The sequence below is a fragment of the Talpa occidentalis genome, unplaced genomic scaffold (genome assembly GCF_014898055.3).
Source record: "Talpa occidentalis isolate TD23 unplaced genomic scaffold, MPIMG_talOcc4v2.1 talOcc4.8, whole genome shotgun sequence".
In the NCBI taxonomy this organism is placed as follows: domain Eukaryota; kingdom Metazoa; phylum Chordata; class Mammalia; order Eulipotyphla; family Talpidae; genus Talpa; species Talpa occidentalis.
Window position 1 is genome coordinate 103,652,953 of NW_023605194.1, and position 57,811 is coordinate 103,710,763.

Below are 57,811 nucleotides of genomic sequence, written 5' to 3' on the forward strand. Positions count from 1 at the left end.
GAAATTGGTGATTTGTGTCACAATATATATAATTAAGATATGCATTTTAAAATAATTTTTAGACTTTCATGTGAAGAAAGCAATATGTTGATATAAATCTGGAACTTGAAAAATCCATATATTTTTGTCTCAGGAGGAATTCACTGATGACCCAACCTTTGGTTTTGTTGATGCCGGGATCATCTTTGCCATCCATTCACCAAAGAAGGTGCCCCAGTTTGATGGTTTAGGCTTGTCCTCACCAGTGGGCATGCATGCGCGGGTGACCATCCGCCAAGTGAAGGTAAGTGGCTGCAAAATGTAACTTTTGAGGGAACTGGATGGGTGGATACTTACGTCCATAAACAATTTTCACTAAGATTCCCTTTTCCTCATGCCTTTAGGGCACCACTGGAAATTCCACAGTCTCCTTTCAGATACTTTTTTCTTTAATTGGAGGTAAACTGTTATTAAAAGCAATGAATGCACATATACAGTTAAGTGAAAGGCAGCCTAGCAAATCCAAGTAATTGTAATTAATCTAGAGACAGACAAGTTAGTGAGTACGAGGCGTTTGTTGTCTACATGTCTCAATGGCATTTTCTCAACAGGGTAGTCTGGGAAGGAGAAAACAATGTGGGAGAGGAATCTTGGAATCAGACGTGCCTGGCAGAATTCCATTTGCCAGTCACTTGTTCTATCTGTTCCTTTCCTAACGTCTGAATTTCCATCTTCTCCCTGCACTTGGGCAGAGGGCTGTTGTTTCTTCCCTTTCAGAGTTATTTTGAAGTGTTGGTGAAATCACAGGAAGCTCATAACATACTGCCTGGCACATAATAAGAGCTCAATAAAGGATCTTTATTGTGTGTGCAATTTCAGTTGCCATTTTGTGAGCAGGCTGATTAATATGCTAAGCTAAAATTTTCACAAATAATATTCTTCCTTTTATGAGTTAATCTGTAGAGCAGACTGAATGCACAGAGTCATTACAGTACAGGACATTTAGGATAAATGTCAAAGGGTTACTATTGTATTTACGTTCAGAATTATGATTAATAGAAAAGGCAACATAGACAAATGTAGTCAACTAAAATAATAAAAGGGATCAAGGAGCTCTGAGAGAAAAATAAAAATGTAGATCAGTTTCTCTTCTTATGGTGGAAATGGATGAATTTGTTACTGACTACAATTGATATGCTTTGTTCCATATTCATGGGAAATGCCAAATACTAGGTAACCGTCGTTAGCAGAAAGAAAGATGTTTTTGCAGGGCAGCCAAACAAGGAGGCAGGAACAGTGCTCAGAGGCATCTTGCAATGTCTGTCAAGTGGGTTACATAATGCAGGCAAAGGTAACAGGACAACACTGGGGCAAGATAATGATTCCTGTAAGGGGAAGAGGAAGTTTCAAAGGTCCTTTGCCTACAGAGCCAGTTCTCATACTTCCTTATGGGTCAGATGTGCCAGATGGATTTTCAGTGTCCAGGATCAAGATATCATCATAGGTCATCCTAGCTCCCCAATGCTCCCACCAGCAGGAGGTTGGTGTTACTAGCAGGTTAAAACACCAACAGGTCTGGTGTTTTCCTGGTCAAAATAACTCAAGAGAAGAGGTCATGAAGCAATAGAAATAACAGGAAATGTCTGGCTTTTAGATTGACTCAGATACATCTCCTGATTTAGGTGTTTATTTTATCTTAAGACAGTTCATCAAGAATACCCTTGGGGAGAATGCAACCCAAACATCAAGCTACAGAATTTTTATACCTACAGCACTTCTGGTTGTTTGAAGGAATGCAAAGCACATCACATAGAAAAACAATGTGGATGTTTACCTTTTTTGCTTCCTGGTAAATAAAGAATGACAACTTTCCCTTAATTATTTTTACTTAAATTTTGAAACTTGAAAAATCAGAATATTATGAAATCATTTTTCATTCTTATGGAATTCTTATGAATTCAAGTAGAAACATGAACAATAGGCAAGTACATCTTAACTGGGACATGGCATCTATCACTATCACTATATTATTTTTAAATTGATGTAATCTTGGTTTACAGCACTATATATGATTTAGAAGAACAGGTTCACACCTCTTCATTTGTATGTTACCATACCACAAATGACAGATTTTATTTTATTTAAATTTTCATCCTTTTTCCCCCAAAGATTTTTATTTATTTTTGAATAGAAGAACTGGGGTGTAGGCCAGAGGTGCAGGGGGTGAGAGGATTCACCAGAGACAGAGTGGGGAGCAGAACAGGCAGATCTACTAAAATGCACTGCTGAGGGGAACAGCAGGTGCGAGTGGAGAGGTCTGTTGCACCATGTGGGTTAGCTCTCAGCTGGAATCAAATTTAGGGGCCATAGGTGTGATAAAAGCTGAAGTTTAACCCCTAGGCCACCAGGGAGGCCCTACAAATGTGTATTTTCATTCCCTGTCTACCACAGGTACACCAACAAATCTTAAAAGGCTCTTCAACATTTAAAATTATTATTTCAGTTTAAAAGGTCTTAGAAGTTATAGATAGAGGCAAGGAAATACAGAGATAAAGAAAACATTGTTATTCTTCCTCTCAATGCATATTATCACTGGGCATTAGCATATGTTTATGCTTTTGTTTTCACAAAGAAAAGGGTGTAGAAATGCTGGATGGAGAGGCAGATGTCATTATATCACGTCATACAATGTAAAGTTACTGTATTTTCACTTATTAAAGGAAATGGGACAGAGTGTGACCTACAAAAATTTCACAACTGTGTTTCTCCTATTCTTGGTAAGTGATTTCATTTATTTCTTTTATTTTTAGAATTTATCTGGAAGCTATTCATAGTAATATGTGGCATTAACTCTCACTAAGGATAGCACAAAATGAAAAGAAAATATAAGAGGGAATTTTTCAAAGTTCATGAAATTACATAGACCTAAAGAATAAAACAAAACAAAGCAAATAACCCCACCAAATTTGCAATATATTTGAATTCAAGATACACAGTGACAAAGTAATAGCAAGGGAATACTGGTCATACTTTCAAATTTTCACGTTGATTTTTAATTTTGTTTTTTTTAATAATCAAAATAGCTTTATTGTTTTCCTTACTATATAAATAAAAATGTTTGTTGTGACTAGTTCAATCATTACAGACTAAGAAAGAATCATGTGAAAATCACATCACTCAGAGAATTGCTCTTATTGTGAGTAATGATCCTTTTATTCATCCATCCATCCAATCATTCACTTATATATATAAATACACATATACGAGCTTTACATAGATGGGGTCACAAGCATGCATGTCCTAGTGATTGGATACAACTTATCCTTAAGCAATATTTTTTTCTTACAATTCTTCTATCTTAACCCAACCCAATGTTAACATTATAATAGTAATTCTAAGTTCTCCAAATTTCGAGATTCATGTTCATTCTTTTGATTTTAAATCATTGGTTATTTTATTAAATTGGTATGTTATATACCTTCCTGTGAAACTTGCTTTTCATATCTCCTGAAATAGATTAATTTTCTTTTCTTCCCTACCATGATCCCTTATACTCTTTGTATATTCATACTAAAATATAAATAAAACTTGGTCACCATTTTAAGGTCTTACTGGTAGAACTCCTTTACTACTTTTTTTCAGTGAAATAATAAAATTTTAAGAAGCTCTGCCCTCTCCACTTGAACCAGTTCTCTTATTGAATATCCTGTCCTGATTTTCATTGTAGACCACATTGAAATTAAGGGATTATGTACAATGGGAAAACATAATTCTAGCTGCCCTGTTCCTTGTGAAGAAACTGAATACCCTGCTGCTGTTACTTATTCTACTTTTCCAAGTCAAAAAGCTTTGAAACATTTGTCCAAGAAGTTGAATAAAAGCCAGGAATACATCAGGTAATCTTTTCAGTCTTGAAAATGACTTTCAATTAACATGCATAATTTGCTTACTCAAAACTTTCAAAGATTAAGAAATGAAATTCTGATCAGTCAAAAAGACAATGGCTTATGCCATTGAATTAACAATGAAACCCTCAAATTGACAAGGAAACGAAAGCACACTGTATTCTAAGTAACTGCCAGGGGCACAGAAAGAACTTGGGCAGAAGAGTTCTGACTCTGTCCTCATGTAGTTTGCATAGAGATAATATAATTCCAATTCTGATTCATTGAGGATTAAATTAGATCTTTTACAGCTGTATCAGGTTGTTTCTTAGAATTACAAATCAAACTTCATAATGATGTTTTAATCAGGACACAATCTTAATATTTCTCTTTGTTTTTCCTTTATATTATTAAGCTAAAAATTTGAAAAAAATCAGTATCATATGCTAGTGTTTTCAAACACTAGCATATGTATTATGATAAAACATTAACTAATGAAAATTTCATTTATTTTGCACAGCTAAGTAACTAATTTTGAAAACATTTTTTGATTCCAGTTTTAGCCTGGTATTTAGTTCAATAAAATAAAAAAATTGTTCCCCACATGTAAATTCCTAGACAATAAAGTAATCTTTACAAATCAGAAAGATAAAATATTCTCATCAAGATAAACATGAGAGCACATGATTTCGAACATTTCATGATGGAAAGCTAGGAAAATTGCAATGATAGCTGTTTATACTTACAAATATCTCTCTGTATTCAACTTCAATGTGGAAAATAGATTTCATGGCAATGTTGATACTGTTATACTTAAATATAACTGAAAAGAGCACTTGGTATGATTTTTGACTAATCGAGATCTCCAGAGTTTCATAGTTGTTTAATAGGCAAGAGAATGTAGGCATGATTTTGGAGACACATTGCTGAGTCAGAAAAGAAACCCAAGTATAATCATGCTGATCACAGCAAACATTTTTTTCCTAAACCTTAGACTAGTATAAGTAGTTTTCCAATTTATCTTTGTCTCACAATTCACATGTGGGAGCCCTACAGGACTGTAAATAGTAGAGATCATTATGAGGAGGACACAGGCAAATAGCTGACAAAATGCAGCTGAATTCTGGGAAGTGCAAGTCTTTGATGGAGCTGATGGTTAGAAGAGCAATATAATTAGGAAAAGTGTTTGTGCACAGGTGCCAGAAACCCAAGAGCAGTAAATCAGGAAATGCAAATGCAGCTTGCCAGGAAAGCAGATTAGCAAATTTAGCAGTGGTAAGAATTAAAACAAAGCAATTCCTAACTTAATCACAAAGCCTGGATTTATTTCTCTCTGGGGCACAAATCCAACTCTAGGATATGGCCAACTAAGGGTCTCATGTGGCCCCAGTTGAACCCCAAAGATGGTAAAAATTAACTCAACTTAGAATTAATTGTGGCTGAATTTAGGATGATTTCATTGTAAAACAAGTAAAATTTAGAAACTTTAATCTTCAAATTTTAACAAATTTTCAATTAAAAATTATATAAAATTGTTTGCTTTGTGCAAAACTAATTCAGGTCTCTAATGCAGTATTCATACTCAAGCACCAGCAAGTATTTCTTTAGGTTTTTTTTTTTAAATGAAAACACCCTAAATTTTTCTTTGCATCCCTTAAACTTATTAAAAATTAAGGTTTAATTTATAGATGCCTTCTCTGATACAAATATTCTTCCATTTAGATCCTGAACAATTTCACTATAACTACGAGATACAGAATCTGTAAGTCCCAAATTACTGGGCCAGTCACATGTATGAGAGGAGTTGAGGAAATGATTACAATGTTTTTATGGGGAATGAATTAAAATTTTCCCCGAAAAACAGATGGATGGTTCCTGGAAATAATTATGAGTTTTGTGGTTGGAAAAATTAAACAATATTACCAGCGTACATGCAAATTAGGAGCACAGTTGTAGAAAAAAGGATTGCAATATTACTAAAATATCTGACCATCCAAGACAACTTTATTATTTCCTTCACTTTGGCCACTGTTTTATTGTTTGTAAATATTACTACATATCCTGATTATCTACTTAAACATGGTACATTCTCCTGTTACCCAGAGTTAAACCAATGGAAATTAAGTAAACATATTAATGATTTATGTTTGATATATGTAATGCTATAATTTGAATTAAGTATATTGATTGCTAAAACTATCAACACCAAGGAGATTGTTTGCAGCCATGATCTTTATGTTATAGAACACCACATAATTCTAAGAAACATTGCTATTAGGATGCATTCTTAATGACAATTGTTATTGCCACCTGAAAATCATCATGTGGTCAATTTCCAGCTCAATTTAGAAGACAAACAGCTTAATGTTTGTCCATTCATTCATTGAAATCATCTTTAATTTGTTCCCTTAGTTGTCCATTTTACAAATATATAATGAGCACCTACTATGTATTCAGGGTCTTCTAGGTGTTTCACATACCTCAGTGCACAGAAGACAAAAACCTTGGGGGTAGAGATAGACAATGAAGATGTACAGTCATGCACTGTGTGCTAAGTGCTGTGGAGGAAAATGAACTAAAAGAAGGGTCTGGAAGACAGAGACAGGAAGGGTTTTCTTCAGGGTTGTGGACAGTGATTTGATAAGACCCTCTTGGGAAGGTGACAATTGAGCAAAGGCCTATAGCAGGGGTGCTCAACCTTTTTGAAATCAAGGTTTTTGCTCTCTTAGGAATTATTGAGGACTCCAATGATTTTTTCTTTCTGTGACTTGTAAATATCAATATTTGTTATATTAGAAATTTGAACTGTGGGAAAAATTATTACTTCATTTAAAACAACAGCAATAAATGTATTACATGGTCACATAAATAAGAGATTTTTACATATAATGCAAGAAAAGTCTAGGTCCAAGGGATCCTGAAGCAACATGACTTGCAAGTTGCAGGAAAATATCTGGGTTATTGTGTAAAGAACAGAGGGTTGAAGTGAAATGTATTAAATTTGGAAATGGAAAGCCCTGTCAGAGTTGTTGAAAATCCTGGGTGAGAGATGAGGGCTGCTTAGGCAACAAGGTAGCAGTGAATGGGATGAGGGGTCAAGGATTCTGGATATATTTTAAAGGTAAAACAAATATTTTCTGATGGATTTTTTAAAAGATTTATTTATTTAAGCATACAAGAACTGGGGTACAGGTCAGAGGTGTGGGGGGTATGAGGATTCACCAGAGACAGAGTGGGGAACAGAACAGGGCTGAGGGGAGCAGCGGGCAAGTCAGGAGAGGTCTGCTGCACCATGTGGGTAGCTCCCTGGCTGGGGATCAAATTCGTCCTACAGTGGCTGCAGATAAGCTTCATAGGTTGCTCATAGGTTGCATCTTAACCCCTTGCGCCACCAGGGAGGCCCTTCCTGATGGATTAGCTAGGGGGTAAGTGAATTATAAATGGGGACATACCAAGAGTTTGACTTGAAATACATTTAGTTTGAAATCCTTATTAGACATGCAATTAGAACTATGATGAGGCAATTGGATATATTGCTGAAATTTAAGGTAGAGGTCTGGACTGACGATAAAGTGTGAGTGTAGCCAAGACAATATAAAGAGCTATCATTAAAATCATGGTCAGCTACTCTGATCAATGATAAGGATTTCTAGAAGACACTAAATTTTCTGTCCTAATATAAAGCAAATGACTCCCATTTATTGGTACATACACTCAGTATATGCCAGGTTCTATGCCAGTTCATGACATACATTATTTAATTTCTTCTCACCAGAGCTCTAAACTCCCTACTCTATAATTGTGACTACAAATGAGGATACCAAGACTTAAGAAAATTATGCAGTTTTTAGGGCCTCCCTGGTGGCACAGCAGTTGAGCGCTGGGTTGCGAAGCTGCCTGAAGCCTCTGCAGCACCGGTTCGATCCCCGGCCGCCAGGGGAGGGTCCCACATGGTGCACAGACCTCTCCTGCCGCCCGCTGCTCCCCCCAGCAGTGTACTTCGGTCCTTCTGCCTGCTCTGCTTCCCGCTCTGGCTCTGGTGAATTCTCTCAGCCTCCCACGCTTCTGACTGTACCCAGTGCCTTTATAAATAAATAAATCTTAAAAAAAAAAAAAAGAAAATTATGCTGTTTTTCCTGGGTCACATAAGTAATCAAAGGCATTACTAAGATTTGAATTAAATTTACATATTCACTCAAATATCTGTAAATAGTCTAATATAGGTAGTAAATATTTGTATTTAATGCCTTCTTTCAGTTTTTCAGGAATGAGGCATAAAAAAATTACTGGGTCTGGGAAAATTTCTTTTTCTTAAGTAATAACATGATGCGAGTACTTTCTAAATGAAGCCATCAGTCTTGAATACAGAGGTGTGGCTGATTCAAAATTAAATGATATCTGAACCAAAAAAATGAATATCAAATAAGAATTAAAAATAGTGCTTTCTTTCCTGAGCTATTTTTACTCTGTTTTCATCCTCAGGGAGAATCTTGTGAATATTGAAATAAACTATAGTGACTTAAACTATAAGATAACTCAGCAACAAAAAGCAGTGAGTGTGTCTGAGTTACTTGGTAAGTGTTATTTAGTTGTTCTTCCCTTTAAAACATTTTGTTTCTCTCTCTGTGTGTGTGTGTGTGTGTATGTGTGTGTGTTGTGTCTCTCTCTATATATATACATACATACATATATATGCACACATATACATGTGAAAAAATCATTACTTCCTTTAAAAATAGCAATACATATATTCCATGGTTTTAGGTTAAATTTTATTTAAAAATAAATGTATATATATAACAGGTATGATTAAATTAAATAATATATATATTAGCTTATCATTGGAGGAAAAAGAATCAGTAGTACTTGTCATTCAGCTGCGATTTATATTCAGTACTTATCCACTCCTTAGAAAACATCTCCAGAAAGCTCACACAGGTTTTCACAAAGGATGAGCTCTTGCCCACACTCTGCATCTTGCTTCTGCCTGTCTTCCATCAGCAAGAGAAGCGGTTCAGCAATTTCTGGGTAAAAGGTCAGCCACCTCAGACTTCCATGCAGATCTCCACCCAACCTCTCTGGTGGTGCAGTGGATTGTGCGCAGTGCTGTGAAGCTGTGCTCAGCCTCTGCAGCATGGGTTCAAATCCCAGCCAGCCAGGGAGAATCTCACATGGCGCAGCTGACCTCTCCTGCCTCGCCCACTGCTCCCCTCAACAGTGTTTTCGGTCTGTCTGCCTGTTCTGCTCCCCATTCTGTCTCTGGTGAATCCTCTCACCGTCCTGGTCCTCTGACTTGTACCCCAATTCTTGTATGCATAAATAAATAAAAATAAATCTTAAAAAAAGAAGGGTCTAAGGAAGCAAAATTAGATGTTTCCTTACAACCACCATCTGTTCTTTCCCCTTCAAGTTTCAGATCTTTTTTTTATTTTTAAAGATTTATTTATCATTTATTTATTTATTTATTTATTTATTTATTTATTTATTTATTTATTTATTTATACAAGCACTGGGTACAGTCAGAAGCACGGGAGGGTGAGAGAATTCACCAGAGCCAGAGCGGGGAACAGAACAGGCAGACTCACGAAATACACTGCTGAGGGGAGCAGTGGGCGGCAGGAGGAGGGGTCTGAGCGCCATGTGGGACACTTGCCAGGTGGCTGGGGATTGAAACGGTGCTCCAGAGGCCACAGGCAGCTTCTCAGCCCAGCGCTCAACCGCTGCACCACCAGGGAAGGCCCAAGTTTCAGATCTTAACAAACTTAAATGCTGCTTTCCTTGATGTCACTTAGTATTAGAGGAAGTCCTGTAGGAGATGATTTATGCAAATATTATTTTAAGATATCATTAATGTTATTATTTTACACCAAACTTGAAAATAATAATTAGCTCGTTTTCATATAACAGCTATGATTAACTTCTTGCCTTCAATTATTTAAATTCTAGTTGTGTTTATTTTGCTTTTTATGAAAACATGATTTATTCAATTTCTTTATTGGTTTTATTATAGCAGATGTTGGTGGTCAACTGGGCCTATTTTGTGGGGCCAGTATGATAACAATTATAGAGATTATTGAATATATATTCACCAATTTCTACTGGATATGCATCTTGTTTTTGCTGAAGATACCTGAAATGACCCAGGGGGCTCCTCCACCTCAGAATCATCTGGAGAATACAAGCAGCGTAGAGGAATGCTAACGTGCTAACGTGCACATTGGGGGAAGCTCTTGCTTTCCTCTTCCCAATACCTTCATTGTTATGTAATTGTTTTAGTTGGGGGGTTCAATAAAACCATTATAGATATCTATCTCCTTATATATATGTATATGTATTATATATATCTCCTTCATCAATTATAACTTGAGAAGTTAAGTTGGTATAGATCTCATGAAAGAGTTAAATAGTTAAGAATGGGGAAATTCATAGAACTTAACCCTTTAATCCACAGCCAAGGCCCCAGATCCCTAGACTCTAGAACAAAGATACCAGTCAAGTGAATTGGACAATGCAGACTATATAGGAGTGACTTTTTTAGTGTCTCCCCCACCAAATCAGAGGCCCTATGGAGGATGAAAAAAAAGGGTATTGAGGATTTTGTGAAATTGTGACGCCATGTAGTTGTCAACCTACTATTGGTTTGAAGTAGCAAATGCTCTAAAGCAACCTACCAGAAACCAAGCATTTTCATAGACTTTGCATAATATAACTTTGACCTCTAAAATACTTGCAAAATTATTGATAAAAAGAAGCTTAATGGGGTAAGGAAGTGCTAGAAATAGGAGATTTCATTTTCTGCTAAACACTTTGGTGAAGGTTAGTCAGTGATGAGGGAAGGGAAAGAAAATGAACACCAAATGGGATAAAATTGAAAATGATATTTGAAACAAACAAAAATATGCTACATTTCTTGCCAAATGTTTTGTTGGGAACTTGGAAAGATAAAATGTTCCCTCGTGAGGCTCTTTACTTTTGGCTGTTACAAAAAACACCATCTGAACACCATAAGGTGACAGACATTGCTGGGGACAGTTGGATCACTTATCCGTAAGGTACCAACAATTGCCTTTGAATCTTTGGTATCTATATTTCTTTGCTTAACCAAACAAGGAAATAATTTATGAGTGTTGGCCCTTTTGGGATTGATGAAGATAGCCACACAGAAAGCTGATGATTTGAAAGTTGAAGTTGGAGCTCTCATCTATAGAGAATGGAAAATCCTTCTGAAGCATATACAATATTGTAGGTGCCAGCACCCTGGATTTGTGATTTGATAACTAGCAATGAGCCACTCTCAATGATACAACCCTAAACCACACAATGGTAGGTATCAATAAAAGTTTGAGTGCCTATGGCCCTTCTGTTAAGAAGGAGTGTGGTCAGAAGACAACCGTTAAGTAGTGGAGAGCAATATCCAAGAGCCAAAAGTTCAACTTGGAGGGTACAATGTCAGCAAAGTAGAAAATATCGTAGAATTAACCAAAATACAAGTAAGGAAAAAAAGATAACTTGCTGTGGCTACACCTATGCCTGAGTCCATAATTAGACTGCATTATTATTTAAATGGAGAGCTTTGCCTTTGCTGGTTTATAGCTTAAATAGGTCAGTTTCACCCTTTACTGAATTTTAATTTGTCATGCTAAATGAGATCCTTTAGAATTAGCCACTTTCTATCCACAGTGACTATTTTGATTTTTAATTAAAGCACAAATCATTTTGGAAGTATCATCACATGGATGTATATAGACTAAAACCTCTGGCATACATATCGTATTGCTTCTCCACATAAAATATGGGAGATTTAGAACTAAGTCACAGGATGTACTAACTATATATAATTCAGGAGTAAATTGTTGATCTGTTACTGGGCTTTGGAGGAGACAGATCCCTGCTCCTGTGACATTCAATAATTTTAAACCCCAAAATAGCTGCAATGCCAGAGAGACTTTCCAATAAAGATAACAATTCAGCAGAACTCACTGATAAAATGGAAATGGTACTTTCAGGAGCGTAATTGATGACAGCTCTGGAGGGAAAGGGAGGGAGCATATTGCATCCAAGAACATATTGTGGTTGTGCATTTAAGGCCAATAACAAAATCATCAAATTGGCAAACTCCTATTGATAAATGGTCCAAACATCATAAATCTCTCTGCTATAGCAAAGCAAGCTGCTTGATATCCTCATGGAAAAACCCACTGAAATATGGGGACCAGCTAAGAAACCAGCCGCCATTTACCTTGAGAATGCTGAAGGAGCATAATGAATGTTGTTACATCTGGGAATATAAAAACTGGGAATACAGAAGATTGGGACCCTCACTTTCAGAATAATGTTTGGATATTTATGGATAAAGGGATTGGCCAGTCACCTTGGTGTGATCAATAAAATGAGTCCTCAATAACTGAATAATTAAGCTAACTGTGTAGAGAATGCTATTTTGGAAATCTTTGTAGGAATTCTTAAGAATAATCAAAATAGGCTGTGTAGATGCTAACTTAGAAAACTCTGTGTTGACACAAAAGAAATCTGGAATGCAAAGCCCCCTGGGACATCTGGTATGTGAAATAAATGAGCATAGAGGTGCTCAAGCTATGGGATGGTGGGTAGCAAGATGAAACATTTTTTTTCTCATGAGGTAAAACAATGTCCAGAATGCTAAGAGGATGACCCACTTCTTTTGTCATATTCACACCATTTTGAAAGAACCCTTCTAAGAAATGCGAAGAGCTGTGTTTAGAGTTTTGAATCGCCAAAGTTCATGAGTCAGAAACAAGTTTTTGGCAAACACAGGGAAGGGCATTTAGTCAGTGGGTAAGGACATTTGCTTCCCCTAATATCTGAAAAGCTCCTACAGTTCTCGAACATTGCGTTGAGCACAAGTCAAGTAGAAATTGTTCATGTCTACACACATGTGCCAAACTTCTAATACTTATCTTTTGCATAATTCTCTTTTAGTGAATACTTTGCTAATATTCCTGACAAATGCAAAAATAGTAGGTTGAGTCAACAGGGAAAGAACAACCTTTAACAAGAATACAAATGAAAAGAAGAAATGGAATGTGGGTGGTACCTGAATGATGAACTAAATCTCTATAGAGTCTTAGCCTTGTCAAAAGATAATAGGTACTGCTTAGTGCTTTATAATTGCTTCTTCTGCAAAAATTGCAAAAGAATTTGTCAAGTGAAAATGTAAAGTCTTTTATCATCTCAAAACATTAAGTTGCTAATGTTAGCAACTTACAAAAAGGTCCAATTTTTTTTCCTTAAATATTTTTCTAAAATTCTCTCAGAACTCATTTTCCTTTCTTCCTCTTCTTCTCACCATTTATATTATGTTTTAGTACATGGCGTTTTAAGTTCAAAAGAAATGCTCTGTTCAAAGCCCTTAAAATGAAAAGTATAAACATGTATATACCTTTTTCCTTTACTCAAGGGCCACTTTCACTTTCAACTATTCAGGTGCATTTCTGGTTTGTATTTAGAAATAATAAGGTATAATTCAGTGGAATGACAAAGAGGAAGCAAAGCAATCAAAAATATAGTATGGCTCATCATTTGCTTATGGAAGGTGCAACCAGTATCCAATGGATCTAGGCATCAGCTGACCAGCAGTCAGCTTTAACCACCAGTTTCATGTAACTACTGAGTACTTGAGAATATGCTGCTCTGAATGAACAGGTATGGCTAATGCAAAATGCACACTGGTGTTGATGACTTAAGCTGAAATATTATAAAATCTTTATGTAATTTTTATATGGAGATGTGTTGAAATTACAACATTTTGGATCTATTGGACAAAGCAAAATATGTTATTAAAATCAATTTCAGCTTTCTTCTACTTTTTATTTATTTATTTAAAAAAGATTTATTTATTTATTTATACAAGAGCCAGGGTACAGGCCAGATGCACGGGAGGGTGAGAGGATTCACCAGAGACAGAGTGGGGAACAGAATAGGCAAACTGATGAAATACACTGCTGCGGGGAGCAGCGGGCACGACAGGAGATGTCTGCTGCTCCATATGGGACCCTCCCTGGCTGGCCGGGATTTAACCAGCTCTGTAGAGGCTGCAGACAGCTTCACAGCACAGCACTCAACCGCCTGCGCTACTTTTTAAAGTGTGACTAAACTTTTTAAAAAAGTGTTGCATTGGTTTATAACAGTATATAAACTTTAGATGTGCATCATATAAATCAACATGTGCATAAAAAAATTTTAGTTCACCACTAAAAGTCCTTTGCTACATAATTGCTCCCTTTTATCTTATTTCCCCACTTTATGTGATTTATTTACTTATCTATTATTTATTTATTATTCATTTATCTGATTCTACCCCTTCCTTTAAAATTTCATATCATATGTGGTTTGCATTTGTATCTGACATGGTATTTTCCTTCTGCCCTGTTGGTAGAGAGCAGGTTGTAAATTGCCTTTAAAAATAATGTGCTTTGGGCCTCCCTGGTGGCACAGGGCATTGAGCACAGCGCTGTGAAGCTGTCCGCAGCCTCTGCAGTGCAGGTTTGATCCCCAGCCAACGGCGAGGGTCCCACATGGTGCAACAGACCTCTCCTGCTGTGCCCGCTGCTCCCCTCAGCAGACCCTCATCGGTCTGCCTGTTCTGTTCCCCGCCCTGGCTCTGGTGAATTCTCTCACCCCCCCACCCCACCTTCCCCCCCCCCCCGACTGTACCCAGTGCTTGTATAAATAAATAAATAAATCTTTAAAAAAGCCCTTAGTTTCTCCCCTTAGATCTTCTCTGTTGATCTTGACTGTTAAATAGAGTATATAGTTAAGATTTATTTCTAAGTGTTCCCAAAAGGGCCAAACTAGGGTCACACATCACTGCACTGGAATTTTTAACTGAACACATAATGGAATTTTGGAATAAGAACTAGAGTTAGATATCTTATCCAGCTCCTTTCCCCTCTCCCACTCCTTTTTTAGTTTTTTTTTTTTTTTTTTTTTTTTTTTTTCAGATTAGGAACTGAATTCTGAAATGTTAAATGACTTGTCAAGACCACAGCGCTGATTATGCCAGAACTGAACTCCGGCTCTAAACTCTCTGTGCATTGCAGTGTCTTTTCTTTTGGTTTGGCTTTTTACTCTGCGCCATTTTATTTCCTTTAAGTGCCTTTTTAATGAATGCAAAATAAGGGTGTTTTCAGTTTTCTCCTTGTAAATAAATGGAACTTTCTTACATGCATTAAATAGCTTTGAATATAAGCTAGGTGGAACTTAGTTTGCTTATAATGATAATGTTCAACATTATAGATTCTACTACACATAACCCGTTTTAACAAATCTACACAGCTTCTTACATTTGGGTGAAATTTCTAAACAAGAAATGTGTGAAGAGATTTCATGCTACACAAATGGCCATAATGGGGGTGGAAATAATTATTTTTATAATATTCCTTTGAGCCTAAAGGAGGGTAGAAGGAATGAACTCAGAGATAGTCACAGTGACCATCATTTCAGAGCCAAGATGATGAACTGCACCTCCGTGAATCAACCGTGTCCTTTTCCTGTTGTTTTCCAGGCTTATTCTTTTCTCTTTTTCTCTTTTAAAGATTTATTTATTCATTTACACAAGAACCGGGGTACAGGCCAGATGCGCGGGAGGGTGAGAGGATTCACCAGAGACAGAGCTGGGAGCAGAACAGGCAGATGGACCGAAAGCACTGCTGAGGGGAGCAGCGAGCAGGACAGGAGAGGTCTGCCACGCCCTGTGGGACCCTCACCGGCCGGGATTGAACCAGTGCTGCAGAGGCTGGGGACAGCTTCACAGCGCAGCCCTCAACTGCCTGCGCCACCAGGAGAGGCCCGCTTTTCTTCTTCTTTTTTTTTTTTTTTAAATTTATTTATTTATGCATACAAGAGCTGGGGCAGAGGCCAGAGATACAGGGATTGAGAGGAGTCACCAGAGACAGAGTGGGGAACACAACAGGCAGACTGACTGAAATGCACTGCTGAGGGGAGCAGCGGGTGAGACAGGAGAGGTCTGCTGCGCCATGTGGGTGTCTCCCTGGCCGGGGTTTGAACTCGTGCTGCAGTGGTTGCGGGATAGCTTCACAGTGTTGTGCTTAAACCTTGCGCCATCAGGGAGGCCCCGCCAGGCTTTTTCTAAACAGCGTTCTCTGCTGCCCTCTAGAGGTTCTAACTGCCAGTAGCAGGGTGGCAAAAAGAAACATACTTAGGGTTAAGAAGGTAATTTTTTCTTCCTTCAATGTCAAAGAAAATATGACATAACATTGAATGAATCAATCATAGTTTTAAACCAAATGAAAAATAAATTAGGGGCTTCCCTGGTGGCACAAGGGGTTAAGCACAGCACTGTGAAGCTCTCCGCAGCCTCTGCAGCAGGAGTTCGATCCCCGGCCGGCCAGGGAGCAACCCACATGGCGAGGCAGACCTCTCCTGTCTCACCTGCTGCTCCCCTCAGCAGTGTATTTCAGTCAGTCTGCCTGTTCTGTTCCCCACTCTGTCTCTGGCGTCTCACACCTGCCCCCCACACCTCTGTTACCGATAAGGTAACATGTAAAAACACGTATTGTGCTAGGAAACCTCCAATGAGAGAATATTGAACTGAGTGTCAAAAAGAGTTAAGAGTTTGCCTGCATTCTATGGAAACAGGCAAAGTAGTAATTTACGAGGGTAGCAGCAGCAGATGAGGCCAATAAAGGTGAAAATTGCGTATGTTCTGCTAAACCTCATAGACAATGAAGAACGATGAGCTGACTTTAGACAGAGGAGTAATTTGGATTTGTGAAAGATCACTCTGGCTCCATTTGGGAATGGAGATGGGAGAGATATGAAGTAGCAAGGATTATAAGGAGACCCTTGCAATTGTTCACGTTAGAGATGTGTGCCTGGGGCCTCGCCGGTGGCGCAGCAGGTTGAGCTCGGTGCTGTGAAGCTGTCCGCAGCCTCTGCAGCGTGGATTCGATTCCTGGCTGGCCAGGGAGCTCCCCACAGGGCGCGAAGACCTCTCCTGTCTCACCCACTGCTCCCCTCAGCAGTGTACTTCGGTCCTTCTGCCTGCTCTGCTCCCCGCTCTGGCTCTGGTGAATCTTCTCACCCTCCCGTGCCTTTGGCCTGTACCCAGCTATTGTATGAAAATAAATAAATCTTTAAAAAAAAAAAATAGATGTGTGCCTGAAATCATATAGTCTGGTCAAAAAGAAAACGTTAACTTTTAAAAATAATTAAGATATAAAAACTGGAGCGTAAGCTATTCAAAGGCAAGGATGCTCCATTTGTTGATGCATGCCAAACTCCTAGAACAGTGCCTGCTGCAAGTAGATGCTCAATAAATGCATGTCGGATTCTGAGAAGATGGCAGTGTCCGTCATTTTTTAACCTTCCTGGGACACCCCATAAAATAAGCATAATGACTAAAATTGTAAAGTCAAAACCCCAAAAGCCTAAACTAAACTAAATCATTTAATTGTGACCCAAGTAGCTCCCAAGCCTATAAATTGGGAATGACTGATAGCTATGACTATCAGGTTGTGTCCTTATCTATGCAGGAGGAAGCAGAAAGGAATCAGTGCTGAGAACTGAGAAACTAGGTATCTCGGATTCATACTTACTCGGACACTCAAGGACCTAGTCTGAGAACATAGTAAGACCAGGGCTGCTTGCAGAGACCCCAATTATTAAGTGAGTTTAAGGAAGCCAGGGGAAGGGCTGGAAATGATGAGATGGAGAGGGTGCTATAATTTCTGGAAGTAACCAACACATTTTCCTCTCTAAGACAAATACTTGTACAGAAAAGAAGTTGTGAGGAATAGAATCCATATGGATCAGTATAGAACAATTGGGACAAAGACAAGAGCAGACACAGTTAAAATATCAAGTGATTAAAAACACATAATAAAACAAGCCTTGGGACAAAAAAAGAATACCATATAAAACTAGGGAATTTTTGAAAATTATGATAGCCAAAATATGATGCAAACATGTTCAAATGCTTTTATCAAAGGTCATTTTATAACATCTAATTCTTAAAATGAAATTAAACATATAATATAAAAAGTTGGACAAAGACAAACTAAATCGAATGTAGTAGAAAAAAGAAATTAATAAAGATTAGACCAGAAGCTAATAAGCTGGAAATCAGAAAAATAGCAAAATAAATTAGTCCCCAAACTGGTTCTATGAGAACATATAAAAGTCACAAATTACAGACTGAAGATGGAGGGGGAGGGTATGAAGAAAACACACACTATTTTGAGGCAAAATAATCTTTCAAAGTGAAATTTTCAAGTTCATAAAGTCTATATTATGTGTCTCTTAAAATGTAGTTTCAGATATGAATTAAATGGATAATTTCCTTAAAAAATGAAACTTGGGTCTAGTAAAGCTAAAATCTACAGAGATCATTACCAGAGAATGAACAATGAAAGAGCTCCTTTATAAATAAAAATGCACTAAACCCAGATAATTTCAGAGGCAGACAACAACTTTTTAAGGATCAGATAATAACAATGTTGGTAAGTTATTCCAGAAAAGTATTTGGCAATTTTTCCTATTTGCTTTATAAAGGAATATGTCCTTGATTTTCCAAAACTTATGAAGACACCATCAAAACAAAATTGAAGGCTCTCCTTTCTTATTAAAATGAAAACCAAAACTACGTGAAATGTTTGAGAATGTGATAGCACTTTTAAAAAAGTAAAATAGGCTTAACTTTCTGGTTGTTCAGTTGATGAAACAAACCATAGAAAATTACAAGAATAAAACCTTGCATAGATGAAATGTGCAACAATTATTAGCCATGACTGAGTAGTCACAGACATGACAACTGAGAAAATCAAAGGAGGTAAGGACGCAATCTTGAGGAATATCTGTGCTTGGTAGGGAACATATTGACAGGACTCAGCATTCCAAATTTTAAAACTTACTGCAAAGTTACAATAAACAAGATTTGTAGGATTGGCACAGAAAGAGACATAAGGGAGAAAGAGTATTGAGAATCCAAAAATAAACCTTTGCATTTACAGTTAATTGAATTTCAAGAGGGTGCCAAGAAAATTCAAAGAGTAAAGAACAGTCTTTTCAACAAATGACGGTTGGACAACTTGACCTCCACAAGGCAGAAGAGGAATTTAGATCCCTAGAGTTATCCCGTACAAAAACTAGCAATGTGGATCAAATATACACATTTAAGAGCTCAAATTAGAGAGCTCTTAATAGAAAGCATAGGTGTAAGTCTTGTGAATTTGGATTAGACAATAGTTTCTGAAATATGATATCTAAAACATAAATAAGCAAAAAAAAATTGAGAAATTGGAACTTCAGCAAAATGGAAAAACCTTTGAGCTTAAGTACCCTACCAAGAAAATGGAAAAACAATTCATGAATGCCTGCAAACACTGGCAGATTATATATCTGATGAGAGCCTACTACCCAGAACTCTATAACTCAACGATTAAAGAGCAGATAAACCAAAAATGGGTAAATAGTTTGAATCAGCATTTGTCCAAAGAAGATACACAAATGGCCATGAAAATGGTGTTTGACATCATTAGTAATTAGGAAAATACAAATCAAATCTACAACACTCATCAGGGTGGCCATAGTAAAAAAGATGGACAATAACAAGTGTTGGTGAGAATGTGGAGGATTAGCAACCTTTGTACATTTCTGGTAAAGTTTATAATACATAGAACTATAAAATGTAGTTACAATAATGGCATGAGTAAAATGACAATAACATTATTTTTATTTAAATAAAAACTATCTAGAGACAAGTGGAAAAAATAATTTATTGCAGATTCTTTTACACCTTAACATGAAACGTTTATACAGACATTGATGTGCTGATATGAATACTAAATATAGAGACAAACATATTTTACACAAAGTAGTTGTATTATATTTTATAAAGATAGAGATTAATAAATTATCAGAGGCATTTAAGAACAGCAGGCCAATTATTCCAAGAGGAATGCATTCTTTGTCAATATTAACTTTTCTCAACATGATGCCCTAAATATAATCACATCCCTTTGAGCTAAGCGAGAGAAGCTCATTTCTGGGAATAAAAGACTGGAATTAAGATCAAGAGGAGCATCCCAGTGTTACTTCCAGATCCTAACCTTGGATGTGGCTAGATCCTCTCTCAGTTACTCCAGTTAGTGCAAAAGCTTGATATGAAACAGGGCTGTTTCCCATAATAGCTGCATGTGACTAATGAAATTTAATATAAAGGATAAAATACAAATAATAGCATCTAAGCAATTATAGTTGCCACATGATTTGAATGAACACCAAATATTTTAATAACAGAAATGTGTTCTATATTTCTGTAGGGAAATTAGTATACTTCAAAATAGTCACTATTTTCTTCGCATGATTAACTCTTATTTTGGAAGTCTGAAAATAAATTACATTTTTTTCCTAAAACTTAGAATTTTCCTCCTTTAGAAAATGATTTCTACAATGATATACAGCAACACGATATAAACTTTGTTATATGTTATAGTCATGAAAATATACATATACATATATATGAAGCACTAAACAGACTTGGTAAACCATGGTCTATGTACACACGGCCAAATACTGTTCAGTTTCATGTCATTAAATTCGACAAATAGTTATCAGGCGCCTACTGCTTGCAAGTTACCATTTGGGTAAAACTTGTAACAGTTTTTTAGCCACATGAAGCTTACATCAATCACATCTAAAGCCAAATTTCAGATAACATATTAAACCTTGAAAATAATCAAAAGCAGAGCTAGAGTTGAATAATGAGGAGTGAAATATACACCCAGAGAAAGGCTAGGGATAACTGGGCAGGACAAAGCAAGATCTCAATCCACAGAGAATAACTGCTCTTAGGCTTGGCATGGGCGAGTGCAGAGCTGGAACTAACCTGCAGTCCTTTTCGCCTCAACACCCAAGATCAGTCATCATCCTGCTTTGTTTCCTTAAACAAATGGGAGACACAAGATTACTTTTCAATGATAGTAAAGCTTGTAGTAACCCCCTCACCAAAATATTTTCCCTATTAGAGAGTGATGTGCTTTCATATCTGCAGTTTTGCTAAGTCATTCATCCCCAACTTAATGCTGGGTGAAACAGGCCACCCAACTAAAATGAGCCGCCCTTGAGATGCAGTTTAATTTATCAGATCAGCAGCGGCAAGCGTGCCAACCCCATAAGTAAATAATTTAAAGTAAAAACAGCTGAAAGAAGATACAGATAAATATTTTCTAACTTGGCATTCCATTGCCTTTAGGATTTGTTATCATTTAAAAGCATCTTCAGGGAATGTACAACAGAGGAAACGCATATATATTCCTGTAATGCCACCCCCTCTATAAAGCCAATGCATCAACATGGGAACAAAGAGTAAAACTTGCTTGTGATGCAACCAGCTCTGGGGGGTGGGGGGATGGGAGGAGGCAGGGCATGACCCCAGTCTGCACAAGAACCCCAGGATTCCAGTTGGAGGCCCAGTGTTTTAAGGGTCACTTGATCACAGGGCTTTTGGCTGGAAGTATAATCATAGAACGAGCATGTGAATTCTGGAAAATAATTCATCTCTCCAGGACAAACACACAAGCAGGACTGGATTTCCAAAGATCCCTGAATACTCTACGGCGAGATAGCTTGTTGTTTGGAGAATATGAACTTCCATGGTTAAGAAAACGCTTGTGAGCCATGGTCCTGACTTGGCCCTCATGGTGATCTAAGGAGGGAGCAGGGGCCAAGGGGAGAGGCCAGGGGACCCCCCCTACCCTGATCCCAATCACAGTGGTGGTGTGTGAGCACATTATCAATAAAGAACAACAACAACAAAATAGGACTTTTCCATCTGATGCTTTTGGCTTTAATTTCATGGAGGACAAAACTGACCACCATAAAGTATCCCCTAAGAAGTTTTTATTGTCCTAACTGGCTCATTAATGTTTCCGTATTTCTGCTGCCTTACTTAAGAGTTCATTGCTGTGAGCAAGAATTCTTTTCAAATGAAATATATTTTCTGTGAATATGTTCCTTATATTTATACTCTCTCTTAAAAAAAAAAAAAAAAAGACTTCGGTCCTTCTGCCTGTTCTGCTCTCCGCTCTGGCTCTGGTGAGTTCTCTCACCCTCCCACACTTCTGACTGTACCCAGTGCTTGTATAAATAAATAAATAAATAAATCTTTAAAAAAAAAAAAAAAAAGAATTTCTCTCTGATGAGTCATACCTCTGTTCCTGTATTTTTTCTGGAAAGAAACCAAACTTGCATTGGTTCTTTTTTGCCTTTCATAGACACTGGGCCTCTGTGCTCCAGATGGAATTGAGGATCTGAATTTTCTGGTGTCATAAGGCACCTGAGAGGCAAGGGACAGGCAGTTGAGAGAGAAGCACAGGGTATGGCTGAATGGAGCAAGTGACAGCACCAAACCAAGACAAAATGGACGCACAGAAAGTTGTGTTCAAAGGAAACTGAAGGTTTTGGTGATGCTGAATGTTAGGACTTCCTATGATGGCGCAAAAACATTCCACGTAGAAATAATAGCATAGCCCTTGCAAATCGAAACCAAACCATCCTAAAAGCACAGGTGCTAACTGTTTAAAGGTAACAAAATCACTTGGATTTGAGCCACAGGCAAAGAGACATTTTTCTTGTAAATCACGAAAATCAATACCTGTTGTCTTACCTGTATGTATATTCAGACACGTTTATTTTTCCCTTTTCTCCAGTGGTTTCTGTTCTGCTTGTGAGGTTGACAGTATTTCCAAAAAGACAGTATCGAGGCATCCTCTGTCCGATGACCCCTGTAACCACCTCGCCAGTGTGGATTCCTATGGTTATCTACAGAAATCAAAGTTTTGCCTCCGTCATATCAATCGCTAACACTAATTTTTGCTTACTTTATATTCCAGAATAATGTAGGCTCATCATATAAAAATTCTAAGAATCTAAGAAGAACTTCAAGTACATTACAGACAATACCAAAAACCCTCACAAAATCTGTCTTCCAAGAGAAACACTCTTTTTCTAAAGCCTGAATATTTTTCAAAGATATGAATCTGGCCACTTACATGAGACACAGGAAAGAAATTAAAAAAATAAATAAATAAACCAGAAGGGACAGAAAGTTTTGTCTCCTCCTCATTACTTTCAGTCCATGGGAGAGCCCAGGTAATTTAAAATAGATGGACATTTTTCCCGAGTCCCTGTAATGCACTGGGTTCAATAAAATAGTACTGTTTGTTGTCAAGATGCCCCCTTTTGCACACCTTTAATGATTACTTGGTCAAAACAATGAATTAGTTGCTCACAAGGGTCTCTAGAAACTATTGCATTAGTCATTTTACTTACTAACCTGAACAGGCTCACCGTCCACTTGAACCTGGCCAGCAATTTCCATCATGTCCAAGGCCAGGTGGCAAATGGATCGTGCATGGTGGATGCAGGGCTCAGGCAGGCCACTCACGGTCATATACTTATCGCCAACAGTCTCTACCTAGCACAACACATGTATTTAGATGTTTATTGGTAGCATAAACCAGATTCATTTGCTATCCTAGTAAAAAAAAAAAAAAACTTTTCAAAGGTTATCAGTAATATTGAACTTTCCTCTCTTTTAATTCTCTTAAAAGTCTAATATGTAGGACCTCCTCTGGTGGCGCAGTGGTTGAGCACTGGGCTGCAAAGCTGCCCACAGCCTCTGCAGCGCCGGTTTGATCCCCGGCCACCCGCGAGGGTCCCACATGGCGCGCAGACCTCTCCTGCCACCCGCTGCTCCCCTCAGCAGTGTACCCCGTCAGTCTGCCTGCTCTGCTCTCCGCTCTGGCTCTGGTGAATTCTCTCACCCTCCTGCGCTTCTGACTGTACCCCAGTGCTTGTATAAATAAATAAATAAATATATAAATCTTTTTAAATAAAAAGTCTAATATGCACAACCCAAACAAGATGAACCTTGCCCCTATTTGACATTTACACACATGGCACTCAGGCCCTTTGATGACAGGCAGGCATAGCCACAGCTTGATTTTCCTTCTCGAAGTCCTAACTTTTCACTTTAGATACCCTCATAATTCAGTGGAACAATTTATTACTTTATTTCCCTTAAAAAAGTGATGATTTGATGGTACAAGAGGCACTGCCTGAAGATCAGTGATTTATCATGGCCATTAACCATTTATTTTTATGCTGTGCTCACCAAGTGTTAGTTATTCCTGGGAAAACAACTATAAAATAAATAGTTCTTGTGGCATTGTGGCACTTATATTACTCCAGATGCCTGGGGGTGGTTTAGTTAACATTCTTGGCTTTACGAAGCAATATTCCACTGACTTCATTTTTCCAATATGATATTTGTTTCTAGTTGAAACAAAGCGCAGAAATGCCCTATAAATGTTTATCTTCAAAGTGAACTAAAAGTGAGTCTGAGCCCCAGTACCCTTCTCCTGCTCATGACTCTTTCCCAGGGCAAAGCTCTCTGTATTTCAGTTGGACTGTCTGCTGCACAGCAAGCTCTGAGACCAAAGCCATGTTTATACCATGTTTCATAAACAACCTGCACAGACTTGTTAATGGAAGTACAAAAAAGCTGGACTTTACATTTTAACTACGGAATCATCTGCTCTATTCATTTGGGTTCCAAGGAAGAGAAAGTTTTAAAATAACTTTTACAACAAAAGATAATTATTTACAAAGATGGTAAATAGCAAGGATGGAAGCTTTCTGTGGCAAGAATGCAGAGGTGTAGTCAGGCCTATGACTGCAGTGTCCCCTGGCGGGCAGGAGGATCAGGACATTCAGAGGGCAGCGTACTGTGCTAGCGTAGGAGGGGGGACTTGCCTTATAAACAAAGGGATTTTTCCGGGAATCAGTGAGTGTATCAAATCTGGTGTAGAGGTCGTTGAGAAGGTTCACGATCTTCATGGCCCCCTCTCCAGAGGCGTGCTTGCTGCAGAAGGCATTGAAGCCCACGATGCCGCTAAAGAGGATGGTGACATTGTCGTACCTTTTGGCAGGCACTGGGCGCTTGTGCCTGAGCTCATTGGCCACGGATGGAGGAAGCACAGAATACAGCAGCCTGTTCAGGACAGGAAGCAACAAGTCAGGGTAAGAGCTTCGGGGAGTAGCTGTCATGTGTGTACTGTGCAGTGCATGGAACAGCAATGTCATTTGCATCGTACAGACCTGGATTATGTAGGACACCTACTAAGATGAGTATCAGATATTAGCCATATTTGGAAATAAAGCTATAGAAAACATAAACCTGTTTTTGTTTGTTTTGGTGCATTTTTTATTGAAGTAATGTTGGTTTATGTTGTTGTTTGTATTTTGGAAGTACAGGATACCCCCATTCTGGTGGTTACCACAGAACTCCCACTTTAAGAAAGTAAAGGAGATCGGTTCAATTCTCAAGAGAGATCTTATTTCTTAAATATTTTTTAGATATTATAAATGAATACACAAGAACCTGGGAAAATTTCTTTTGAATGTCATAGATTAGTGTTTTTAATCATTATATTCAGGTAAGGTCAAGTAATACTCACAGTGTGCATTTGTTTAAGTGAATTACTTGAAAATGAAATATTACCTGTAAGGTCATTTATATAATATATCATAATTTAATGCACAATTCTTGGAAAAATAAGTTTATATTTTGATCTTTTTGTTATTGAATATCATTATAGATGTTAATTCTTGTTACTTATAGATGACATTACAATCTGTGACAGTCAGATCTGTCAAGCCCTAAAATAATTCAGTGTTCAAGAAAAGAAGTCTTTTTAAATATATTGGCCAATTCTAAGTTCTATGTTCAGTGTAACCCTCGGCACCTGGCCGACCCCTGGGACATACGGGATACTCAAAATAAATCTTTTATATGAATGAATGAATGAATGAATGGACTTTAAGCATTTGAATCATTCTAAAATTTTCATAGTGATGTTTTGGCTTGTATTCCTCAACTTGGCTGCTAAAAACTCAAGACATACTCCCACTACCATTCAGACTGGTTTATATTTGAATGCATAATATTTTTTGAGTGATGTGGAAGAGTTTTCCTACTTGTCCAGAGTTGCAATGGATCCCATTTGCAACTTTTTACTCTCATTATCCATCTGAACTACAGTAGAGTCTCAATATATTATGCCTTCCTTTAACCATAGGATGCAGTCTTACGTGTCTGTCTTTTTCTTTTCGTCTTCCAGGGCTCTTAATGTGAGCTGCAGCCTGTCCGTGAGGATTTCCAGTTCTTGGGTGAGTTTGTATTCCTCTCTGAATTGTTCTCCCAAAAGGACGAGATCACGTGTGGCATCGTGGAGAGGGATATCACTTAGATAGAGACCTCTCCTTGTCAGATCATCCAGATTCATCACACTGTATATGGCAAAATGAGGCAAAATCAGTCCCAACATGTCCACATGAAGGCAGTGACCCTGGTTACTGTTAAGTGTAATCCAGACTTTTCCTACCATTCAAAATATTTGAATGAACAGGAAAAAAAAATGGAAAATTGAAGGAAGGATCTGACTTCATTCATTGGAATATTTAAAAATCTATCAAAGAACAGTGAACCTGAATGCTTTTTTGCCACACTGCATTTAGCCATCATATTAACTGTTTTATAGAATAGCTATTCTACATGATACCTCCTTGGAAGGTACAAAGATAGAGAATTAACTAAAGGGAGATTAGGCTTCTGTGATCTAATGACATAAACAATGAGCAAATGGATTAAAAATAGAATAAATGATTTCTTCTGAGTTTATTACAAATGTCGAACAAAATTATCTTTGTTGCAAAGAGAGAACAGAATATAAGATCTAGTTATACTTCAGACCATGTAGTCTACAGTGATCTAGTGTTTTTGAATTACTTTCTTAGTTAAAGAAGGGTGCTTACATCCAGATAATTAATCTAAAAATTGTTACCTTGGTGAGCACAGGAAAAGGATGCTATCTGCTTCAGGTAAGTAGATCATTTGACCCTTGAGACGTAAGCAACTGATCTCAGTCCCAGTCAGTTCATCCTCAGATTCTAACTTCTCAACATCCAGCAATCCTTCCTTGAAAAGGCAAGACAAACCTATTAACCAATTTCTTTTCTTCCTACCTAAAAATTCAGAAAAGGACACATAGACTTTATTTTTCACCAAGTCATAAGGGAGAAGTGCACCAATTAGGATAGGCGATCACAGTTCTGAAGAGTTCTGGCAGGTAGTAAGTAAAAGTTACCTTACAAATATAGTCGAAAATTGAACTGTCTCCTTAGAACCTAGAAAGACGGTAGCTATGCTGTCTTTAATGTCATGTAATATTAAATATGTTTATCTAAAGCTTCTGTGAATCTTATTTCTGATTTTCCAGCATGGCTACCACATACAATATATGGTTATACCAAAGAAGAAATCAAATCTCTTCACTCCCCACTCCCCACAGAGTAGCTAAACGAGCTGGTTCCAAACACATAAAGTAAGAGTAGGTAAGACCTATGGGAAGATTTTAGGAAGGATGACATGGGTATTCTAAGATACTGTCCCACAAAATAGCACAATCAAAAGAAAGAATATATCAGTAGCTTTGGATTAAGTATTAAAAACAAAACTTTATCAGTTCATCTGATTTCTAAAATAGAACACTGTAGCCCTCCAGGGAATAGAAGTCGTTGGTGTTATAAGGAAATGGGCTGTCCCAGCACAGGCAGTCTTAACAATTACTTTTCTTAATTCTGATCAGTTGATAAAGTTCCACTATCCCTCAGACAAACCAAAACTCAGTAACATTGCCTTGGTAATGGAAACTCCCTTTGACATCTAGTTTTGATCTCTAACTTCCCCATCTCATAGAATGTTATAATAGCTAATTTCCTCTCGGGAACACTTCTGATTTGCAACACACCTTACTCGCATTTAATGAAATAATGTCTTGATTACCTTGCTTCTCAATACAAAAACTGTATTGATATGTGAAAGAATGCCATGGAAACTAATGTCAATGTGAGGACGAACCAGAGAGAAGACAGACAAAAGGCTGCAATTTCCAGGCTGGAGCTGAAATGTAGAAAAAAATAAATGAACACTTAATCACTCCAAATAAATTTTATTATTTGGTACTTTTATGTTAAGAGTTCAATAATGTTTAAAAGTAGATCATAATTATTTCATAAAATATCTCAAACTATGTACATAAAATATCTCAAACATGATGTAAACAACTCAGTGATTAAACGAACATAAAATTGTTCCATAAATAAATCCTAATATGGATTCAAGTGACTAACATTCATATATACTACTTACAAATGAGAATTTTTAAAGAAGAAAGAATGCAGATTTATCCTTTAAAATATTGCAAGGTGTCAAATTCTTATGTTTAAAATGAAATTTAAATATCAGAACTACTAGCAAGCATTTGAAGTTTATCAAGAGAAGGTTAATAATAATTTATAACAGCTGTTGATTGCTTACAATGAACAACGGACTAAATGCTCTTCACCTGCTCCCCATCCTCATATTATAACAAAGGGAAAATAAGCAGAGAGGTGAAGGAGCATATTGAGGGTCATACCATGAACTGAAGGTCACACAATGAGGGAGACGCAGGGCCAGCATAGGAGCTCAGGCCCTAGACTATTCTGCTTCTGTATTATAGGTTTACACCAGATCCCACTGGGGTTAACCCTGAATTATCAAATGTCTTTAATTGTAAGTGAAAGTATCTAGACACATGTCATGTAGAACTCCAACAGTTAGTAGATGAGAGGGGAAAAAAATCTGTAACATGCAAAGATTTTACAAATGGGTTTAAATAAAACAAGTCAGCTGTTGGCTCTCATCACCTGTGTCTTTTGATGCTTTCTCTATTAAATCACATGATAATCTTCATGATTTCCTCTCGTGTTTCTTAAATTTCTTTCCTTTCTCTAAAGATGTCAAAGACTGATTTTAAAGTTATTCTCTGTAGATATCCAATGAATGAGATTGCTCAAAGAATGAATACAGAAGTGCAAGCTGATGGTTACTAGGAAGCTACATATTTTCTCATGAAAATAAACATCATTTCCATATCATTTTCCCATCCCCTTAAGTGATTGATATATAAATAGGCACCCGCAGGAAAGTTGTGGTATGTTCAAGTGCACTTAGCTCACATTTAAACAACCACCGTGTGGGCCTCCCCTGGTGGCGCAGCAGTTGAGCGCTGGGCTGCGAAGCTGCCCGCAGCCTCTGCAGCGCCGGTTCAATCCCCGGACACTGGCGAGGGTCCCACATGGCGCGACAGACCTCTCCTGTCATGCCCGCTGCTCCCCTCAGCAGTGTATTTCGTCAGTCTGCCTGTTCTGCTCCCCGCTCTGGCTCTGGTGAATTTTCTCACCCTCCTGCACTTCTGACTGTACCCAGTGCTTGAATAAATAAATAAATCTTTAAATAAAATAAACAACCAGGGTGATTGGTGGGGTCTGTGACTGATACATAAGTCAAGGGTTACATGGAAAAACAGCTCCTGGGAGTGAGGCACATTTACCTGGGGGAGCACCCTGTATATGGCATTGCCACACTGGGTGACCACAAGGTCCCGGTCAAATATGATGTGGAAAGGAAAAGCTTTGCAGAAAGTGTACGGGCTGATGCGTGACTCCTGGGTACCATTTTCTTCAAACCTGTCAAGATCTTCATAAAAATCCTCTTCTTTTGACTCTTTTTCTTCAATTAAAAATTGAGTATGATCACACTCCTCATTTCTTTGCTGAATGACCTGAGTGTTGAAGAGGGGAAAAAAGGCTCCATTTCAACTTACTGAAAATACCTATGGACCTAAGAAACTAGCTCAGAGAATGAATCAGAGGGTCCACTGCAGCCCCTACCCCCAGGACCAGGCAGGGGCCTCTCTTTTTCTTTCTCCTTTTCCTAATAAAACCTGTCCCCCTAAAAGTGAAAAAGTATAGAGGGTCAACCACGAAATTTTAACACACACACAAATGTTATACATGTCTGAATTAGAAAATTATTTTGAGATGTTGACTTATGAAATTTGAGGAATAATCTTTTATGGTAACACTGCAAATCTGGCACCAGTGCCCAGTTTAAGGCCTCTGGTTAAAAGAGATAAAACTGTCCTGGTGGGCTCAGTCTCCCCATCAGCACACTTGCACACTCACTAGTGACCTACAAACCGTGCAAAATGGCACTATTTAATGTGATTAAAAATGATACTTATGGAGGGTGAATTGGTAGAATTATGTATTCAATAATACATGCAATGTCATTTTCTACCTATCAACTGGCAGGTATCTAAAATTTTAATGAAAACAAAAACATCATGTCAAATACCACTAGTAGAGGTATTTTAAATTAATCCTTCTGAAGGATAGATGAAAATTATGCATAAAAATTCCTAAAAATGTATATGATCTTTGACTTAATTCTAAATCCAGAAATTCATTCTAAAGAAGTAACTATTGTGGGCACAGTGCTATAATTGAAGAAATAACCATGTTTCTAAAATATGATTCATGGACAAAAACATTATTAGGCTACAGTTCCAGAAACTGCTAACAACATGTCCTCTTGGCTGTGGAAACACTAGCTCAGGTGCAGTCTGATCCAAATGGGAAGCAGTTGGGGCAGTCATTGCTTCAGTTACTTCAAAAGGGAAGCAAAATGTTGCTCATTCCCCCGCTTTTTCCAGGAGTTCACTGTAGCATTATCTGAGACTACAGAAGAAAACAATGAACATGGATGCTGTATTCTTTCAGATCTGCTTTCACAGAGAGATCAGGGCACACCTACTGGTCATAGTAACACACAACACTGTTTAAATGTTATTGTCCTTATTTTTAATTAGAAAACTTTGCCCTCTTGGGCTAATTCTGCTATAGTCTCATAGGAAAAAAAACAAAACAGTCAACCTTAAAATTTTGAGGTTTTGTTCCATTCCTGCCGTAGCTAGATGAAGTGAATTATATGCATCCTAAATTTATTAATTAATTCTTCAATTTAACTCATTTGCTATTATTAAATTAACAAAATAAACTGCTTTTTTTGGTCATAATTTTAACTTGTCCTTTGTGCGTCATTTCATAATATGGTATAATATTTCTCAATGTAGTTAAATTGTTAACTCTGGGCCTGCTACACTCGTAGATTTGACATCAAAATATTTTAGGAAATTACAACCAGCTTTGGAAAAAATTAAATATACAGATTTTAAAAATCTGTACTAGAGCACTTGAATAAATGAAGACCACAAGACAAGGTAAATATTGTATAAAGTGAGCCATGTAACTGAGTAAAAACTTGAATTTCATATATTAATAGAATGTGCTTATGCCCTCACCCCCCATAACCATGTGACTAATAACCATAGCAACTGCAGTTTCCAGTTGTACCCTAATTTGCATTTCTTTCTTAAAGGTTTTATGTAACTCTTTTTGATCAGCTTGGTAAAATAAAAAAAAGGAAACCAAGAACAAACACAGTATACATAAAGCCCTTGACAAGGCTCATTCAGAACAGGTGTCATGTTTGTTCAGTGTAGACATGAGAGAGACAGGGTATTTTGATAACATTCTGGTGAGATTCACAATCGTACATGAATTTCAACTCTTGACCCAAAGTTTTCATTTTTAAATGTCTCTGGATTGGAAAATGTCAAGTTATGTGGAGCCTCATTTTCTAGTGATAGTAACTAGATGCACCTTGGTGTAACCAAGAAGTACAAAAATAAATAAATAAAAATTGACACCAACTCCTCCTAACAAGGCATGGATTAAATACACAGGAGACTTTCTGATACAACCTGCTTAAATGTTATAATTTTTATTTTGGATAATACTGTGGGTAAAGTCTGGAACTCTCATACATTTAGAACATATCAGTAATAATAAAGAATTGCCTCACAAATTTCTCATAAAGAGGGGACCCCCTGGTGGCGCAAGGGGTTAAGTCCCAGCACTATGGAGCTATCTGCAGCCACTGCAGCACGAGTTCGATCCCCAGCCAGGGAGCAACCCACATGGCACAGCAGACCTCTCCTGTCTTGTTTGCTGCTGCCCTCAGCGGTGTATTTAAGTAGATCTGCCTGTTCTGTTCCCCACTCTGTCTCTGGGGAATCCTTTCACCTCCCGCACCTCTGGCCTGTACCCCAGTTCTTATAATGCATACATAAATAAATCTTTTTAAAAACTTTCCCATAAAGAAAACTTAAATAAGTCCCTTGCTCCTCCCTCTTCCCAAATTCAGGGCCACTGATAATGGCTCTTGAAGCTGAATATGCTGAGGGCACATAAAGTAGCTGACCAGGAGGGACTGCTTTGGTCAGGAATATTAAAAACAATGATTCTCTTTACTTTCCGGTTACTATAACAATACATCAAAATAATCACTCAAAACTAATAATGTGCATATCAGCAGCAACTCAATTTTTAAAGTATGAGGCTGGGTTTCTTTCACTAGTCACCCAATTAAACAAACAAACAAAAAAAGGAAAGCTTTATGTTGGCAAAACAAGCCATCCCAACTATATTTCAGAGACAGAAAAAGAAACAGTAATCAATAAAATAATATCTAATTTTTTATAGTATCTTAGAACTTGATTATCCACAATACAGGTTATGGGATTTCTGTATTCTCAAGGCCACAGCTTAGTCAGTGACATATACTCTTGCTTCCCAGCTGCTATGTGCTCCCCAGGAAGGCAAACTAAATTTCACGTTGCCTTAAGCAGTGTATAATTAGAAAGAAAAATCTGCTGCCACAGGGGGAAAAAAAAAATTCATGTAATGCATTCCAAGGCCAAATATAGAAGGTTCCTGGTGCTACCACTGCTCCAGCTTATATCTACCTCTGGTGGGGTCTACTAGCAGCAAAATCCAAATATACATTAAAACAGTGTCCTGGGTAATATTGCACATGACATGTGTGTTCAGAAGATTCTGCTGCAGATCATTACCTTCATGTCGATTTCAGTGCCATGTATTTGCTGAGCTACCGTTTTGATGATTCCGATGACAATATCCTGAAGTCCTTCTCTCTCTGAGTAGTAATGCAGAATGAGTCCTTTGCCCTTTTCTGCATCTGTGCACCTAAAGGAAGGTGCCCGCATGCCTGGGTAGATGGTGGCCAGGTGGTCATGCAGAGCATCCAGGTTCTGCAATGAAGGGGGAGGGGAGGCATAAATATGGCACCCCATGTTGAGAAAGCAAGATTAAGATACAAGGCTCAAATCTGCACTTAGTGGGCAGATGGGTTGAGTAAATATCCACAAACCTCATCCTCGCCTTGCTTCACCAAGACGTCTGTGAGGAAAGAATCATGGAGAACTTGCAACTAATATAGTGTGAGTAAGAAAACATCTGTGGTGCTAAACACTTAATACATGAATGATAAATAAATATAAATAATGCAGTAGGAGAGAAAGAAACATAAAGGACATAAATAAGCATATTTACTGGAGTCTGAAGCAAACACACACACACACACATACTAGGATAAGCAACATGTAATTAGCAAAGGGATCACACCTTACCTGCTATTTACACTGCAATCCTACACTCAATTATTAACTTTAAAAAAAATCAGAGTTACAAACACACGAAGATATAAGCATATTATTTTGTGCCATAACATTTTATAAATTTAAAACATTCAAAAAAAAAGCAGTGTAATTTCTTCATGTTCATCTGTGGTCTCCAATCAAGGTATATTCGTGAGACCATGGCTTTCCAGAAGTGAAGTCTTGGAATTAACTTTGAATTGTGAATTTGAATAAATTCACTGATAACTATTTTCTATTCTGTACGCTTGCCATTAATTTCAAACATGCCAAATTCCCTAGAATACCATATTCCTCACTCTACACAAAAGTGAATGTATAAAGGTCACCAGGAGAAAAGGTGCAAGCTACACCATTTCCTGGGTCCACCATGATTTTTCAAATTGCACTTAGCTCATAGTTTGTGTGTGAGTATTGGTATGTGGTAGGGAACACTCACAGGAAGCATGGTATAGGGGTTAAGAGCAAGGTGGCTTTAGAATCAAGCAGACTTGGATTAAAATAATGATGCTGTCATTTTATAGTCTCGAATGCACCCGGCTTTCCTAGGACTTGATTCCTTCTGAGAGAATGGAGATAACTAAAGTAATGTATAAAACACAGCACATTCCCGATGTAAAAGGCAAAACAGGTGCCTCAAATATGTCCAGCCCTAACCCCTTTGAATGGGACCTCAAATGACAAGGGACTTTGCAGTGGGGATGAAGTTTTTGGATGGATCTTGCTTGAGTCAGGAAAATTACCCTAGATTACCTGGGAGGGCCCATCCTAATACCAGGAGCAACTGGGTCCTTAAAAGCCAAGACTCTTCTCTGGCTATAGAGATCGCGATGGCAGAGGACTGTGAAATAGCAGCATGAGAAGGGAATGGCGGTCAGCTGCTGGCCCCAAGATGTCCGAGCCTCCCAGCAAGGGCTGCTGGGAGGCCTGAGGACCTTAGCCAGCCCCCAGCTGCAGGCAGCACGGTACCCCGACCCCAGTCCTGAAACCCCGTGGAATGAATTGTCAACACTTGGGTGAGTGAGGCCACGCTTAACCTCCTCGAGCTTAAAAAAGCCAAAAACAAAAAACAAACCACCACAGCCTGTTGGCACCTGTATACAGCTCAGTTAGACTTGGGACTTCCAACCTACTAAAGTATAGGATAATAAATTTGATTTGTTTTCAACACTTGTATGTGTTGGTATGTATTCATTTGGTAGGAGTAATTTCTCAATAACTGGTAATTATTGATTGTTAAACAGAATGGGAAAAACTAAACAGTCTCAGAACACTGTGAGCATAGAAGAAAGCATCTGAGAGGGGGTTGGAGAAAGGCCAACACTGAACTATGGTTCTCTTTTCAAATATCTCCAAGAAGCCAATTTAGGGAAACAAAAGTAACCCGTGAGATATCAGGAAGAAACTGAAGTATGAGGTGACTCTCAGCAAACCCAAATTTGAGAAATACTCTACCAAGGCTCCTGCGGCGCTGTGCTTTAATTGTCTGTTCCCTCCATTCAATCAGTCATTCATTTTATAAACATTGCATGAGCTTCCATCACCCACTGTGCACTCAGACTGGAGACTAGACAGGAGGCTACAAATCCAGATACACAGACCCAGATTTTCAGCAGCTCGTGACTTATGGCACCAATGAATGGACAACGTGACTTCTGACACATAAATAAATGAGCCAGCAACTCATATTGAAAGAATGGAATCCAAAGAAAGTGAAAATAAGACCAGAGTTAGGTGGGGAAGGTTGACATTCTGATCTAGATAAACGTTTCGATAATCACCTCAGTTGGGTGACTGGTTTCTTTTTGAATTGCCTTCATGCATAATGGTCCTTGCTTTGGTCCTCAAATGATCCTTGTTACAATATAATCAAGTAAGGCCAGTTCTTAAAGAAATCTTCAGTTCACCCTGATCACCTCTAGAGGTTGCTGTTGCCTTGTGAAAGTATCCAATATGGCAGAGGCGAAGTGTTGGGCAGTTTATATAATAAACTACAAGCCCCAGCAAAACTAAAACCTTTTTTAACTTTGTTGTATACAAAGGTTCTTCCTAATATAAGTTCTTCTGGAAATTCTTCCCTGAGAAGGGAGACGTGAGGTTGCTCTCCATAATCCTCCCAGATCTCTTACACTTCTAATGATGGTACAAAAGTTGGGAGAAAATTTGGTGGGGGAAAAAAATCATCTAAAGAGCTTTATATTTCTGCATTTCCCACAGAGTCAAAATCAAATTTTGCTGCATTGTGGAAACTTCCTAATGCACTGTTATAACTTATTTTAAAAGAAAAATCTTGAGTCAAACAAAAAATTGAAATATTTTGTTATTTCTTCCCTACAAAATATATTGTCAGTCCATACACAGATATTTTCATTGTCATCTATTTTCATCTTGTGACTTATGGTGTTATCAGCACTAATGCAGGAAACTAATACAGTTGAACAGATAGGATGAAGCGGTGACCACAGAGACGTGTACATGAGCTGCAGAGTGATGGGACTGAAGGCCAGAAACTAGCCAGGATGACCCAAGACTGTTACACCACAAGTCAGAAATAGGAACTGCACTTACATGAAGAGTTCATTTTAATTTAAATAAAGGTATTGATAACATTAAGGCATTAACATCGATAATAAGATGTTGCTGAAACAGATCACCTGAAAGAAAGTGGAAAACCTAAACAGACTAAGTCAGAATGTTCATCTCTTAAGTCTCTGCGGGAACCAACTCCCCCAAGATTTGTTACTTTATTGAACATATTATTAATTAAATGGACAAGGAAAGTGCTTTCCTGGAGTGTAAAAGATTTAATATCACTTACTGTAGTATTGATTTTCTTTAGATAGTATATAACACAAAAAATACCCTTGGGATTTCTTTAGTTACAGCTTCCTTTGCTTGGTTTTATTCCCTCAAAAACTAAAGTGATTACTACAGCCTGGCTATTATGGGAAATGGAATTCAGGATTAAAAATTAAATTATTCTAACTTGAGTATATTTATATTGCAGAGTAAGACTAAATTTGTTTGCAGCAATTGAGGAGGTCCCAAATAAGATTCTCAAAATATCTAAGAGAAAACCATGCCCCGTATTATACATTACAATCCACAGGAAGTTAATTATGCAGCCGTGTTTCTGTAGGGATGTGTACTGAGGGGGTTTCCTATTAAAGCGTGCATTGTTTTATCTCTAAATATATCCAAGTGGGAATAGAGAAAAAAGAGCTAAATGACCCATTACAAAGAAATATATACATAAAAGAGACATAGAAAAAATGTAAACACATGTATCTCAGCACAGCAGATACCCAGGAAATAAAACAAACTTCAAATGTGGTCTTATTTTGTTTGTCTTAGCTTTATAAAATTAGAAGACAGGAACAGATAGAGAGCTGGTCATTCTATTTATTCTGCCTCACGATGCCAAAAGGTTACTCTGAGATTTTCAGTGTTCAGATATCATTTTAAGGCTTTTTCTACAAGCAAAATAAATGTACTTTTTCTACTTAGGAATTCTGCTTTCCAAAAGTCCATTTCATCTTGTCACATAGCATTTATCATTTGCAGAAGAAAAATTCTTGCTGGCGCCCTAGCACACTCTAGTTGGGTTCTATAGATTTAGTATGCAACACAGATTTGTGCAACAAAAAAGAGAATTTATTATTCCTTTGAGATGTGGTGTAAAGTTCTTAATTTTCAAAAATCTTGGAATGTTTCAAAAAATTCAGATTTCCTCTTCGTAATATACATGGCAAAAATAAATGCATACATAATTACAAAGGTAAACTTTTCAGGAATTCACTACCTGTTTCCCTGTTTCCAGGGCTTCTAATTAAAAATGGCAAAATAATCCACCTAAAAAGATAGAGTAAGGCCTTGTCTTGAAAATGCTGAGAGATATTTCTTAGTCTCCAAGAATCCTTATCCTAGTGCATGAGCAGAAGGGTGTCATGTATGTTATTTGAGAAAATAACTGATGCTCACATCTGGATGAAATATTAAAAACCAGTCATTATGAATCTTTTTTTTAAGGAAGAAGGATAAGACACAGCATTTCCTTTCTTTTTATTTCTCATACCTCTGAAAAACAAGAAACATCTATTTATGAAAACCATGTAACTTGAAAAATATTTTGTTAAGTTTTATAAGCAAGAAGTCACTTTAGAATTTGAACGTGAAAAATTTAAATAAGCAAGACCTAAATAAAGTGGAAAGCTCAATCTCATATAAACACCAAGGTCAGGGTGTAAGTAGTAGAAGTTAATGCTTTAATGACATGTTTCCTGCCTTTTTATCTTGGAGCTGCTTCATGAGAAATAATCTTCCGGTTAAAAAGAGAGATTTTTTTTTTTTTTAAATATAGGGCCCAATTTCAAAAGAAGCTATACCCGACTCACCACAATTATTTAAATGGAGATTTTTAAGCTACATAACAGTTATCATTAGCATCCTTCCAAAGGTATTATTTTAATTAAACACAAAAAGACAAGTAGTCAGAATATGCTGTAGCATATATTTCACCTATTTTTCTGCTTTATAGTGACAGCAAAAAAACCCCAGCTTATATGATACAATATTTGACAGTTATTATTTTGTGGAACATGAAGAGATATACCAGTTACTCAAGTGAAAACAGTCTTGTTATAGTTCTAAAACACTTTTCTTCTTCTATAAGTGCTCACTTGTCAATTTTAAAATTGCAAGTTTTAAAAATTGACATTTTGGATGTTGAGACAATTATTTTGATTCAAAAGTTAAAAATAAAATGAATGGTACAATATTTCTAAGAAATATAAATATTTAGGGAAAGATTAGAATTTCACAGCTATTCAGGAAAATCCTCATATTTCCCCCAAATAATTTGCATAAGCATTGAAAAGCTTCTTGCTCATCTGCAAACATGTGTACTAGGGTACACATACATACTAGCACAGACAAGCAAGAATAAGAAGAAAACCAATAGAGTGCTGTTCCAAATATCTATTACTTCAGATCAAAGCACCCCAAAATGCATTGGCTTAAAAGAGTAATTTATTATTATCTGTCATTGGTCTGTGGATTGTCTGACTCAGGGTTATCATGATGCTCCCCCAGGCTGGCTTCCCAAGATGAATTACTCAGGTGGATGTTGCTGCCTCTTTGTGGGGAACAGCTTCAAGTAAGGGAGAGCCCGTACATGGCCTGTCCATATGGCCTGGGCTTCTCATTTCATGAGACTGTGTTCCTAAAGAGAGCATCCTAGGAGTATCCGTTCCTAGATACTCAGACTTCTTATGAACTAGCCTGGAAAGTTTCAAGATTTATTGGCTAGATTTCCTAGATTCAGGGGGAAAAAAGAAAGGGGGACCCATGTGTGATGGGGGCAGGGCAAAATTACATTGCAGGACCATGTGAGATGGGAGATATCAGTGCAGGGAATTTTGGAAAATGAAACTGCAATAATGCAATAGGACATTAGAAAGTAGGGATCAGCATGGGCTAAGGTAGAAATATTAAAATATTGTCAAATTTGACAATGCTTACTAGTTGTTTTCTTATGAAGCTTTCAAATCTACATATTCTCACCACTTTTTTTTTATCAGTACACTAGAAGTTTCAAGTCGAAATCTAGGGCAGTATCATGGCATCACACATTCATCCCTAAAATAAAGTGGCAAAATAGAAAACATATTTTTGCTGAAATATGGTCTTATCTTATCCAGGCAAAATATATAAAACACAAAATTAAAAATAACATCTTTTTTAAATCTCTTTTTGATAAGTCATATTTCTATCTAATAAATCAACCAAAATCTAATAAATCCCAAGTATCACCTACTTTTAGCCCATATTCCACAAGTTAATGATTTTGTAAGATATTAAGTAAAACCAATTCCACCTGTCTAATGTCTAGTGGAAACTAGACATTTTAAATTGCCAAACTATTTAAATCGACAAACCAAAAAGAAAAAAAAGAAGTTAAAATTCACTGTGAAAAACAAATGCTTTTCTGGAGCTAAACTACAGACATATCTAGAGAGTGTGTCTTTGAATATAAAATTTCTATAAATGAACTGCAGTATTACCTCAAAAAAAGTCGGGGCCAAATAAAAAAATTATATGCATGCAATTCAGAATTAACTAGTTCTATCATTCAAAGACTCTTTACTGATTGCTGATGAAACACTGTGTCTGGTATTCAAAATCTTTTAAAATTACTGAAAGAGCAAAAAAAATGTTTATATGTGGTAGACAGCCATTCTTAATAATAATAAAGGCTGGGAAGAACCACTCCTGGGAAGTCATCCTTGCAACAATAATGAGTGGGCAGAGCTGCCCAACCTAAGTTCAAGTTCTCTTGTGTCATCATTTCAGTAGCTATTATTTTATTGTTCCCATAGAGCTTGAAATGGAAATGGCGGGATGAAAATTTTAAAGGTTCCAACAGTTATAATGCATCTCACTAATTAATTAATGAACAATTATTTGTCGTGTCCACATGAAAGGGAAATTGGTCAATGTGTGTTTAGTCTTTTATATATGAATCCATGATTCATTTCTAAATAGTGTTACATAGTCTCACTCAATATGGGATTTTGCTATTCTTGATCAAATAATTCTCATGAGCCACTGGCATATTTGCTTCCTATTTTTGCACAAACAGTAAATGTTCATTAAAAACATATATATATATATACATATATATATATATATATATATATATATATATATATATATATATTCATTCATTCCCAGATACACAGATTGCATCTATGGAGAAACCATCATTAAAAGATTATACTGAATCTGTCATCTCATGAAGTTTACATTCCAGTCCAATAAACAGGAAATGATAATACAGTGTGAGAACAACTGTGGTTAGAGAAACAGAATGTACTATGGAAACATGAGAAATACCAATTACCCTGACTCTGACAGGGTAGAGATTGGAGAGAGAGAAGTGGAGATTTTCTGGAAGAATTTGACCAGTTGGATGAATAGGATTTGTCTAGGTGGAAAAGAACAGGAACAGTGTCTCAGACAGAGGGAAGAGCAGGTACAAAAACCCCGATGATGGAAAGAGCAAAATAAGGAAAACCGTTCTAAAAAAAGCTGTTTGGCTGGTTTGGGAAGAAGAGGAAGAAATAACAGAGGATATAAATAGCTTCAACCATTTTAATTGTCTTTGGCATTTTCCAAAAAGCAATGGAAATAATTGAAAGGTTTTGGCAAATAAATGAAGTGCTCAGATATCACTTTGTGTTAGAAAAATTCACTGGAGTTACAGAATGAAAATATTGGAGGGCTCATCAAGAGAGACAGGAAGATAATGGTAGGTGCCTCCCTGGAAGTGTAAGAGCAATAGGAAAAGTAGCAGAATCCTGAAAAGTCCTCATTTAGGAAACAGATAAGGATTTGGTGACAGGTTAAAATTAGAGGGGTGAAAAAGAAAAATCTTTAAAATCTTCTTCAAATGGGGCCTAAATTTATTTTATTCTTTTTGTTAAGGCTTGAAGTCTATCCTAAAGAACGTTTTTATGTATTAATTTATGTAATCAAAAATGTCAGTTTTAATTTCAAAGGTTAAAACAACCTACGAAAGTCAGTTGCTTTAAATTTTATAGTCACTTATACAAAAATAAGCCCACTGAATTTCTTTTTAATTAGTCTAACTATAACACAAATCTCTAATTTCAAGAAAAGCAGTAGTTGAATACGTTCATTTTGCCATTAAGATATATAATGCCAGACTCAGAAAAAAATGAATTGTATAATATTGACTGTACAATATTGAAAACTTAACAGTATTCTAACTTTCTAGTTTCTTCATTGTCCACACTCACACAGAAAGAAAGAGAAAAATGTTTGTAACTTAATGATTATCAACTATAGCTTCCAACTGACTTTGAAGAGAAAGGATTTAGAACTATTTAAAATAATGCTGTCTAGTGGAAATACAAGCCTCTAAACAAGCCACAATTAAGACTCATCCCATATGAAATGAGAAATTTTCTGGTAGCATGTTTAAAAAAAAAAAAGCAAAAAAGGAACAGGTGATATTAATGTTCATAATATATTTTATGTAACTCAACTCAACGTATCCCAAACATTATCATTCCCACTTGTAGTCAAAGAAAAATATTGATGAGCTACTTTGCATTCATTTTGTACTGTCTTTGGCATCTGGTGTCCATTTCACACCCAACACATCACACTTCAAGTGCTGATGGCCACTCTGGTTAATGGCTCTCCTGTTGAACAGCAGACGGCTCTAGAATACGGAGACTCTCCTAGTGGGGAGTCACCTGCTGCGCCATTACAAGACCAGCAGATAGTCATAAGGAACAAATGTAAGCAAGTAATAATAACACCATGTGAATATTTGCTTTGTAGGTAGACATGCTCACTGAGAAAGCTAAAATGAAGACAGAGAAACTTCAAGGTGAAACTTTGCTAATAAGGTGGTAAACAAAAGTACTAAATCATGAGATACATCCTCAAAAATCCCAAATGCTCAAATACTTTCATCAAATACTATCAAACTTTCATCCTTTAAAAATAACAAGCTTGAGGGGGCCTCCCCGGTGGCGCAGCGGTTGAGCGCTGGGTTGCGAGGCTGCCCGCAGCCTCTGCAGCACCAGTTCGATCCCCGGCTGCTCCCCGGACACCGTAGGAGGGTCCCACATGGCGCGCAGACCTCTCCTGCCGCCCGCTGCTCCCCTCAGCAGTGTACTTCGGTCCTTCTGCCTGCTCTGCTCCCCGCTCTGACTCTGGTGAATTCTCTCACCCTCCCGCACTTCTGACTGTACCCAGTGGTTGTATAAACAAATAAATAAATAAATAAATAAATTTAAAAAAAAAATAACAAGCTTGAAAATAAAACATTTAAATGCAACCAGCTGAAGTTTAAGCATCTCCTGGCAGCACCTTCATTTCCCAGCGACAGCTTTTCTGACACCAGTAATTGGTAAACCCACCGCCGAGGGCAGCAAAGCGGTTTCCGTGATTTAAATCTGCTTTAAGTTTATAAGAAAAATGTCACTATGTAAACAACAGACATTCTGATTAAACACTAAAGTTCTTATTTGGGCTGTTAAATCAATAATGCAGCCTGTCCGAACGTAGTTTACATTCCCTCGTGGCTGGGCTTTGCTTCAGCGAGTGTCACCCTGACATCATTTTCCAGCAAGATATGGCAACTTGCAGCCGCCAGTTGGGAAATATCCTGCACAAACAACCACATCATTTTCAAAGTGAACACATTCTAGAAGAGGGTCTCACACATGCCTGTGCTTAAAATAGGGCAGTCATTCCAAAAATAGTCTCTCAACTAATATGTCATTTACTAAGAAAAACTTGCAAGGTTATTTTAACACCAATAGAAGACCGAGGCCTAGGTGGACATTGTTTATCTTTCGCTTTACCTGAAGCTGACTTTGGAAGGTTTCCTATTTTCCTAATACGTAACTTAGAGCAATGGTTCTCAAATCTGTTTTGACAGCAGAGCCCAGAAAGCCAGGGGCTTCCTGCTCAACAACAAGCTGGCGGTGAATGTCATCACTGCTTAAATCCTAGTAACTGCCTGTACAAGCTGGGAAGAGCCACCAAATAGAAAATCAGACCATGCTGTATATCTACACATAAAACCACCATCACTAGCACTTAGATCGTTTCAAAGAGGCAGGTCAACAGATTTTCAAAGGTTATATTGTATTTTCGAGAACATTCATTTACACTTTGCATAGTCAGAATCAGCAATACAAAGTTAAAGAAAAATATGATGCTAAATGTATTCAAGACCATCCAGTAACTATTGTTTTACAGGCATTAGGAAGTCACTGTAAATTCCATTTCAGCAACACCACATTCCCATCCAACTGAGATAACACGTGAATTTTAGAACTTGTGTTTAAGAATCAGGAACTCAACACTTTTGATTAGCAGACATCAAATTGCTTACCTGTAGAAACTCTCTGACATTAGATCCCAGGACACGCAAGATGGTATCATAGCCAGATTCTTGACAAAAGACAAAAAACATCTTCCCAAACATTTGAAGGATTTCTCCAGCATTGAGATCTGGTTTATAGGTTTGAGAGGAAAACAACAAACAAAAAGTGTACTATAGGTAGAAAATTGTTAATTGGAAGAAAAAAGATAAATGTACATAAAAGTATATTAAATAGTCTCTGTTATTGTGCAGAATGAATATAAATCACATGAAAACTTAATTATAATTTTAAAAATTTAGTTATAATTAAATCTACAAATAAAACATATTAACATGTTAACAGTATAAATTTGTACTTAAAAATGATCAGTTTCTCAACTTCTACAACAAACTACTTATTTTTGATTTTTACAAACATAATTCATACTTATTTTTCCTGAAAATTACAGAGAAATCTTAAAAACTATCAAATGAATAAGACCATATCTTAGTGAAAAATGGTTTTTCTTTGTATTAATGTGTGTATTTGGCAAATTGGTTGCATATAGCATGTACTCTAATGTCCTGCTTTTTATTAACATCTTATCATTGTATGAATTATTTTCTTCCTGTAACATCAATTTTAATCACTATCATATTCAACATAGTAATGCAACCATTTATTTAACTAATTCCATGTATTGAACGTACAGGCTTTCCCAATTTTCATAATAAAAGCACACCTAAGTCTTAATGCAAATAAATCTAATAAATTCTTTAGAAAAAAATTCCTAAAATGTTTGGACACTTTTTAAACAGATTTTGACTAATGATATATAATTATTCTCCAAAAAAGTTCATCTTGATTTACTATCAGATTGATAAATATATATATAATTTCTCCTTCATCTGCCCCTTAACTACACTAGCGATTTAATTTTTTTAATTGCCTAATTTATATAAAAAACTATTGCATATTTGTTTCAATTTTCATTACCATGAGGCTGAATATTTTTTGTATTAACAATTTACCTTTCTTTTTTTGAGCTAGTTATGTTCTCCAGTTCATAGTATTTTTTCTCCTAGCTATATTTGACAAAACTAAAATGTCTCATTCTATTTTATCCAAACTGTAGCCTAGTTACAAGTACTCTGAGAATAAGAGAGACTGCTTTGAGAACTTTTTTCCATGAAGCTTTTCTTTTTTAAGATTTTCCTTCTTTTCATGAGTTCTGTCTGAGGCAGATCTTAGTTTCTCTGTTCTATTACCAAGAGCTAACAGAACTAGTGATTGCAAAGGAGTTTTGGAGATATTTTCTGCAAATTACACTAGTACATTTACTATGTTGCTGTCTCCATAACACTGTTATTATTATAATATTAACTTATTATACTAATTATCAATATTTTTTTCTTTCTGAACATGTGACTTTCTGTCAATAGGGACAGAGAGCTCCTCCATCTCTAGTTAGCTTATAAAAGGGAAAAAGAACTCAACGTAGTCTGAACCTAACATGTGTGTGAATGCCACCTCCCCCCCCCCCGCCGGCTGGTGCAGTGTACAACCTGAACAACCCAACAGTGTGCTCTCAGACCATGCATTTCTTTGGGCTTTGATGTGTAACTTAGTCAAAGAAGAAAAGTCATGTCAACTTACTGAGGACTTTGCTTGCAGCAGCCACCAAATCATAAGTTTTAGAATCATCATATATTATTCTAACAAGAAACTGTCCTTCTTCATCTAACTGTGCCTCTTTTCTGAAAAACAAAAACATGAGAAAGATGGGGAAGAGTTGCAATAAAATGATATTTACTACAGCTACAATGAGTATATAAGCAATGGTTTTATATCTGAAATGGAGTTGTTTTGGTAAATTTCTTTACATCTAAAGGTCCAGTAATTAAGAAGAAATTATTTCACACCCCATGTTCGAATTAAATGATATCTTTAAGCATATTTTAACAAGATTAACATTTATATATATAGTCAATAAATGACTTTGGGCTTAACGTCTGCAAATAACTGTTGAGTCCGCAAATATGCTAGGTGTGTTCTAGGCACTAGGGATAGTCTTTAATAAGATAAACAAAAAAGCCAGACCATTTGGAACACAGGTATCTAGGAGTGAAAAGAAAATATCTAGGAGTGGATGCTAATCCTTTAAAGACCCCAGGAAAGCACATGATGTATAGATGTCAGCTGGAAATAAACCCTGAAATGGTTTCTTTTAATGAGCTTAAACACATCATAAGTGCTGGGTTGTGTTCAATCATTATTAAAATTGAAATCTCCTATTATCAAATAGATAATTTTACATCATATCTAAAAATTAAACATATTCAATTAATGTGAAAAATTAAATATTTTTTTGCTTTTCTCTGAGTGGTGAAAAAGCATTAATGGCCTCTGAATTTCCGATAACACAACCTAATGATTCTTAATAAATCTGAACTCCCAGAAGAAGAGACTTGAGTTTGAGGGAGCCGAGGAAAAAAGAGAGGCCCTGTAAATGCAGTGAAGGCTTCTTACTCGGCCCCTTTTGCAGTTGTTAAAGGTCACTCCTTTCAAGTCATCCACGTGCTAGAAACAGTGACATTAAATGCTCTCATGAGTGACAGGCACTAAAGCAAGTCATACTGCACTTGATCCATAATTGCATATTTTCCTGTGTCCAGCCTGCCCCAAGAAATTCTCATCAGTAATTGCTGGATTCAGAAAAACACATCCACAAATATTTCAATTGAACCATTTGGGGTAGCTTCATCACACAAACAAATTCAATTAGACCCTGTGTGTGCATATCTTCTTTTTATTTATTCAAAAAATAAATAAGGTACTCAAAATTTCTGAGGTTCTGATTTTTTTTAAGTAGATGTGTTGGTTGGTGAGACCTTTCAAAATATGAGCCAAAGTCACCTGTCCAAGTGTTTGAATATTTTAGGAGAACACAACCAAAAATGGGCAGTTCTAACATTATATGTATCATGTTATACACACACACACACATATTGTCCATGTCCAGGCCATTGGCAGTCTTTCAGAAAGACAATCATATGCCCTTGGGGTAAACCACATAGTATGACTATTACAAGCCTATTGTGTATAAATCCCTTCTCTGACAATAACTGAGTGGCCTGAGGCAGTGTTTTAAAGTCTTGAAATCTCAATTTCCTTATTTATAAAATAAGAAGAAAGAGCAAATATTTTCTACAGTGGGTATGAAGATTATACAAGATAATAAGTACAAAGTATTAAAGACTGTAACTGCAGAAACATGGTAAGTGTCCAAAATATGCTATGCAAAATAAGTCAGGAGGAGAAAGACAAATACTAGATGATTTCACTCATATATGTCGTGAGAGAAACCTGACAAAGGAACAGGCAATACCAAACCAAAATAAATCCTAGAAATCTGACTGTAGGACTTAGGCTACCAGAGGGGTAAGGTAAAGGGGGAAAAGCTCCAACGGACTGTGGTGGAGCCTATGGGTGCCTTGGTGGTGAGTGTGGCATGGGAACATACACCTAGTGAATTGTGCCCCCATACCCCTGAATCATACACAGTGTTGTAAAGCAATGTTACTCAATAACAATGATACAGTATAAAAAAAAACCTAAAAAACAAAACTGAATGACATGGTGTGTGTTCCCATCTTTTTTTTTTCATATTTTATTTTATTTTATATATTTTTTCCATCATTTTTCATTTTTGCACAATGTATTCATTTTCATCTTATTTATATTCCCCATACAGCTAAGCAATAGAAACAATCCAAATACCTAAAAATAGATGACTGTATCAAGAAGATGTGATACATATACACAATGGAATATTTCTCATCTGGTTTTTAAATTTAATTTTAACATTATGAATGTTTCTCTACAATCTACAACACTGATCAGTTAAATAACAACATATCCGCCCACGGACACTTGCTAAAGGAGTTAGCCTTGTCCTGAACCCAGTCCTGTAATTGTCTTTTGATATATGAAATTGGCAACATGACAGTGATGTTTTTAATCTTGTCATTATATCCAAGTATGAAGGGAGAGGAAATAAAAGAACTCTGACCCTTCCAGAAGGAAATGTTCACTTCAATGCAACTTGTATTATTAAATCATAGCTGAAGATTTCATCATTCCAACATCATAAATTCTGCTTTCCAAAAAAAAAATTGCTATGAGAATGCATAAGCTCTATTCTCAGAAATTAAAAATGAAAGATAATACATAGAATATCTACCTACCAAATTTCATCTATATGCATATGTGTATATATATATATATATATATATATATATATGTATGTGTGTGTTCATATCTATATATATACAGAGAGAGAAAAAGAAGCTATCAAATCTAGAATCTAGTGATACAAGACAGACACTCATCAAATACCAGTACAAATACATGATTATAAACTCTGATTGTAACAGGGTGCTCCCCAGGAAAAGGGGAGGTTCCAAAGAAGGCTGGAGCTGAGCAGGGAGGAGAAAAAGCTGGAGAAGAGAATGAGAAGGAAGGAAGCAGGATGGGGAGCCAGAAGGAGGCCTAGAAGAGGCACATGGAGCAGGGAGACACGTGAAGAAACCATGCTTGCCTTTTGGTCGTGGACTGGGTGACACAGATGTGGGTGAGAGACCCAGGGGGAGGTTAACAGTGGCAGCTTTTGTCTTGATTTTGATTTTGCTCTTTTCCTCCCAGACTTGTCTGGCTGTTTCTGACCCTTTTCTATTGGCCCCCACCAGAAGGTGCTTTAGACTTGGGGCAGGCTTTCAGGCCTTGCTTTGGGCCAACCTTGTTTGGCAGGACATTGACCCAAAAGGGGATGGGTAACTTCGGGTGCTTGATTTGGAAACTATATTCTTTGTCTTTTCTGCATGGCACACTAATTGTATTTAAGTTCCTTTCCATTAAAGGTCTATATGTTTTGTCTTGATGCAGTGGATGGCCAAACCTGTTTAGAGCAGGCAGGTTTGAGGGTTCTGAGGTGCCCCTCTCCCTGCTCTGTAACATGGACATGTATTGTGAAGCACAAGCACAGTTCTGGAGACAAGAAGACCCTTCCCTTAAGTGACATTTGGCATCTCCCTGTCAAAGTGGAGACATACTTAAGTTTATGGGAGGGGGTGAGAAGAATGCAAACTGGCCTATGAAGTCAGGGTGTGAGGGCAATGGGCCATGCGGATGGCAAGGGCTCCCACTGGGACTCATTTGAAGAACGATCACACTGAACTTCAGTAAAGCAACAGTTTAATATGTCAGGATTCAACAACAAACAGCAATAGATGGGAATATGCAATAGGACCAAAGCCTCAGTAACAAAGAGAAACAAATACTTCAGAACATTTCTCCTCTGCCTTGAATAGAAACCTCTTTCACCTGAATAGCTTTTGATACAGAAAGAGAGGCTCCCTTTTGCTAGAACCAAAGACACCCCCCACCAGCACACAGTTTCCTCCTTAGTGAACAAGGCAGAGTAATGAATAGAAATGCCACAAGTACTCACACCTTCTGAGCGGTCACCTCTGAACTGGGCCAGTTATATAGATGTCTTTGTAGAGTTCATTTCCTCACATGGTTCTCCTATCGATGTCTGCACTGAGTGACCCATAACTATCACTTTCCAGCACAATGCTAACAAACATTTGCAAAAGCCCCTCATTCTGCAAAGAGGTGAGAAAATGGAAAGGACATTGTTCCTTGCAAGTACCAACATTGTTTAGCTACTGTTTTCCATGACCAGGTCTTGGTAATTTTAAGGAGAATACAATGTTTTTTAAATTTCTCCTCTGGTGCTTATTTTAATATCCAAATATTAATATCCTTGTCTGACACATCAAGGTAATCCTATAGTTCTGTGATTTTTTTTAAGTCTTAAAAATTACAGAATTCAGGGAAAATAAAGACCCATTTCGATTTCTGGAGGATCTTTCAGATCATCAAAGAAAATCCCTGCGATAAGGTTATGGCCTGACTTACTCCCTAGGCACCATGCTGCTCAGCAGAGAAGGTGCAGGTTCTGGTAGAGCCTGATCAGAGAGTGCACTGGCATGAAGGGGTAGCATTTTAGGTTTGTGCATCTAGTTCTTTCTGGAAACATAACTTCAAATGTTAGTGAGATTATCTCCTAACACACTGTACCTTTCTCTATCTTTTAGGCTAACTGGCAGATTTTTTCTACAGAGAAAGGCTCTGATTTTAACAATGATCAGGTTTACCTATTTTTTTGATCTGCATGTTAATTTGCTTGTTTATACTCAGGAAGTTTCTGAGTATGAATATTAACATGGGTTCCTTTTTGCATGTATGTTACATTAACTCTTGTTCTCTCTGAAAAGAAGTAAACTTGGCACTAGAAAATTAGGGCTAGACTCTTCAGCTTCCTGCATACAATTGTCTTGGTCTGTCTTTTAACCTCTTGAAAACTCAGCTTTATCATTTAAAGAAAAAAAAAGCAAACATTGAGTCAGAAAGGTCCTTCCTCTTTCAAATGACTGATATAGGACTTAACTGAATCTGCAGAGAGGAAGGGAATTGGGAAATTTCAAGCATCATCAGCAATGCAAAGTACCATTAAAACCTACTTGAGCAAGGACACAGAAAGGTACCAACATTTAATTAAATTTCATGAATATGAATATCTGGTTAAAACAAGGCAAATGTGTGACATTTTGTTTTTATTTGACATTCATTTATTTGTTTTGATAAAATGAGTAAGAACATAGGTTGTATTTACAAATACCATCCCTAATGGATTGGACAAAGAAAAGATGGAAGAATATAAGGTAGAACTGATTCCACGTAGAAGGTGTACAGAAAAACAGCAGAATAATCTGCAGAAAGGACAGTGAGACAAGAAAACCTTGCAAGAGCTAGCAAGAGCAGCACCAGGGCCAGTGCTGAGAATGAGAATGAAAGGAGGGGAGCCCAGGGGCACCTTAAGTTCAAAGAACCAGTAGCAGTCACATGACATGGATAAAGGAGAAAAAGAGTGAAAATGGGCCTTCTTGGTGGTGCAGCAATTGAGCGCTAGGCTGCAAAGCTGCCCACAGCCTCTGCAGCGCAGGTTCGATCCCCAGCCACCGGCGAGGGTCCCGCATGGCGCACAGACCTCTCCTGCCGCCCGCTGCTCCCCTCAGCAGTGTACTTCGTCAGTCTGCCTGTTCTGCTCCCTGCTCTGGCTCTGGTGAATTCTCTCACCCTTCCGCGCTTCTGACTGTACCCACTGCTTGTATAAATAAGTAAATAAATCTTTAAAAAAAAAAAAGAGTGAAAATGGCAATGAGGTTACTCTTTGGTCTAGTGTGATGAAGGGCCACGTAGCCTGGTGTAGTGACGACATCAGAGAGCTACTGGTATTTAAAGAAGACATCATATCTTTCAGGTTTGCTGAAAAGTTGAAAAACTTTGATCCTAGCATAAAATTAAAAATAATAACTCTTATTTATTGAACAGTTATTTTTCAAGAATTGTGTTGAATACTTTATAGCTATTTCTCAGCATATTACAACCATTCTATAAAGTAAAGTAGTTGTTACGTCTTCCTTGTAGTTGAGCCTTGGAACATTTAGGCAATCTGAGAAATCACATAACTAGCTTATAGCAAACAAAGCATTTGTTTATGTGAACCATGATGATGAATTCAGGGAGATACACTAAATCTAAAGTGAAGATCAACATATATTTCTCAGTCAAATGTTTCTATGTTTTGAGTTACAGGCAGAAAAATCAAGAAATAGTAGAATAAAAATATTCTGACATCTCTAGACTTTATTTGGAGGCAAGAGTTCTATCATTCATTTTCCTAGCCTCAATGCCTGAACACTAGGACTATGATCATTAAAAATTAAACTTCACTATGGTCATTAAAAATTAAACTTCATGAAAGCATGAATTAAAAAAATCAAAGAAAAGAATGAATAAATATCTGCCCTGATATAGGGCAATCAGATAGTCATACTGAACCCAATACGTATATTTTATACAGAGACCATGCCTGAGAGTCTTCCAGGGAAATTATTCCAGGTATTGTCAACGAATAACATCAGTACATTATTTTCAAATATCACACCAAAATTTTCATCTCAGATCTTCCAGTAAAATTTGGAAGGGCTAATAAATACACCATGTATGTAGCACTTTAGAGTTTAAAATCTATTAAAATCTATTTTTAACATTTCTTGGCTTTTTCCACTGTAGGCAAAATAGTTTTCAGGAAGGTGTTTTTGTTTATTTGTTTTTACTTTTAGGCATCTTAGATTTCTGTTTTGTTTCTTTTTTTTAATTCATCTTTATGTCCAATGAAGTTAGATAATCTAAAATTGAACCCAGTAAGTTAATTTGATGTAATAATTAGTTTAGCCAGGGCAAACGGGAGGGTAGCAGGGATGATTTAATCAGGTATTAGCTCTCTCTCTCTCTCTCTTTTTTTTTTTTTCTCATCACTTAGGAACCATGGATTTTTGAAACAATAGTCTGAAACTGAAAAGAAACCAACATATTACACAAGATTTGAAATAGCTTTAGAGATCTCTTTTGCTTTTTCATGTGACCTAAGTCAGAGGTCTGCATGTGGATCAAAGCCATCTTACCACCTGTTTTTGTTTGTTTCAGGACCAAAGAATGATTTTTACATTTTTTATTGAGGTAACATTTATTTTCACCATTGTGTATGATTTAGAAGTACCAGATCTGCTCTGATTTTTCATTTTAATAGTAACATCTTCTATATTGATTCTTGATCTGAAACATGTAAATATTTTCAATCTGGCCATTTAAGAGAAACTGATTAACCTTGGTCTAGACAATTATTCTTTTCCTTAAAGAAATTTAAAGCTCTTGTGAAATGGTCATATTGTTGGTTGGCTCATATCCACTTAGAATTTTCTGTCTGGAACCTGTTAGTAACAGGTTTATTTGTCATTAAAGGGAGTTTATTTGTCATTAAATGTTTGGCATCCTTTCTCACAAAGGATGGCTGGCCATTTCTTACTAGCCCAAAAAAGCATTATACAAAATTTTATAAACAACAGTTTGTGATTTTGTACTTACTGAGACCAAAATAATTTTTTGCCTGTATTGTTTTTCATAAAAAGTTAAAATTGAAAGTATCCTGGACCATTTGCTGCAGTAATCCTTCTGCAGCAGATAAGAGGTCTGGGGGAGGGAGCAAAATCTCCTAAGAAGATTGTGGTAGGCTGGGAGCCTGGGAGCTACTTGAGTCCTCTCAATGCAGAAAGCTGAAGTACATTCTCTAGTCTAGATACCCACCTGTACCCAAGGCAAGATGGTTCCACCAAAAGAGATGTTTGACAAAAAAAGACTCCAAATTAACACCTGATGACAAATGCTAGTTTAATTAGTAATATTGCCTTGCAGCTCATATAATCTGTGAAGAGGTAATTCTATAAGAAAAGACTCTTATGATTTTATTCTGGTGGAAAAAATTTCAATGATTTAAATTATTAGTATTTAAACAGATCAAAAATACTCTTTGAAGTGTCTTAAAGATAAATTAGTGGCTAAAAGAAATTGATGTTTAATTAAAAACTAATAAATTAATAAAATTTTAATTTTACTTAATTTTAAAATGATTAAAAATTTAATTAAAATTAATTAATATTTTTTAAAAATAGAATGTAACAATATTTTTAGCATGACTCGCCAACGTTAAGTTCTCACATCAGTGGAATTTGTATATTTTTAGATATTTTGACCTTCTCTGGGGAAAATGTAGCCAATAAAAACAAGTAACTTGATATTTAATTTTTGAAATTTCTGATACATTTTTCTATGGAGTGTAATTTCTCATCTCTGTATTGAAGAGCAATCTAAATTGATAAGATATGATCTAAATCTGGTTTAAATACATAATGACTATTTAACTGTAATAGCAATCTTTTATTGTGCTCTCAAAATTTTAAATTTACTCATTGTAGGTTTAATTCATGAGAATTTTTGCCTTGCAGAGAACATCACGTGCTTGGGGATATGTATGTTGCTTTTATAAATTCACAACTTGGCTTAAAAATAATTCTATTCTAAGGTCATGCTGTTTAAAATCTAGCTTTTAATGTCTGCCTTCTCCATAATTTTGTCTTCCCAAGCAAAATTAAAATTATGAAGGTAGTAAAAAAGATGAACAGAAAATTCAAGTCCCAGTGTAACCTTTATTGTCTAAACTCTCATTTGATTCAACTCCAAATCTCCAAACCTCTACATCTCTTTAGAGTATGTGTGCTGTGGGTAACAAAGTGGTTACAGAACATGAAGGAACGTTCACTGACGCAGATCCAGGAGAAGGAGACATTTCTAGTGCTTGCTGCTTAATTCTAGTGATTCCCATGGAAAGAGAGTTATAAAAAAATCACTAGCATGTAACTGTATACTATGTCCTATTAGAACTGATTGCCAACAATTATGTATGGGGGGGGGGAACACAACGTCACATCATCTATGTGATACAACAAAATAAAGTGAACATTGTTAATAAAGACAATATGTTCTTTTCTGCCCAAGCAACCACTCCCTCTCCCTGCCTTTGAATGTGACAGATGGTTGTTGTAATGTGAAAATCCATAAATAATGGTTTCAGCATATCTAGCTGGTTGTGGTCACCTATATAATATAGTATGTTAGATGCACGTTTCACCAGAGTAAGACAGAAAAAGAAAGAGAACTTCCGTTACATTGCAAGGCCCACACAGGAGAGCCAACATTCCAACAGGTTTGAACTCAGGTAACTGGTATTTTCGGTCACGTGCATAATATTGGGAGCACAGCTGGAGACTCGAAACTAAGAGACTGAAACTAGGATGGTCTCCTAGTTTCCATCACAGTGGGGAGGTTGGGACAAGTGTGCGGAGGAGTGCTTTTGGGAAAATGAAAGCAAAATTTCACTTTATTTCAGAATAAATAAATACACTTGGTTCACAGTTGTGATTGAGTGCCAAGAGAAGTGAGATTTTATATATCAAAAAGGCTTAACTCCTTTACGTGCCTGCCTCTGTCAGTTTTAAGGCAGCGAAGGTCATTTCTAAGACCAAAGTGAGCAAGAATGTCTCGGAGGCTCCAAGGTCCCCAGGGCCCCTCCGCGTGGGAGTCTGGGGGCCGCCAGGGCCTGGGAGCGCCCGCCAGCCCCGCGCTGCAGCACATTCCCACGCTCAGGCCGGGTCGGGAGGCCGCAGTGACCCCAGGGGCTCCTTCTCCAAGCTCTCGCCTTCCCAGCCCCGCCCCGACACCCCTCCTTTTTGGGTCCCAGCTCAGGAGCGTGGGAGCGCAGCTGCAGCCGCGAGCGGCGGGCGGAGGCATCTCGGAGGATGCCTGAGCGACCTGGGCAGGGAGCTGAGGTTGAAGCCAGGCACGGGAACCGCTCCTGGGGCCACCCCAGGACACCCCCACACCCCCACACCCCCCCAGGCGGCGCCCGCGCGGAGGGCGGGTGCCAGAGCTGTCAGTCACTTACTTGACGTCTTCCCACACCTCCGGGCCGTAATTGCGGATCACCAGCAGCTCCAGCGCGTGATTCACAAACCCGTACTGCGGAAACAGGGGGGACCCGAGCGTCAAGACGAGCTGGAGGTGGGAAGAGACCTGAGGACGAGGCTGCTGCAGGTGCTGTCACGGCGCTGGTTTAACCTTGCGCCCCGCCCTCTGGCTCTGCTGTGTGTCGGGCACTGGGTGCCAACGAGGGCCACCGTGAGGGTGCAGCCTGCTCCCCATTCTGAGCCAGATCCCCCCCTCCCCCGTCTTCGCCCGCTTATCCATATCCATGCCACCTTCTTACCCCTGCTCGCCGATCACCGCTCCGACACAGAAAACCCTGGCGCAGAGGCAGGGGCCAGGCGTCTCCCCAGCCGCCGGCGCTCAGCCTCCCACCCTGCAGGGCCGGCCCGAGTCTGGAAGCCCCAGGCCCTCGGCGGCGCGTCCCCTCCCTGCGCTCGGGAAGCGCAGCGCAGCGCAGGGCGGCCGGCCGGCCAGGGAGCCCTGGCACCGAGCGCTCGCGCCGCGCGCCCGGCGATCCCAGCGCCCCGGCCCCGGCCTCAGGCCACGGACCAGGCAGCTCCGGCGCCCCCGCGACAAGTTCCGGGGGCCTGGGGGGTCCCCTGGGGAGGCCCAGGCGTGAGATCGCGCTCTCTCCCCGCAGCAGCACTCACCATGGTGTCTGCGCCCGGGGCCGGGGAGGCAGCCCCCAACTAGAGGCACGGCCGGAGGCACCCAGGCGGCGGCGGCGACAGCGCAACAGGACCGCGGCGGCTGCGGGAGCTGGAACCAGAGCAGCCGCCGGGGCCCGCCCTGATTGCCACCGCTCCGCAGCCAATGGCCAGGCGAGCCGCTGGGGGCCGGCCGCGGGCTCCAGTTTTCAGCCAGTCAGCGGCAGAGGAGGGAATTCGGATGCGCTCAACGCTGCTGCGCTCCGGGGCCTCCCCGCCCCCGCCCGGGTGACAGGGCTGGCGCTCGAGGCCAGGCTATGGCGACGAAGACGCACCAGCCGTGCGCCTGGCATCGGTTCTGGGGCGGGGAGAATGCAGATGTTGTGGTTCCACTAAAGCATGTTCTGATCCAGAGGTCTGTCCTCAAGGGGAGCCAAAACTAAGGGTGTGTGTGTGTGTGTGTGTGTGTGTGTGTGTGTGTGTGTGTGTTTTGAAGTGGACAAGCCTTAAAAGGAGCATGTCCTCGTGGTCAGCATCCTCATGTTTATCGTTGTCTTTTGGATAAATATTTCCTTTGTGGCTTGGTCCCTCAACAGCTTTTGGCAAATTGAAAGCTAATAATACTAAGCTTAACACATTATTTTTAGTCAAGGACACTAGTTGAATGAAACAGCTAAAATTTGCGGTAATGTGGTTTGCTAAGCGTTCTGTCAAAACCAGCTCTATCACTAGACGTCATTAGAAGAGGCAGTAATGTCCGTGATTGATCCTGGTGGGCATCTGGCCCTGCCCCATGGCGGGAGCCGCGACTCTGGAGAGTTTTTGATTGTCCGGAATTGGCTTCTGTTGGCACCTTCTGTCATAACTAAGAAACTGGAAAAGGTCAAGAACAAAAGAGCAGACTGAGTTCATTCAGGGTGCTTTCTAGCAGGTGCGCAAGTTGGTTAAAGTCGGGAGCCCCATTTCAAGGATGAGAGAAACAAGAACCCCCTCAGATAAAACTCTGTGCTGGCAGTGCACGCATATGGGTAGGAGGGTTGAGTCAAAAGTGAGGAAGGTAAAGAAAATACTACTTCAGGGTCAGCAGCCTCAAATGGGTCTGAGAAACTGATATACGATGCTGTGAATAGTTTAAAGAAAATGTCAACAACATACCTGTATGCCATCGGTACCCCCACCCCAGACCTATGTTAAGAATTATTGGTGCAGAAATAATTATATAGCAAACAAACAAAACAACAAAGAAACAAATTCTAATTTCTATCAGTGGAGGAATGATTAAATAACCTGGACTCTTTTATACAAACGAACGCTTTATATAATTATTAAAACATCAAACCAGGCGGGCCTCCCCTGGTGGCGTAGCGGTTGAGCGCTGGGCTGCAAAGCTGCCTGCAACCTCTGCAGCGCTACTTTGATCCTTGGCCACCGGCTTGGGTCCCACATGGCGCATAGACCTCTCCTGCTGTGCCCGCTGCTCCCCTCAGCAGTGTATTTCTCAGTCTGCCTGCTCTGTTCCCCGCTCTGGCTCTGGTGAATTCTCTCACCCTCCCGCGCTTCTGACTGTACCCAGTGCTTGTATATATTAAATAAATAAATAAATAAATAAATAAATAAATCTTTAAAAAAATCAAACCATTATTTAATATTAACTACTTTTTTATTTTTTAAAGCAAAACAACATACCCTAATAACCTATAAGCCCACTGACAGAAAATTAGAAAAAGATGTAGTATATATACACAAGGGAATATTTTCCAACTATAAGGAAAGATGAAATTTTCCTACTGCAGCAAATGGAAGAGCTCAAAGGAATCATGCAAAATGAAGTTACTCAGAAAGATAAAGACAAATATTGGACAGTTTCACTTATATATGTAACAGAAGGAAACTAGGAGGGCAGGCACAACCCAACTGATTTGGTTTTCAACAACAGGAAGGTAACGAACAAGAACCAAATGAAGACCAGATTCCAAGGGGTGGGTGACAAATGAACCACATGCTTAAAAGTTTCTCATAAACTTTAAAGAGCAACAGTGCCGTTGTGCCGATTACATGGAATGAGTAACTGAATAAGCCAAGGAGTCACCTATGAAGCTTGGAGGACAAGTGGCAGTTTGACAATCTCTTAGCTGTGTCCACTTTTCACACTTAGCTTACTAACCTTTCCTTTCTTATCAAATAAAATCTAAGCCTAACAGATGATACAACTGTTATGAATTTTCTAACATAGTAAAACCATCTAAAAGCAGTAAATTGTCCATTAGTTCACTTATATAAAGCAAAATCTTTTGCCTGGATGGGTGTTTTATCAGCCACATAAGAGTATAAATAAGCCTGTGATGATATGTTGAAATCTT

The 57,811-nt window shown here is 37.9% G+C and overlaps 2 protein-coding genes across 2 annotated transcripts in view; one reads left to right on the forward strand and one right to left on the reverse strand.

Annotated features, from left to right (window-relative positions):
- ASIC5 (acid sensing ion channel subunit family member 5) overlaps positions 1-10,064 on the forward strand; it is a 23,042-nt gene extending 12,978 nt beyond the window's left edge. The window contains exons 5-10 of the mRNA XM_037497272.1: positions 134-283; positions 1,681-1,828; positions 2,700-2,756; positions 3,707-3,875; positions 8,346-8,437; positions 9,874-10,064. Coding sequence (XP_037353169.1) covers positions 134-283; positions 1,681-1,828; positions 2,700-2,756; positions 3,707-3,875; positions 8,346-8,437; positions 9,874-10,064 — 807 coding nt within the window. The remainder of the gene's footprint in view (positions 1-133; positions 284-1,680; positions 1,829-2,699; positions 2,757-3,706; positions 3,876-8,345; positions 8,438-9,873) is intronic.
- A 9,552-nt stretch (positions 10,065-19,616) lies between these two features.
- GUCY1B1 (guanylate cyclase 1 soluble subunit beta 1) lies at positions 19,617-55,568 on the reverse strand. The gene is made up of 14 exons (XM_037495704.1): positions 55,455-55,568; positions 54,764-54,837; positions 44,953-45,053; positions 43,326-43,444; positions 32,786-32,983; positions 29,360-29,590; positions 27,769-27,885; positions 26,768-26,901; positions 26,016-26,213; positions 24,678-24,915; positions 23,197-23,337; positions 22,528-22,682; positions 22,071-22,197; positions 19,617-20,802 (listed from the first exon to the last, which is right to left on the reverse strand). Exons 1-14 carry the CDS (start codon positions 55,455-55,457, stop codon positions 20,779-20,781), a joined length of 1,860 nt encoding a protein of 619 aa, XP_037351601.1. The 5' UTR covers positions 55,458-55,568; the 3' UTR covers positions 19,617-20,778.
- Between the last annotated feature and the right edge of the window lie 2,243 nt (positions 55,569-57,811).

Bases quoted from the DNA above. Each gene is read 5' to 3' on its own strand.
- GUCY1B1 (XM_037495704.1), bottom strand. The intron at 27,886-29,359 runs GTAAATGTGCCT...TCTACATTTCAG, and splicing joins TATACAGGGTGCTCCCCCAG to CTCCAGCCTGGAAATTGCAG. The intron at 26,902-27,768 runs GTAATCAAGACA...TGCCTTTTCAAG, and splicing joins TTTTTGTATTGAGAAGCAAG to GAAGGATTGCTGGATGTTGA.